The 62,455-nt window shown below is 44.5% G+C and overlaps 2 protein-coding genes across 6 annotated transcripts in view; both read right to left on the bottom strand.

Moving 5' to 3' along the window:
- Positions 1–5,201: 5,201 nt before the first annotated feature.
- Positions 5,202–42,176, bottom strand: fermt2 (FERM domain containing kindlin 2). Of its 4 annotated transcripts, XM_084482091.1 has the most exons (17): positions 41,993–42,176; positions 41,101–41,258; positions 29,210–29,443; positions 22,788–22,916; positions 19,701–19,733; positions 17,571–17,796; positions 17,299–17,401; positions 16,858–16,965; positions 14,660–14,794; positions 13,913–13,962; positions 13,198–13,322; positions 12,732–12,838; positions 12,310–12,531; positions 9,312–9,332; positions 8,439–8,563; positions 7,966–8,107; positions 5,202–7,581 (listed from the first exon to the last, which is right to left on the bottom strand). In XM_084482091.1, exons 2-17 carry the CDS (start codon positions 41,255–41,257, stop codon positions 7,408–7,410), a joined length of 2,091 nt encoding a protein of 696 aa, XP_084338217.1. In that variant the 5' UTR covers position 41,258; positions 41,993–42,176; the 3' UTR covers positions 5,202–7,407. The 4 variants fall into 4 exon arrangements, with proteins under 4 accessions (XP_084338217.1, XP_084338218.1, XP_084338219.1 ...); XM_084482092.1 differs by lacking the exon at positions 9,312–9,332; XM_084482093.1 differs by lacking the exon at positions 19,701–19,733.
- Positions 42,177–45,509: 3,333 nt separating this feature from the next.
- ddhd1a (DDHD domain containing 1a) overlaps positions 45,510–62,455 on the bottom strand; it is a 19,971-nt gene continuing 3,025 nt past the window's right edge. The window contains exons 3-14 of one of the 2 annotated variants that reach the window (XM_084482388.1): positions 58,668–58,769; positions 55,833–55,961; positions 54,834–54,981; positions 52,924–53,033; positions 52,487–52,593; positions 52,061–52,323; positions 50,824–50,899; positions 50,260–50,409; positions 49,893–49,957; positions 49,633–49,802; positions 49,230–49,430; positions 45,510–48,912 (exon numbers count right to left, since the gene is read on the bottom strand). In XM_084482388.1, coding sequence (XP_084338514.1) covers positions 48,719–48,912; positions 49,230–49,430; positions 49,633–49,802; positions 49,893–49,957; positions 50,260–50,409; positions 50,824–50,899; positions 52,061–52,323; positions 52,487–52,593; positions 52,924–53,033; positions 54,834–54,981; positions 55,833–55,961; positions 58,668–58,769 — 1,715 coding nt within the window. In that variant the 3' untranslated portion in view covers positions 45,510–48,718. The remainder of the gene's footprint in view (positions 48,913–49,229; positions 49,431–49,632; positions 49,803–49,892; positions 49,958–50,259; positions 50,410–50,823; positions 50,900–52,060; positions 52,324–52,486; positions 52,594–52,923; positions 53,034–54,833; positions 54,982–55,832; positions 55,962–58,667; positions 58,770–62,455) is intronic. The other variant, XM_084482387.1, reaches the window with a different exon arrangement.

Raw genomic sequence — 62,455 nt, 5'->3', positions numbered from 1 at the left:
TCTCTCTCTCTCGCTCTCGCTCTTGCTCTCGCTCTCTCTGGAATTAAAGATAGCCATCAGGAGATGCTCATTTAGCCAATCAATAAGCTCACATCCCTGCAGGTTCCGCAATCCAAACAATGTTGAATTTTACTTTCCAATTTAAATTTCTCTTTCTTCTTTATTGCAGGGAAGGCATGGTGTGCACTGTTCAGTCACAGCTGATCTGGACTTTTGAACATAGCTATTTTGAGAAATAACAAAGGATACTGGTTCGTATTAAACCCAGAATCTTTATGCCACTAAAGATCTACAAGGTTTTGTAAGGTATAACGAGTGAGCAGTGAAAAGACAGGTTCAATGAGTTGATGGGTGAAATAGATGAATGAGTCGAGGTTATCATAAAACACGGTCCCTGGATGGTAACAAGGGGTCAGAAGGGGTCAATTGATTCCTCATTGATCCGACAAGAGTCCCCTTTAAGACCATTTTCTTCGATTCGGCATTCAGCCACCACACAGAAGACACCAGCAGGGAACAAAGAAAGTAATACACAATATAAACCCTTGTATAGTAGCCCGGGGATGTATAAAGCTGGGCCAATCTTTAAAGACAAATAAAAAAAGTAATCTGATAAAAGAAAATGCATCCATTAAATGAATATGTCCTGTGTGGACCGTGAAAGAGAGACCCTCTACTTCTTCATTCACCCTGCGTCCCATCTACACACCTCACACAGGAGCCTTGTGTGTGATCTGTCCCTTGTTTTTATTGGTCTCTAGCAGCACAGGTCCACATGATATACCTGGCCGACCTTAACAACTGCTTCTTAGACTCCATTTACCATAATGCCTCAGGGACAGAGAGGGGCTACCGCGCCTCTGCCAACACACATCAACAATAGCATTCGTCCTTGTAAATCCAGTTTGTCAATGGCCTCTGTGAATTGCTGGCCGGAACTGGCCGGGGTGACTGGGATGTTTTTCGAGAGGAACAGGATTCCATATAGGCAGAATTATCCCATTAGGGTGCAATGATGTGGGAGGCTGAGTGGAGCCAGGGGACAAGTGGATCCCCTTCAATAAAAATGACTCAAAAGTGTGCAGAAGTGATGCATACCAATCAACGCTCGGTATACGGAGCGTGTCTAGGCCTATCGTGTGTCACTAGGTGGACACTTTGTTATCCAAACAAGCCACTTACAAGTGAGGCTTAGAACAATCGAAGCATTCAAACGAAAAAAGAGTAGCTACTAATATGTCTCTCTCTCTCTCTCTCTCTCTCTCTCTCTCTCTCTTTCTCTCTCGCTCTCATAGCTACACAAAAAGATTGCGTAGATTGTGTTTTTTTTGTCAAGGACAAAGGTTGGTTGAAGAGGGGTTAAGATAGGGCCCACTGTTCATTATAAGTGTGTTGTGCAGCAGAGCATGTGTGTGTGCTTCACACATTTCTACTTATTTGTTTCTTTCATGGACTCTAATTCATATATCCTAATTACTATGCACACAGGCCTAGCCAAACATGGCCATGGTCACATCTCAATTTGAGTCCTCTGATAGGACCAGAAGGCCCATACCTATAGGGAAGGACAGACCCAGAGACTTCCTGAGCCATATTTTAATCTCCCCTCCTGCGGGAATTCTTCTCCTGACCCTGGGGAGAAAAACCAATACAGTGTGCGAGGTATGTTCAACAATGCCTTTACCTGTTAAACAACTACCTTAAAGGCAAATTAAGCTGGGATAATTTACCTGAACATATTGGAGGTTTGAGGTCATCTGCTAGGACTAGGAAGAGACATTTCCTTTAGGAACTTTTTAAGCATTGTCATAAATCACAGCCCATGCTTCAAAATGAAACCAGAATATTCGTAACAAATGATATACATTATACATTATAGTACACATTTCAACAGTATACATTTCAGCCGTATTGGGACGTCTCACTACCCCAAAGAAACAACATGAGAGAGAAGGAAAGTCTGCTTGCATATTGCAAACACATGTGCTTCGTGTACGCGTGTAAGTGTCAAAACTTATGAGTACACAGACTGTCTCAAAGCTCATAAATGAAAAAAGATTACATCAGCATATAGTGGCCCTCCTTTCCAGTGTTGTGAAAGAGTGTGCTTTCATGTTGTTTTATGTTCCAATATCGTCCTGTTACTATTTCGAAGAACACAAACGCACAACAATATTTTATGCCGATCATGATTTGTTGCGTCGTTCCTCCACCCCAAGTTTGTGAAAAGTAAATAACTCCTCGGCCAAAAAAGTTCAATTGTTACAATTGTTTTTATTTACACACTCGGCCCCGATTGTCCGTTTTCCAAAACCCTCCATTCTTCCAGTAGACTGTAAAACAAAGCCTGCGCTGAGCAGCCTGCCAAGTACTTGGCTTATTGGAGATCGACCAGGAGGAAATTCAAACACACATGCATTAGGAAATACACAAGACCACTGAGCCGCTACAGTTTGCAGCCTTTTGTTGGCTATAACAAAAACTTGGCCACCCAATATTTCACAAATTATCAGAATAATCACAAATTATGTGTCTGCAGTGTTTTTATTTGATAATTTTTACAAAAGGCTTGATATCACAAAAATATGTCAATGTAAATCACATGGTTTATTTCTTTTTTGAATGATTTATACTTACTCCTTATTTCATGTACTTTCATAAACTGGGGAGGAAGCAAAAGGAGCTCAAACATTGTCTAGATGGGAACTTAGTGCGAGGGTCAAACTTCTTGGAAGCCATAGCTGTGTTAATGCCAACAGATGCTGTGTAGCTTATTACACTTCAGCGTACGGTGTACTTTCACACTTAACTTCCCCACTGGTTAACCTTCTAAAAGTTTTTATCCTTCCATCCAAAATTAAATTGAATCTCCATGAAGAGAATACACAGTTAATTGAGGGTTGCGGTCATCAACAACTCACAGTCCTCAAAGTCAACATCAACGTGGCCCTGCCTCTCATCCAATGACGGTACCTTAAAGGTGATATATTATACCACCAGGTGTTATTAGCCGTTACAAGCCGTTACAAAACGGCTTGTAGTGGACTGTAGCAAACGTTGCTCATCTGTCCGTCATACGTCAAGGTGGACACGCCCACTTGTGAGGTCAGAAGAGGCAGATTTTCAAAACGGCTTGTAACGGCTAATCACACTCACACCTGGTGGTATATGTCACCTTTAAGATTGACACCCCACCTCTCCACCCTGGTGTTCTGGGGAGATCCACCACGCAGCTCCAGTGATGTCATCACTGGCTTCCAAGTAGCAGACGCTAGCTAAAGCGTCCTAAAGGTGGTAAACAACTATGCAGTGAACTCTCGCCGCGATCGTAGTGGGAGACACAATAAAACATGGACACACACACACACACACACACACACACACACACACACACACACACACACACACACACACACACACACACACACACACACACACACACATTCCTTCTCTAATACTGTTTTTGTTGAGTGGACAATGCCAAATGACACACATCTGTCTATGGCTGTGAAATTGAGTTGGATCAAACACATCTGTAAAGATCTGGGGGATTTTCTGGCATAGTTTTGACTATTTGTTTATCCTAGCAACACACGTTATCTAAGCCCCTTCTAAATGAACACAGAGGGGGAGGGGGGAGACAGGCTGTTGCTGAGGCCCCACATAATGGGTCCCTTAATTAAATGGAGTGCTCTGAAACTACATTGGTGTGAAGGCCAGTGTAGCGTGCAGACGAGGAGGAGCACTGAGGAAGTTACATCATACACAATAAGAGAACAAAATCCAAACCTTAAAAACAAAATGTGCAGGCTCAGTTTCGGCACAATTGTCAAGCCGTTCCACAGAGGCAGTTACTAACCTGTTGTTGACGTTTTTCATATTCCAATCCTTGCCATGACCCTTACCTGATGGCAAAAGCATTCCCAGTTAGACAATGTCTGCTGTGTACTTGTTTATTATCAGGCTTAAACCCAAAGTGATTTTACTTGAGATGTCATTAATGAGCGGGTAGGGTTAGACATCTGGCTCAAGGAGGCCTTACAGGTATAGAATGTGAATAAGGGAGATTAAACCCAACACCAAACACCCTAGGGAGACAAAGTCTCCACCAAACCTACATGGAACCAGATTTATGAACACCTTTGTATGGTTTATGGGATTAACCAACATGTGGCCTGTATCACACTGTACAGCCATGTCCACCAGACACGTCATATTTAATGTACACACTCTGGAGACGGAGCTTGTTCCAGACGTCTTGGAAGAAGTAAGCATTGATTTAGGTCAGTGGTTTTATAAAAGGGGCCTGAAAAAGTGAAGTTTGTGTTCACTTTGTAGAATAAAATAATCCATGCAGCAGTGTCCACAACTAGGCAACCACATGTACTGTTTATATAAATTGTATAGTTTCGTTTCTAGTTTCAGTATTCTTTTTGTTGGCCCTGGCGCCTAGACACTTTGAGGTCTTTGTCTCCACTGTCGCCCCAAATGGGTTGTCATGGCTACCATGATACCATCTCTGCCGCCCCCCCCCCCCCATGAGATGCATATGCATTATATACTTTAGATATTTTACATTTGGTACTATTGATTAAAATCAATGTTTATTTTCCGTAATAGTTATTGTGAAAGAAAATAACAAATGAATAGCCAGCCAACCCCATTAAATGTTTGCTTCCTTACAATCCCTTCAAATTAAAAGTTATACATATTTTTTTTAAGGAAAAGGACAACTAGCCTTTTTGAAGGACAATTAATAACTTGAACACCTGTATATATAGAAACATAACACATTAAAACAAGATTGTTGTGGACTTCAGATAATTAGTAGCATTAACTGTAATATAATTAACTTAGGTATATCAGCATGTGATTCCTTAGCTCTCATATTGACATTGTTTTCCACTAGCCTACAGTACTCGATTAGAACTACCCAAATTCAGTTATGGCTTTTGGTTTTGGTGTGCGATCTGTACCACCCAAGGATTCTCATTTGCCCCCTCTGGCCAGCACTATGAAACATTTCTGACGCCATTGCTTGGCGAGGAACAGAAAAGAATGGACGGTGGGGAAGTATGGCCTCTGGTGGATATGAAGCTACATCGCAACCCAATGAGATACGTTGTCGTAAAATAAAAACACACGTCTTTCCATCTATGACGCAACAAAAAAATAACCAGACAAAATAAATACAGTCCATGACGAGTTAAATAAAAATTATTTTTATTTTTTAAAATAAATGCATTTTTACAGTCAGCACAACAGGCCATGCACTGCTGCGGTGAACACAGGAAGGCCAACGAAAACACGACCAGAGAGAGCATAAACACCATAGGCTAGGCTCGTGTTCCTCTTCTGCTTGTATCAACCGCTTCGTCTCAAACTCCAGGGTAGAAACCAATGGCGTGCTTATCAACCGTGACATAAACCTGAAACTTAACGCGATACGTTTACAATTTTAGCAAAGAATATTTGAAAGCGAATGCGTCTAAACATTGATAGTTCATATAGTGAGAGCGAAGGGGCAACTGACGGCCACAGACGTTTGAGTACAAAACAGAATGACGAATTAACTAGAGACAGACGACGACACCAAGCACGATTAAAAAGGCGTGAGAAATATCGACATTGCAAAAATAAAACGATCAACGAATGTAGTGAGGACGAACAATCTTCGTAAAATCCTAGAAACCTGGAGTTTGAGACCTCTGTCATCTTCATATAGATTTATATATTTCTTCATCTGAAAACTCAAAAACAAGACAACATTTGCAGGCACAGAGGTACTACACAATGGCCACAAACTACACCCCCCCCATCTTTTTTTTTTCTTCCTGCAACAGTACACTTCCGAAAAAACCCAGAGAAAGAAAAAAGAAGCAGCAACAAATGAAACATCTGTACAATTCTATAAAACCTGTTTTTACATTAGTTACAAAAAACTAACACTTAATTTTACTGTTCTTTCACACTGAGGATGAGCGAGAAACGAACAAAAAAAATACTTGTATATATTCCTTCTTCAAAAAAACTTGGGTGACCTTTTTGCTGGTGCGTGATAAGATAAAATAATAATAATAATACTAATAATACTATACGGTGTAAGGACCAAACAATGGCAGTTAAAAGGTGAGGCGGCGCAATGTTATACAGACTGTGGGGGAGTTTACATGCACTGAGCACAGACATCATAGTGCTTGAACAAGGCAATGCACCACATGCTATTGGTAACGGACATCTCCAAAGTGGCCAGAGGGGCGAGCACAGGTTCTCAATATTCCTCCCCATATTTCACACCACAGATTCCTATGGCCACCATTTCAGATTTTTGCATTCCAAAAAAAAAAGAGAAAAACTGGATATTTGAGAAAATAAAAAATAACAAAAATAAATCCCCCAACAAGGAAATAAATGCTGTTATTTTGTTTGCTCTACACGTGAAAACTGACTTGTCTAATTAAACCAGTAACCACAAGAACAGTGGCATATGGATATGTGAGGTTGCACGCTAGTGTCACAGACCTTTTAGGGTTTTTAATAACTTCTACTACTATCGTCAAGTCTGTTGAAGGTAGGAGGGGAGGGCTCGGTTTAAACTCTTCAAGTATCTTCTTTTGCGTTGAGACGAGCTGCAGAGCAACGACTCGACCCAGAGAAAATCCACCGCTTCGACGCTAACATGGACGCGTTTGGTCGAGACCAAAGCACGAGAAAACGTCTCAAAAAACTAACTTCAATTTCAGACTACAGCTTATTCATAACGCAGGTTCTGGTTCTAAACGATAGAAGTGCTTCGATGTGCCTTCATATGAACTAGAGATAATAACGTGAAAAACATCCTTCATAGAGCGGAGGTGTGTGTGTGTGTGTGTGTGTGTGTGTGTGTGTGTGTGTGTGTGTGTGTGTGTGTGTGTGTGTGTGTGTGTGTAGGGACAGAGTGGATAGAGAGAGAGAGAAAATATAGGAACTAGAACGAGGGTAAGGAAGTCTTTGGCATCGAAAAGGATTCCGGCCATGGGACTGGATTCTATTGGTTGCCGGTGCAACCATTCCACCAATAGGAGGCACAGGAGAACGGCAGGTGAATACGGGGGGGAGGGGTTTCAAACAACAAACATCGTATCTTCCAGAGGTTGTTAAGGCAGGTCCTAGCACAGTGGAGGTCGTGATGGTGGCGGCGGGGGTGATGGAGTTTCTCCGGACTGCGTTAGGCAGACATCTTTAGCAAACAGGATGTCAGGGATTGGAAATGAACCAACAAAAAAAAAAAGAGTGGCAAAGCTTTTTGTCAGACTCTGTAAGCGTCATCATAAACAAAATCACACACGCCAGGAAACAAGAATACAATAGAATAGACATTTCTTAACCCCTCCCCTCTCCACCGTTAGCAGCTTGACCTTTGACCCCTCAGACCCAGCCGCTGGTGAGCTTGTAGAACATCTCCTCGTCCAGGGACTCGTTCTGGTCCTTGGCGCGCGTGGACAGGAAGATGTAGCCCCCGATGAACTCGTGCACCACCTTGCAGTCCACCTCGGCACAGATGAAGGCCAGGCTGGGCTCGTCTGCAAACTCCACCGTCACCTGGTGGTGGTGGTGGTGGTGGAGGAGACGGAGCACAGTGGGGATGTTAAGGGCTTTGGACGTTCACCAACAAAACATGTGGTTGTTACCAATGAACTATTGAAATTGTGTCTTGAGGCCTTGCGTATCGAACCCCAAACCTTCAACCTTCAACCTCCTCAAACAGGATAAGCTTTGAGCAATCAAAGAAAATGGATATAATACAACATTTATACTGCTGTGCCCCCTTTATATTGTTTATGTTATTGTACTTTTATTGTGTGTATGTCTACAAATTTGAAAAGACTTGAAAAAGAAAGATGAAAAAGAAAAATTCAAATATGCATGTTTAAGACAATAAACTGGAGACTCTGGGACACAATGGAAGTGGGAAAGTCCTCATACCATCTTGATCTCCCAGTTGACGTTCCACTGCTTCATGTTGCTGAAGCGCCACGTCTTGATGGCGTCACCGGTGCTGGCGTCCATGCGGATCAGACGGTTGTACGTGATGCCGATAAGCTCCTCCCTCTTCCCGCCCTGGAACCTACAGGCGAGAAATAAATAGAAAGTAATGAAAACCAAAATACTAACTTAAACAACAACTCTTCCCCAAGTACATAAACTGAAAAATTTAAATATTAATATATGCTGGTAATGGAGATCTTTCGGCCGTAGTAAAACTTTTAACTAACTAATACGACTCCAACCAGGGACATGTTGAAGTAGAAAACGATAAAAAAACGATAATAATAAATGGCATTTAATGGCCTTTGGCTGAGAAACAGAGGAGAGTTAATGGTTTGAAATCAGAACTATGACCACCACTTTATTAGTTAAGCGAGGAGGTGCTTTTGGGGGGATTTGAGCAGACGTACTTGGCAAGGAAGTGTGTGATGCCAAACTCGGGCAGCGACTGCCAGGCCTGGATGAAGCGCATCTTGGCCTCGATCAGACTCATCTGAGCCACATTCTGGTGGGCCTCGAGGATCCTGGCTGAGATCTGACACACACACAGAAAAGTTACTCTATGCAAACACACACAACAGCCCAAACAAAAACGTAACTTTGAATGAGTTCAGGTGAAGAAAGGCATTGGAAAGAGACCCTGGGTCCGACAATAACCATAGTGATGTCATCTACTTTATACACACACAGTTACACAACACATGGACTACTACAGGGTCAACCTAAGGAAGCAAACTAGGGTTAATATGCTGTGTGTGTGTGTGTGTGTGTGTGTGTGTGTGTGTGTGTGTGTGTGTGTGTGTGTGTGTGTGTGTGTGTGTGTGTGTGTGTGTGTGTGTGTGTGTGTGTGTGTGTGTGTGTGTGAGAGAGAGATTAAAGGCTCAGTTATGGTTCCACATCGACACAACACAACAACGCAGACGCTTCGAGGTAGTCGTGAACCTGTTTTGGTTCCGAGTCTGGTTTTAGTAAGCGGACCAATCACAGCCCTTGCTGCTGCGTCACCTTGAAGCAAAGTTATAATTTTTGGGAGGCGCACGTCATGCCCTTGCAGTGGACGCAAGGAGGGTCCGCAAGGACGTAAAGGGTCCGTAAACCCCCTTGCGTTGCGTCGACTTGGAACCATAACTAAGCCTTAAGGATGGAACTACACGCTAGTGACACACTACTATTAACAGGCGCACACACTCAAGTTAATGTTAGAGAGCTACTTCTCCCCAAACAGGACAAACTAGGACACAGTGGCTAACACACGGATAACTCACTGTGTCTGTGTCACTTACCAAGTCCCTGATAAAGCCTGGCTGGTGAGGTGAGGCAGAGGTGTGGAAATAAAGAGAAGAAGGAGCATACACAGGGAGAGGAAAACATGAAGAAAAGGAAGGACAGAAAAGGGACAAGGGAAAAAAACAAGGAGGTAAGAACGACACTGAAGGATGGCATATCGTAAAAAAAAAAAATAAAAAAAAACATGCTGTAAACACGAAACCATTAGAGGTGAGCTGCTGGTAGGCTGGGAGGGCTGGGAGAGGGAGTGGGAGCAATATTTGAGGCTAGAGAGAGGAGGGGGGAAAGCATGTCACAGTAGGAGTACAGTGTCTGCCTTTCATCTGGAACACCAAAGAGTAAGGTCAAGGCAAGAGGGTGAGTCTACAGTAACCAGGCCTCAATTATAATAAATCAGATTTTAAATACATTTTGGGAATAGGGAAAATAATTTAATTGGTTGATAGATAAAGCAATGGATTTAGAAATCCGCAAAAGTCATGCGGGAATTATTGTATCTGACCATATTTCTGGCGGCTTATCTGTGACTCCCGAGTCGTTGCTCCTTCTGTGACCACTAGATGGCGACAATTACCAGTGCAGGACGAGTATGAGTATGAGCAGTATGAGCAACTCTTCAACGATACTAAAGTATGTCATAGGGCCACCGTTTTGGTTAATTTAAAACAAAAACACAACAACAACAACAACCCTGTATGCTCCATATTAATTATGTTAATACGATTGCTAAGAAAAACAACCCAAAATATTTAAAAGTGTGTGTTTTCTTGGAACTGTGCTGAAGTCTCCCTGGGAAAGCGTCCAGAAGAACCTCAGTAGTAAGGGGCGGGATGAGTGTGTGCGTGTACGTGTGTACGTGTGCATCTGGCCTAGAGATGGGGGTCGGGATGCACGGCTTCCACAGCTGACTAAGAGAGGGCATATTTCCCGCTCAGCGTGCTCAGTGACGGCTCATTTCCTGACCCGCCACGCCCACACACACGGCCCTAAGCATACCCCCCTGTAAGAGGGTGGTCTGGTTGAGTGGAGCCAGACCAGATAGAGACCACCGGCGCCCCCTGCAGGCCTTTCCACCGTCAGACCACCAAACATTCTGATCTACTTTACACACGAGTCCGACCTCAAACGCTGACGCATCGAACCATGCTCTGAATTTCTCCGGTGCGCGTTAAACGTGTTTTTATTATTAGATTATACTCCTTTTAAATACATTATAAATCCCAGATGACACACACGGCTGTGATTTCTATCGGGGCCGCGTCGCTCTGCAGACATTTCCTGCTCGAGGATGCGTCACGCCCACTCGACAGTCATCAGAATCCGGCGGCCTCTCTCTGGCTAGACTGCCACTTCAAGCTGGGGTGATGGTTAGGGGGAGAACCAGACTTCTACTGAGTCATCACACACACACAGACAGAGCCACCCCCTCTTAAAACACCCTCTCCCCAGGACCACTCCCGTCCTTCTGCAGAGCTTAATGCAAACCAGGCCCTCCACCCCTCCGCTCTCGGTACAGGTACATATTTGATGTATACGTTTGATCTCACACACACACACACACACCACACACACACACACACACACACACACACACACACACACACACACACACACACACACACACACACACACACACACACACACACACACACACACACACACACACACACACACACCCCCTATTGGTTACAGCAAAGAAGAGCCCAGAATTACTTCTGGATATTATATTATAACAGATGACATTGGAACGAGAATCAGAACGAGTACTTCAATGACACATTAGAATAGGAAATTATCCGATCGGAAACTGACATGGATATCAGGGACAGTTCACTCTGTAGTTCTGAACACATCCATGTAGATCTTCATACATGAAGTATACTTAGTTTTTATACAGAATGTGACCTTCCACCTGAATTAGAGTGAGAGAAATAGTAGAGTAGAGTGTGAGCCAGAGACTTCAGCCTGACAACAGCGTGACTGTAATAATCAGGTATAGCAGTGGAACCGTCTGCTGTCCTGGCTTCTCCTCAGACAGAGACAGAGGGGCGAGAGAGGGAGAGAGAGAGGGGCGAGAGAGAGAGCGATGAAGAGAGCAGAGGGAGAAAGAAAGAGGGGAGCGAGAGAGACTGAAACAGAAAGGGGAGAGAGAAATAGACAGAGGGAGAGAGAGAAAGCAAAAGAAAGAGCGAGGTGATAAATAGTGCAAGAGAGGGAGGGACAAAGAGAGAGAGAGACAATGATGGGCAGACATAGTGGGAGTTTGTGAACTCAAGGGTGAGGGAGGGTGTGTGGCTGGAGTTTGGGGTGGAGGCTGGAGGAGGGTGCGAGAGGCTGCATTCCAACACAACACAGCGCCAATGCCAGGAGGCACCCATCTGGGAAACATCAGTCACTCCTCCACCTTGCTCCACCTCCTCCTGCGCCTCCTCTTCAGGAAACACATCAACAACCCCTTCCCCCAAAACAACACACGTCTCCTGTATGGATATTCCTGGCTCACACTCCCTGAGGGACACTCCACACTGCTGTTGCCTTCACCTAGCCCACCCTTCAGAGCAGGATCCCATACTGCAAACCTCTCTCCTATGATATGATGCCCATCTCCCAACAGAAATAGAAGCCATTGGTAGTTTTGATAAATTCCCACATAAAAACATTGTAAAAACATTTTCCTTTCTGCAGACTTTATCCTGGTTGGCATATTTTGTACATGGCTGTAGGTACCGTTTAGCGTTTATTTTCTATAGTGCAATATATCTATGGCTGATATTGCACTATATAAGAATATTACATTTATATTTTGATTATATTTAATCTTGTCGTTTGACATGTTCTTGTGTTCTTTTGCTGCTGTGGATCCCTGGATTTCCTCTACTCCATTAATAAAGTCTAATCTTATCCTCGTACCATTTTGTACTCATGTCCCCCCTCGTCACCAACGCTCCCGTGCTCCGGTGAGTCTAGTGCACACCCGTCTGCTCCCAGCGTTACCTGCTTGTTCTTGTACTTCTTCAGGTAGCGCGGGGACACCAGGCACTCGGGGTTGATGTCGGTGGTGATGGGCTCGGCGATGTACTGGGGGTCGGGGTTCATGTGCTGCATCTTCAGGAAGGACAGGATGTTCTGCACCTCCAGGTTGTAGGAGCTGTCCGCCATGGTCTTCCCCTTGGAGGCCAGGCGACACGCCGCCATCCAGTGGGCATACTGCTTCTCCTGTGTGTGTGTGTGTGTGTGGGCGGGAGTATGGGGGTCAGGACAATATGGCAAAATAATAATCAAATATATATAGTATAATAAATAATATATAATAATAAAATAATACATTTTTTCAGTTATTAAGTGTGTAACATGGATATTTAATGAAATCCCTCCATGGTGTGTGTTGAATTTGTGTGGCCGAGTTTTTTTTGTACCATGTCACACCGTAGCCAGATCTCATTCATGCCGTCCGCCACAGGGATTAGCAGCTTGATGTTGAATTTCTGACCGGAGATGTTGACATCTGGAGTTACCTCACAGCCTGCACACACAGAAGCCACAGTTCAGAGAGGGTGGGGGGACTGAGGGTCATGGGTCACTCAAATTCTTACATACGCACACTCAACACATTGGAAAGGATAACATACATTCTTGTGTCCGTGTCTGTGAACGCAGGTCTGAGTATATGTGCGCATGTTTCACTGTGTGTGCTGTGTGTGGCTGTGTGAATGGATGCATGCATGAAGGTGTGTGTGTGTGCATCAAATCAATTTTATTTCTGTAGACGTGATGACAGTTACAGTATCAAAGGGCTTCACTTGTGCGTGCGTGCGTGCGTGTGTGCGTGCGTGCGTGTGTGTATGGCGATGCATGCGCAGATCTGTGCATGTGCCTCCGCACCTCTGAGGTTCATCTGGAGAGCGGGGGTGCCGTGCGCCTCTTCCTTGGTCTTGTAGCAGGAGACGGTGATGTCCTTGAACGTGCACCAGTACTGCTTGTGACTCTTCAGCGTCAGTTTCTTGGGCCTAGAGGAACAAACACAATATAGAGACCACGTCAGCCTTCAAAAGACGCAGAAAAACTAAACCACACCAAGGCCTTCCTCTTTCTCCACTAGTAAGGAAGAGATGGAATAGGAGGCAGAGGAGACTGAAGAGAAGAAAATGAGGTGGAGGAGAAAATAATGAAGAGGAGGAGGAGGTGGTTCAGGAGAATAGTACCAATAACAAAACAAAAGAGCATGGAAATAAGGATCACATATATGCACTGGTCCCACCTGAAGTCTCTCTGTCTGACTAATAAGAGGACAATTATAGCAGAAATAGTCATTCAACACCCCCCCCCCCCCCCCCCCCCGCCGCCTGTTTAGATTTAGTTTCCTGAGTAAATTAAAGTCACAAGGTGATGATGTCATTCACCAGCAGAAGAGATGAATCAAAATCATCTCAGACAATTACGAGGCCTGGCCTCTCTCCCCTCCCTCTCCTCTAGAGATGTGATTTCAAACATAACATGCTTTGGGCAGATGTGATCTCTGCACACATGTTGTTGCTAACAACAGAGAATAACCATCGCCGTAGTTCAGGGCTAGATGAGCTCACAGCTCTGGACTTACTTGAAGATCTTGACATAGTCGGCTAGCTCGGGGATAGATGTGATATCACCCTGGAAAGCAGAAGGAAGACAGGCCAGAAGTTAAACGGATGTATTATTTATAAAAATTGACCAAACACATTTTTCCAAACGTCTCCACATCCTGGAGTGTCACATGCTGCCGAATGCTTTGAGAAAATGCTTATTATGTGATAAAAAAAACACTGCCCCACTTCCTGTGATAAGCTGATAAACGGGCTGGTTAAACAATGGATATCAGGCTAGCCCCACTTCAGGACCTATCCCTCTTGGAAGGGATTCAGCAGCACTATATCACACCCCCACCCACTTTTGTCAGCTTCAGACAACCTAAATAATGTTGCAATAGTGGTACGAGTCACTGTGTGGCATCCTTTCCCACGCCCAGCGCACAGCATATGTGCAGTCAGAACTCTTGATAAGTGTGTGCACGCACACGACTTGGCACATTAGACCTAGACGCAAAATGAACACGCCACACACAGACACATGTGCACGCACATGCTGACCCACTCAAAGGTGTGCGTGATCAAACAACATGCACACACTGACAAACGCTGACACACACAGAGCAACACATACACTTAACTCGGTACATCAGAACCAGACAATCCAAAATTACCACAAGGTCGACGAATCAAACAATAGACCCACAGTGAGAAAACATTAATGAAGAATAAAAACACATGCATGATGAGGAGGCTGAGATGGAGGAGGGGGGGGCCCGTACCAGCGTGTTGGAGGTCTTGCCTCCCTCCAGGGTGATCTCCAGGTCCGACAGGGCCGCGTCCACCTCGTCCACCTCCTTCTCACTGTTGTTCATGTGGTGGTCCGAGGACATGATGGACAGCTTGTTGATGTGGTACTGCATGGGAGAGAGAGAGGAGAAGAACGTTTGATCTACTACAGCAGCATTTTCAGCCCATATTAAAACTGTCACATGATAAATCAGCTTTCTCTCCTCACATACACGTGACACCGGGGGGGGCATCAGCACAATCTCAGTTTTGTTGTTTGTAACAATGGAAGGTGGAGAACATTGCATCGAAACCACAACTGTGGCTTCGCCCTGGCCATGAGTCACAGACACTAAATACAACTTGTTGACAAATGGTATTTATAATGCAAATCCTGTACTGTTACCCCTAGTCCCCCCCCCCTGTTAATATATGAATGAACAGCTGTTGGGGGGGGAGGAGAAGAGAGAGGGAAAGGGATTGAGAAAGAGGAAGAGAGAAAAAGAAGGAAAGAAAAGAGAACAATTTAGGTTCCAAAAGCTTCCTCTGTCCAACCCTTTCCCTCTCTTCCAACCTAACCTACTGTGCTTTTTCCTACCTTACCACACTGAAAGAGAGAGAAATGTGTTGCAAAAGCCATCTAAGGTTACAGCATCAGGGACAAAGGGAATTCCATTGAATGTTTCTCAATGTCTCACTCCTACACTCTTCCCTAACTTAAACTTGCTTTTTAAAAGCAACAGAGGGACCCCTCTTTTCTGCGTGTTCGTATGTGCTCATGAAGCAGAAATCGAATAAGACAGAGAACTGATTTTAAGAAGATACCTACCACACACACCTTTTTGAGCAGGGCTAAGGATACACGACAAACTGCTCTTCTTCGCGACATGTTGGCCAGCCAAGCGGCAAGCTGCTAAATTGACATGTCCAGGTGACAGCCTGGTAAACCTAGCTAACCAGCTACTGTATGAACACAATCCGTCTTATTTTAGACCAGGGTATCCATTCTTTCTCAGCGACACCTTAAAAAAAAATGTCCACGCGGGACATAACAGGAAGCAAGTCAAGTGTAATATTAGCCGCGTCTCTCTAACGAGACACCAAGTTACACTTTGCATGGAAATAGGAATGACGATGATTGCAAGCGGGACCCTTGCAACCTTGAAGGGGGGGGGGGGGGGGGGGGGTGTGGTTGGTTGGGTGGGTGGGTGGTCCGGGCCTGGTCTGGCACTGCGTGTCTTCCTGAGGACTAAGGATGCTCTATAATTACTCCAGGGGTGAGGACAAGGTGGCGTCCCCCGGTCTTCGCCCCAGGGCTTTACGAGGGTTAGAAATAGCAGGGGCAGCAACCCCCAGACTAAGAGGGCAAGCCAGCGGGGCGGCGGCTTTACTCCAGCCTACCCGACCCCCCACGCCCCTACTACCCGATACATCAAAACAGAAGCTCCTCCTTCTCCTCTTCCGTCACATAACTTCCACATAGCACGGCAGTTGAAAAGTGCCTGAGGCTCTGACTGAGGCTCTGAGCCGTGGCCATATCTTAGCAACAAATGTTAAGCATGAGCATAGTCTACTTATTTTGTGATGCCGCTGGACCAGTGGCTTAGGTTTGGCAGCGTAGTAGAGCTACCGGGGGATACCATCAACGTATAGAATGACTCTATAGGACCCCACGAGGAGTCAGAACGATTCACTACACATGGCAGTATATGTAGTGTGCCCCGAGACGTGCAGCTACTGAGCTACTGAGATAGGTCTGTGTTGAACTCGGCGATGCTAGGAGGAGCCACGCCCGAAAATATTTTTTTCAAAGTAATCCACTTCCATCAATGAATGCAGTTTTATAATGCATTTTCTTGACCTCTATTAGCACCTTTTGTAACCATGTCCAATGGCCAAGTGCTAATGCTGCAGAACAGGAAGCTATAACCCGCCCAACCACTTCATTATGATACGGTCCAGAAGGCAAGCAGCCCAAATCAGAAAATAATATAATACAAAACTACTACTACTGCAGCATTTCAAATTGCTCTGCCTGACTAAGGAATAGTGAACCAGGCTAACTCAGACTCTAGCAGCAGACATACATGACCCAACCCACAAGTACACCCAAAGAAAAACACACAAAAATACACACAAACACTAAAAAAAGACATACAAACATAAAAAAAGAAAACACAGGTTTCCTTACCTGCAGGGCAGCAAACATCATCATTTCCTCCTCGGTGCACTCAATTTCCTCCAGCAGGATGGCCCACTTGGCCTGTTCATAGAGCTGGTTGACCCGGATGGCATCATACTGCAGGGAGGGAAGCATGAAGGTGTGTGGTTCAAGGACACAGCCTTAAAGTATAACACAACCACTAGGGGTGCCCTTGAATATGTGTGATTCAAATCTTTGATAGAAATCCAATTGCTCGTCTTCTAGAAAGAAAGGCCTAGAAGTAATCAAATTTTAAATTTTTATTGTGGGGGTGGGGGATTGAGTGTGTGTAATATGCTGTGTTATGTTTTGCTTTCGATATATGTCCATATGGTTTGTTTGATAACAACTTTGTGTAATGTCAGTACACTGACACCTGACATGAATGTACAACACACACACCAACACACACCTAAAGGGGATTGTTACCTTGGGGTTTAGGTCAAAGAAGCTGTGGTATTTAAACCGGAGCAGCAGAACCTCGTTCTCCTTCACGTCCTGCTCCATCAGAGACCTGGAGGAGTCCAGCCAGCTGGACACGAAACACAGGCCATTACCATCTCCTCTAGCCAACAGGAAATACTTGCACGTTCACTCCTACACTCGTCTGCAACACTAGTTTGCACAGCACGGTAGCTACAGCGCTAAATAAGGATCTCTGCCACTCGGCTACTGGAGCGGTCCTGAGAACAGCCGCTCACCCCTGGTTGATCTTGGCCTTGTCTAGGAGGGACTGGGGCTTGTAGAGCTTCACCAGGATGTCCGGGGAGGAGATGGGCTGGCTGACGGCCAGGATGCTGGGGTTCCCCTCGGACAGGGGGCTGTCGCCAAACCAGGCGGTGGTGGGGGACAGGGGACTGCCATCCCGGGAGTCATAAGTGGGGGTCATGGTCTTGCTGTAAAGACCCGGGCTGGAGTAGATGCTCCCTGAGAACAAAGACACACACGTCATTCACTTGTTGCTGTTCGCACACACACACACAAATGCACACACTGTATTAACTGCATTAAAAAGGGCCCTTTATTTTACTACCATGTGCAATGTTGATTATCGGCCCGATAGTGACATCCACATGGGTATGTTTAACCAAATGTATAGTGGCTAGATGAGCCGACCAATTGGCTTGTATTGGCTAATCAACATCACACCTTGTAGTAAAATACCGGTCTGGTTAAGTACACACCTCACAACCATGTCTTTCAGTGTGAAATATCTTCCAAACCAAATATCAATACAACAGCAAAAAATGCACATTGGCGATAATATCAACAGCTTCTTCAAACAAAAAAATCTTTACCACACACACACACCCACCCCTAGCTAGCCATCAGGAACACAACACGACATGACGACCAGCTAGCCCACATGCGGCTAATTGGTTTCAATTAGGTCCTCCCGCTGTTGGCTGGACTCAGGGTATTTTTCAGCATGCAGTCAAATGCACCCAATGATGAGGGCCACCCACTTATACACAGTCACACACAGAGACACAAAGGTGGAGAGGGGGGGGGGGAAGATCCACAGGAAGTCAGAATATAAACACCATGTCAACTGAGATATGACACGGTATCTAAATAAATAAAGCTTAATATGGACAATTTCAATTAAATAATATTTTTTGTTCTACTAGTGGTGTTTGCTTATATAACCAGGGATTCATAATGTTTGTTCTCCGCTGAAAGAAAAATAAGGTTGCATTTCCTGTGTTGGGCCTCTTCTGCCGTCCTGGTCCCGTCCTCCCGCTCTCGGCGGGGACCCGGGGAGAGAGGCTATGATGTAGCGGCGCAACACTAAATCCCGACCGTAAACAGGAAATGAGCGGGGGGTTGGTGTGTTTGTGGGCGGGTGGCCGGGGTCATGTGAATGAGTCCCAGGCTGTGGAGACTCATCCTCGGCAAAGGAGGTGGTTGTTGTGGAGCGGTTGGGTCCCCGCTGCAGGGTTCAAGAGGTCAGGGAGAGCGCTAGTGGGAGAGAGTACTCCCACGTCCGCCTATGTTCTCCCGAGGAATCCCAAGTATCCACGGGGAGAGTGGCTCCGGAGGAAAGGGGAGAGAGCAGGCGAGGCAGCCCTGTTTGACCGGCCGAAAGGACTGAAATAGGCTTAAATTAGCGCTTGTGAACCTCGAATCCCCGTCTCCCTGCAGACTGAGGAGACATTGAGAGTGAAGATGGGTAAGGAGGGCTGGGACTTTGATACAAGGCCTGGACGTAAACTCTGTTCACCAACACCATCGACATAGGGAAGTGACTGGTGGTCGATGGTTGGTTTTATGCTAATTTCAGACAATGGATTGGCAACATCCATTAAAAATGCTACGCTATCTATAATTAAATACAAAAACTTTTTTATATTCTGTTGCCAATGTCTGGTGTGTGGCGTTTCTGAATCTGACTTTGAAGATGATTGATAGACAATTTAAAAGAATAGTGTACTATTTTCCCCAGATAGAAAACAAAACAATGAATATGGCCTCTTCATTTTTACAGTGCTAAAAAAAAGAAAAAAAAACATCTTCTGTCCAGTAAAACCAGTCCGCAGGACCAGTGGAGATGGAGTACATAACAAAAGCCACTGAACTCTAGCGCTAAAGGGTGCCGAGGCGGCCATCATGTGAAAATGTGATCAGTCAGCTGACATCCCCACAGGAAGAGGTCAGGTGACTGCTGCCGCTGCCGGGGCTATGCTACGGTTGTAGCCAGTCAGGTGGCCTGGGTGTGCTGGGTTGCAGGGAGGGAGAGTGAGTGAAGGAGAGGGAGAGGGGAAGAGGCGAAAAAGCAGGGTGAAAAAGCAGCAGAGAGTAGTCAAGGACAGGGAAAGGGGAAAGCTTACCTTTGACAGGTCCGATGTATATTATCTCAGAGGCTAGGACAGAAAGGAAAAGAATACAGGGGATAGGAAAAAAAGGACAAAAAGAGACAAATGAAGGAACGTAAGAGGAAAGAACAAAAACAAATCAAGACAGAGGACAGAATTAACAGTTAACTGGAAACGCTCATAGGAAAAAGAGAGAGGAGGGAAGAACGGGAATACATGGAAATATAAAGAGGAATATGAAGATAGAGATTTGTGGTGCTTTTATTTTGAAAAGGGCACATGACTCAGTTTGCCCAAAACGCAGGCAGAACACCCATTGGCACATCTGACATTTTCAGTCACCCATCCCTGGTCATCCAACACAATTTGACAGATGGTGAATCCCAGGCCGCAGTGAGGAGGGCGTTGGTTCGATGTCCACCATGTATACATACATACCGCAGCGCGGATGTCAACAATGTTGCTGGCCATCCAAGGAATGTCATCACTCTGTGTGCGTGTGTCTGTGTCTGCGCGTGTGCGCGTGTGCGTGCGTGTGTGAGACTGTGTGTGTATAAATGGTAAGTGGAGATCAGCAATCAGCCTCAGTGGGACCCAATGAGCCTCTAACGTGACCATGAGTTGGGCCCCTTGTTCTGACTCACTGGGACAGCTGGGGCTGGATTAGAAACACGGCTTTCCCAAAGTAATGACACACTTTGCAAAAAGGAGAGTTGGTGCTGCTAGCATTTTAAGTAGGAAAGCTAAGTGAAGGAAGGCTTTGGACACACCAAATTTATATTTAATAATGAAAAGAAAAAAGACTTGATGTGTAAAAGGAGAGGCCTACGGTTCTACTGGACTTCCTGTGTGTGAACAACATTGCTGCTTCCCTGCGGAGCCCCGCTTGCCCTTGTGATTCCCATCAGAAGACCCGGGTGAGCTAGAATAAGTCCCAGGGGGGGCCAGGATAAGTTGCGGGGGGCGAGGAGGCCAGGGCCTTTCCCAAAACACCACCAAATAACTCCCCATAATCTGCGCGTTAAATACACACAACTTCGGTAGCATGCGATCTGATAGGGCCAGAGCAGGAAGTGTATGCGTGGGTCACATACGTGTGTGTGCGTGTCAGTGTGTGTGTGAAAAAGGAAAGAAACTGGAAGGGCAGTGTACAGTAAACAGATTCTGCACATTCCTTTTGATAGCATGTGTCCTCCCATCCTCGACTAGCACTGCAGTCGGCAGACGGGAGCGTATTATTTTTGAAAGGAAGGGAGTGATTTTGGTTAGAGTGGCTGGAGAGATAGATTGTTACGACACAAAAAAAGAAAAGAATGCAAGGTGGGATTTTGTGTCGAGTGTCCGTAAACAAATATAATTCAAGCCTACTTCCTGACCCTCGTTTCTTCCGTGTAATTATACATGGGAAAAAATACTTTTCTGCGGGTTCAGATGTGTATAGGGTGAGATCAACGGTGGTCCCTGACAGGACAGGACAGAGCCGATCGGGGGGGAAGAGGAGGTTCCCAAACCAGAACACAATGGGTGCCATTCACTGCCGCTCTGTGGCGTGAGCGTGAGCGGCTGGCACTAACCTCGAGACCGCGATTTGGCTTCATTCGCCATCGCCCGCTTGTATGTCCATGGTTCCCATCGTCAGGGGAAAGGAGGGGACGCAAGGGAGGGGGGAGGGTGGGAGGGAGGGGGGAGGGTGGGAGGGAGGGGGGAGGGTGGGAGGGAGGGGCGGTGACGGGGGAGGTTGAGAGAGTACCCTTCCACTTTTGCAGCCCTGAGTTTTGGGTTTGGAAACGGCAGCGTGACCAACTATGTGTGGAATTCAAACCATTCCTGGTCGGCACCGCCAAGGAGCCGGGAGCGGGGTGCGTAAGGTCCCACGTTGGCCTCAACTCACACGTTCATATTTGGTCACTGCAAACACACTGCTGCGATCTGTATTTATTCTGCTGGCTGCCTCACCACAGAGGAAAACAATACGAGGGAACCTGCTATTTCAACCTGCTCCTAAAAGTGGATGTTTACACTTCAGAAATAAAATGGAGAGAGACCATCACAACCAATATCGGCGGTTTCCAAACGTTTTTGCCATATTCAATGCATCAATACATTGAACAATGTACTTTTTTTATTGATTAAAAAAAAAAAATTCCGCTAAAATAGCCGTTGGAAATAGACGGCCAAATGCCCCAATTGACCAATCAGAATCGCCAAAGCCGTGTAATAAATGAATGCATACCTCAAGAGCAAGTAACAGGTTATTTTCCTTATCATCCAGAATAGTACAGTGTTTTTTATTCACAGTACTCTTGAAGTCCCGTGGTACTATCTCATCTAAAGTCTACATAATATATAAAACACCATTTTTATGTTCTGATTATTTTGAAGTACACACGTCCATGTCTTAATGGGAACAATGTCTACAATGAGTGCACTCACACCGGCGCCACAAAGCAGCCTCGCTTTAACTTCCAGCGCTGCTCTAAACCTGGACCGTAAGAGTCGAGGGCCACGGTGACATCAATTTTGGGTCACACCGACTTGCATGCCGACATGGACTACTGTACGTCAACAAGGCGGCACGCATTTCAATTGTATCAGAATTCAATGTGTTTGTTTACTGCTCGTGTGTGAAATGCATTTCTGAAGGTTTGTCCCGCCTGTTTGTATACAATCTGCGAGCGTTTCCCCCTTCCATCCCATCTCCCTGCATTACTGACCTATTACGGAAGACCTTGTTATGTTTTTTAAATCCCCTGTATTATTGAATGATACTGTTTTGAAATGTCTGTTTAATATAAAAGGCTTCTTGTGGTAAGGAATTTCAGGGTAACTCAGATGATGAACCAGGCATCTCTCTCTGATTGCAGTGAACCATCTCTATTTACTTTAAAATGTGTTTGGATAAGAGCATCTTTAAAAAAAGAACATCCCGGGTGTATCCTTCCTGAAATTAGCCAGAGGTGCTTGACCTAACCTCCATGTGCCCACAGCTGTAGAGTCCCTCACAGCTCTGGCAAGTACACAGCAAGTACTCACAGCTGTAATGGTGGCATTATCCTCATGGAGTACTCCCACCCACCTGGCCACCCCCCACCGTGGGCTCACCTGATCCGGGTGTCAACATGGGACCCTCCAGCTCGAGGGCCTCCTCCTCTGCCTCCTCCAGCTTTTTCTTCTTCTTCTTCGGATCGCGGGGTTTACGCAGCAGGGACAACTCCTCTGGGTGGCGGATATCTTTCGGGGGGGGGGGGGGGGGGGGGGGAAGAGAGGAGAAAAGAGGTGAGGTTGAATATCATATGTGTGTGCCAGAGTTGATGTCACATGAAAACACAAGCCTGCCCAGCAACCAGCTACGGGTGGGGGGGCTCAGATGAGGCCAGGAGGACGCACAGATCTTGTGTCCCGTTGTCACAGGAGACCTGATTTATGCACGCTGCAACCGACGGCTTGGAATGGCCCGCAGGACAGGAGGCCAAGCGGGGAGTGTAACAGGGGACAAATGACGTAAACTAATCTGGGGGGGGGGGAAGAGGAGACGGGACAGAAAAAGAACAGAGAAGAAGAAGAACAGAGAGGAGACGATGCAGATGAAGGGTAACAATCATACACAGCTGCATGCAAAGGAAAGGGTGGAAAAATCGCAGATCCCTTTTTCTCAGGACCCCTACAAATCTTCATCGAGCTGTAATCCCCGGACTAGACGGGGAGGACAGGCCCTCAGTCTCAGTCCATCACTCTGTCGTCTACTCTCTTCCTCCATCTGTCTGTCTCCAGCTCTTCCTGTCTGTCAGCACATTGCAGCCTTACGCACGCACCATGTCTCACACACACACACACACACACACACACACACACACACACACACACACACACACACACACACACACACACACACACACACACACACACACACACACACACACACACACACACACACACACACACACACCAGTGTTGCCATTAGCTCAACACTGCTAACATTCCGATAGCCAGGATGCTAACAACCAAGTAAACAAATCAGATTGCAACTCACACTGTGTACCCGTGCTGAGAAGTATGTTGATGTTTATTTACGTGTGTGTACATTCGTACGCACCCGTGCGTGCAACTCAAAGCGTTGAAGATACATACTCCAGATTTGGTCTGATGACTTAAACAGAGTAAGAGCCGGGCCCCCCTATCCTGGACCTCCCCATCCCCCTCACCTCCCCCTCCACCCCCCCCCATGGTCGGCGAGGGAGGCCAGGGAACCATCACTCAGTGGCGGCCATGATGCCGTAGGATGGGCCCCGGAGGGAGGGGAGGCCCGCTGCGAGCCAGGCTCTTTCCAGAAAGCCTGGAAGGAGCAGCGCACGTATGCCTCATATGGTCTGCACTGGGATCCTACTGGTGAAGAAACCCAGGGAAGGCTGAGCGATAGAAGAGGCCAAGGTATATATTTCATTACAATGCGCTTTACTTCATCTGTGGTAGATTGCAGCAGCAGCAGCAGCTGCCCCGGGACTTTTTGGATTGCCTCATGCTCATTTACAATGTCATGGGTGTGCATCTTGTATAACGTGAAGAGATGAGACTATGGGGGGATGGGGGAGAAGAAGGAAAGAAAGAAAGATGTGGACAGAAAGGAAGAAGAGAGAGAAAACCTATTGGCCTGGCGAGAACTACTTGTTTAGTTTGTGTTACTAAAGCAAAAGCATTCCACTGGTTTTAAGGACTACCAGATGGGAGCTGGCTCTCCTTCCTCCACCCACTCTCTCGTTCCCTCTTTTTCTCTCTCTCTCCCTCTCCCTCCCTCTCAGCTCTCTTCTGTTCCGCAAGGCACAATCCCTGTGCCCTTATACAGCCATGCAGTCGTGCTGCCTAGCTCTAGCCCGGTTGAGCTGTGCAGCCCAACGCGTGTGTGTGTGTGTGTGTGTGTGTGTGCGCGCGCATGTGTGCGCGCATGTGTGAGGTATGTGGCATTTTACTACGATGTCAAACAAACCAAGTCACTCGGTTGATTTATTCCTGATGATCTCACAGCAAATACCACCAAGAGAATTAAAATTATATGGGAGTCTGCGGAGGAGGAACAAATTGTGACACAAAAAAAACGCACATTTAAGAAGGGTTGGGGTTTTGAAGGATTGACAAAATAAATGAACAATCTAGATCAACAAAAGGAACTGGCTAGCAAATGTCACATTGGCATAGGGCAGAGTCAGAAAGCTTTCAGTTCATAACAATTAAATATCGGCAAACCCCAGGTCTGATGAAGCACACAAGCAGAAGGAGAGAAAGACTCTACTAGTAACTATTCTCCCCAAGATATGACAACAACCAAGGCAGCCAAGAAGAATTATCACTGCTGTCACAGCAATTTGTCCTGAGTTTTGCTATTTGTCCCCTTCTCTGAGCCACAATTTGACATGTACACTTAGGGGGATTGGGTGGGGGGGGGTCTGTTGTACATGTAGGGTGATAATCCAACAAGTGTGCAGGCAGGCTGCTACTGTACGCCTGGCTCTCCTACACTGACCAGATTCTGTTCAGGTGTGGCCAGGAGTGACAGTGCTAGACAGTTCAAGACCTCAATACTAGAGCTAGCATGACTTCCATAAGCAGACGCCAAGTCAGAACAGGGCCTTTCTCGGTCTCCTCTCGTCGGTCGTTCTGTGAGCCCTGGCGGTGATTGGGCCTGCAGCCAGGCTGAAGGGGGATAGACAAGCAGCCAGAGACACAGAGAGAGAGAGAGAGAGAGAGAGAGAGAGAGAGAGAGAGAGAGAGAGAGAGAGAGAGAGAGAGAGAGAGAGAGAGAGAGAGAGAGAGAGAGAGAGAGAGAGAGAGAGAGAGAGAGAGAGAGAGAGAGAGAGAGAGAGACCTACGATAGCATCCACTCCTTGGAAGTGATGATTCACCAGAGTGAGCGAGGTTAGCCGCAGAACAATCACACACGTCGTCATATTCTAATTTTACAGTGCCACGGTCTGCAAAGTAAACGTGGCCTAAAAGAGAGAAGGAGCAAACACCCCTACATGGAGGGAAAGGAGAAGGGAGTTGAATAGGAGAGGTCCGCCTCAATCGACTGTCGCCCCGACGACTCGGTTACTCGTTCTTTGAAGCTGCTTTCTGGGCTGCGACCTGATCGATCAGCTAATATCCTGGGGAGATGGATCAATAGCTTGTTTCCTTGGTGAATTGAATAGACTACAGGATACAAATTAGACCTTCAAGTACAAGTCAATTATACCCTTCGACCTAGGAGGATGTGGATAAAGAGTGGGGTACGTTGTTGAGGTCCAAAGACAAATCTACCATCAACTTTAAACACAGACTCTACGCTCAGCTCCAAAACTGAAATACTTGTTTATTTAACTCGTTAAAACCAGTCAAGTGACGAGCACTGCTTGTCCGGCAAGCTGTTAAAGGCTTCAGACGATACAGTTAAAAGGCCAATCACAAAGGCTAACCCTCTTAAATGTAGGGAGGTGCAGCTGAGGCCAGGAGCACACTTCTTCAGTGTTACAAAAACAGTGGCACTGAAGCACTGAAGGTTGATGGTCCTTGAATCAGAATGACCACATCCGCCCTGCCCCTAGAAAACCCTTAAACCCTCTTATTTAAGGTTGTATTAAGGAGGATGGTGTGGCCGCCCCCCCCCCCCCAACCTCCCCAAGACTATCACTTGAGCTAGATGTGTCAAACCTTCTACATCATTAACCTTAAGGAACATTACAATGACCTCCATTGCAACGTCCTCCATTGCAACGTTTCCTCTCCAACTTTGAGGGAATTAGATCATGAACGAGGGAATTCTGGGGCAATTGCTTGATTATACAGCATAGAGTAAGGGCAGATAAGGGAATAAGTTCAGATAAGTTCAAGACTGTCATCAACGATGATGACTTGCTTTTCCTTCGTTGGTGAGCTAGTATAAGACGAGGAGGGAAGGACAGGGAAGGGGCGTTTGATTATACTACCGTAGGCCTCCAGCACTGCAGTCATGCGTTAGTCATTGGGTATTGGTGTATTTTCCCCATGAGGAGTTAGGGATACCACACCATCGTGAAGGGATGGTGGTTTGACTCAAGGCGAGCAGAGTGCAAACACTGCCTGTGTGTATCATTTTATCTCCCACAGATATGTTACATGTACACATGTTACAGTTAAACACTGTCTAGGACTAGTAGCACACCGACTGTAGGAGATAAATACTTGGGAAACCAAACATAAAAAGACAAGTTACAATCTCATCTTCTATTTAAACGTGAGAAAATTATGTTTGCCATATGTAGACCTATGTTGAGCGTTTCACATGCCAATTCCATGAAAAGCTTGAGTAAACGTGTAAATCTTGAGTAAATCTGGAGTGGACGGGATTGATTCAAAACATTACAGAAAAGGTTGCTATGCTGTAAGAATATGCTCTTCTCTTGGCGAACATCCTGGACTGTGCCTCTTTCAAAGAGGGATTAGCCACAGCTGTCGTCAATGTGAGAAGAATTGACCAATGATAATTCATTTGAACCATTTCGTTCCATTATTAGGCGGTTGGTAGACATTACCCCAAAAAGGTCTGTACCTGCCATTTAGGAAAAATGTCGACAATAATTAAATTACAATTAAAATAAAATAAAATAAAAGGGGGTCTGCATTGACTAAGAATTCTCACATCGATCATCATCTGGAGATAAACTTGGGAAAGGAACAGGGGCTGGATGCTACACTGAAGACCAAGGAAAAAACGGTATCCTAATAAACCATATTTTAAGCCCATCTCCCCCTCCCACTCCCTCCCTTTGTCTGGAGAAAAGGCCATTTGGACAGACCTGGTTTCGTCTTCCCGTCTCTCTTGACTCTCTTTATGCTGTGCTGCTCCTAGACAGTCAGCAGAAACCACAAAGGAAATTGTCTGGCTGAACTAGGGCTGCCACTAACGATTAACCCAATTTTTTCCATTAATCCATTATATTTTCGATGAATCATTTTGGCATTTTGGCCATAAATATTGGAATATTTTCCAGAGCCCAAATTATGCTTCATCTTAACTTGCTCTATCTGATCGGAAAGCAATAAAAACTGATGCAATATATATCCCGATATTTATTTGTCAAGCTTAAAGAAGCAAATGATTGGTATATATTTGTACTCATATCGTACAATAAATCTGAAAATTATCTATTTTTGGCCAATCATTTCAGCACTAGACTGAACCCTAATCATAAAAAGCCAAACTAAATGCTTCTACTACAGACAATGTAAGTCACTTGAGACACCCATCATAACAGATTAATTAATGTCCTACTGGATGAGGTCATCAAGGTGTTGTGAAGAAAGCACAAATGGTCTACACAGCTACTGTAATTCATATTGCAACATTCAAGGCATGCAGAAAGTCAGCCAAAAGCAATTTGTCCTCCACTGCCATGGACTAAAATAAATGTAATAGTCCAAAGAAGCAGAGAGATACATTCCTGACAAGGACTAGCCAAAAGTGGAGCTGTTGGTTTCATCCGTGGCTTAAACAAAAATCATATTTTTGTTGTTGGCTAATTCATTCCATATAACTGCATAGCAGGCCTTCTCTAAGCCTCTCCAGAAAAACATCCATTCCAAGAAAAGAAGGCTTCCAAGAAAACGGCGCATTGAAACCATCCCTCACTTTAGCTGAGTCAAAGCAGGCTGAATCCAGAGATTTGATTTTCAGACCGTGACAAAAGCACCAATCGGTATCCAGGAGGCTGTCTAGTCAAACGGGTCCTTATAATGTGAATGTTGACATCTGGGTGTTCTCCCGGGGGCGATGACTTAGTGGGTAAGGGCAATAGGTAAGGTCTGGAGCCGATGCAGATTTAGGAAAAGTGGGTCTTCCCAGGTCAGGGGGTCACTGGGCTCCAGTGTGTAACCTTTTTCACCTCTCTGACAGGTTCCATTTGGGCCAGTGATGGAAAGTATCAATAGCAGAACGTCCACGACCCCTTGGTGGTGCCGCACTAAGGTTGGTTAAATACTTTAAAACCGATACTGAACAGGCCGTCTGGAGAAGAGTGCGAAGGGATAAGACAGGTGACAGAAAGGGGTTTCAGTTTAGTTCAGTGCATGCTTATGTTATTACCTGCCCGCAACCACTTCAACACAAGTGTGAGTGTCTTTGCTATGCTGTGGTGAGTCAGAATTGATCGTCTCTATATCCGAACAGAGCAGCTACACAAATGGGCTTACACGCCAAGGACACCTCAATGTCTCCACGATTTATATTGGATTGGTGGTCAAAGGGAGGTGAATACAGCAGACAACACTTGAGACATAAAAATAAGATCAGTGAGGTAGGTCGTGTGGATATACGAATACAAAACATGGACAAGGATTATCTAAAAATAGCCCAGAGGAAGTACTTTACGTGACAAAATATTTTAAAATGCAGTAAATCAGAGTAAAGCATTCAGTGCCTCAACATGCTTTGTGTCGGTCCATTGCAAACACCTCATGAACTCTTCCCAGTCCACTCAAACTTATTAGGGGGATAAAAGACAAGCGTCACCACTTACTGAAGGTTTTGCAGATGTCGGAGACGGCCTTGAAGACACGGTCGGAGAAGTTGACCTTGACCTTCATGTGCTTCATGTTGGGCAGCTGCAGGCGCAGGAGCTTGTGCTGCGGCGTGAAGAGCAGCCTGGCGTCCGCCTGGATGCCGTACTTGTCCAGCGTCCAGTGGGTTTTCAACAGCCAGGTCTTCTTCTTCTCCCACCAGAGAGCGTGGTCCGACCAGTCCTTCTTCACATCTAAAGTACGGCGAAGGAAACATCACAGGGTTAATCGACTGCCAGGCCATCATGCAGTTATGTACCATTTAGCCGTTTGGCAGATTTGTATGATGATTTATCAAACTTTTTTGGATACACATCATGAATACAAAAGGATAGAGTGGTTGGGGAATGTTGCTCAAGGGGTATTCCAGGTGGAGTGTGTTTTTTAAACCAGAAGACATTGGGGTTCAACCCCAGAACCTTTTATCTGGGAGTCAAACCCCCAAAACCCTAGACTAAACCACCCCACAACAACTTGCAACTTGGAGATATTCAGGGAGAAGCTCGACAAGGGTTTCATCATTTTTTCTTTTCTTTGATCATATTTCCCTTTGTGTAGATACATTCCTTCGATTCCCTGCTGATGATTAGAGACAAAGGGATAGGCCTGAGCAGTGCCCAAGGGTCCAAGCGCGTACGTGTAAGAAGAGAAGACCTCCTCTATGTGTCTCACACTATAGGGACCTGACATCACCAAATATGTCCCTCCCGGACGGAGGTTCATGTTTGGGGTGAGCTGGAAGAGGTGGGGACACGGCAGGGGTGCAGAGCGATCCCGGGGTGCCTCGGTGGGGGGCTATGTGTGTCTATGTGTAGGTGGATAGTGATGAGAAGTTTCAATGGGACCGCTGTTTGTGTGACACGGATATCAGGTTCGTCCCTCCCCTCTTTGTTCTGGTGTCACACGGGATCCCCTTCAAAAAGCACCAGCGTGCCACCCAAAACCCCAGTCCACAGGCCCCCGGCTGCATGGGGTGGATCCACACAATGGAGATGCTTATGATGACACATTTGATGGGAAAGGGGAAAAAGCTCAAGAGATTGGAGGAAACTCAAGGCAGCTGTTTGACAGATCAACTTCATCTTAATCACGAGTCGGGCGTTAAGGTGATGGTTTTAAATGCTGGAATAATCAATGAATTCCCCCAAAGCCCGGGGGAAGTGGAGAAAATGTAAAACTCCCCTTCTCGTAAGGGAACCGTTGCGTCCCTTATGTCCATTATCTGAAGATCCTCGATTCTAATGCATTTTGAAATATGTATTCATCTGGCTAAAAGGATTGAATGAAAATCTGGCCCTCTAGCTCATGGTCTAGGTCTGATAAAGAGTTAGAACATTTTGTCCAACGCAGTAGACACTACATGGCGTGTATGAAGCAACGTTCATAATGACAAGTTTGACCTATATTCAATTAGTTCCAAGATGAATGCCTGGTGGTAATCTTTGAGGGAAAATTAATATTAGAGCATTCGTTTTACTCTTTCACGTTGTCCTACAGCTGTGATGTCATCAGCATCCAAGGGGGAAGTCACTTCTCCAGGCAGTATCCTGTTTCCTCTCTCTGCCTGTCCACACCTCTTGCCACCCCTCCTCAATTCAATCTCTAGCTCTCTCCCTCCCTCCCTCCCTCTCTCTCTAACTCCAAGCTTTTACTCGCCGCGTCTCAGTGGGTCATTTCATCGTGGGGGGGTCTGTCTGTCTCCTAATCCAAATTGTTTTAACTTCCACGTTGATTTTGGATGAACCCCATTGACACACAACCGGTGGACACATACAGTGACAAGAATAACCATTGCTGAAAATTTTTACGATGCAGAATTCTGGTGTCTAATATTGAGATAATCGATGTGGTCGTACATTGCATTTGGATGAATTAAACATATATGCAAATATAATGAAAATGTCTGTCATGTTGTTGAGTCTCAGCAGCTCATTACCTTAATGCCTATTAGTCAGAAATAAGCAGGTTGGATTCATTGCCACACATTAGTGCTATATCGTCAGAAACCATGGTTCATGACCTTGATTTTAAAATCATCTGCTTAATATTCCAGGGCCATCTCTCATTAGTTTAGTGCTTCCTCACCCATAATATTTCCATCTATTTATTACACAGGTTTGGACAGATTACCCAAGGGTCTATGAAGCCATTAGAGCCATCAAGGACAGCTGTATTTCACGTACTTAGGCGAGCTATCCAGACAGGACAACACAACACATCAATACACGTTAGCTTTCCATTTGTCCTTTGCTTAGACACCGAGCTAATTGTATTAAGCTTGAACCTAGTGGGTGTGAGTAACGGAGGAGGAGGAGGCGGTGGTGGTAATGATGTGATGGTGGAGTGGCTTGTAGGTTACCTTGTCCTAACCTCTTGTCAGTCAGTCAAACCTCAGGGTGCCATATAAACACAAAAGCTTGGCAGCCTTCTGTGCATGTCCTGTCATTGTCCTCCTGTTTGTGAGCTAGGCATACAACGGTGGCATCAATATACATCACTGACAACACTTTGGTGTTCTCTTCTAAAAAAGGGCACAGGGGGTGGGTGAATGGAGCTACGGTGTATTTAGCAGACGATGACGGATGCTGGGAAACGGGGACGAGCAAACAACAGCAGGATGTTAGCAAACCAAACCCCTCCCTCGCTGAGGTATGAGAGACCGTCAGGAGAGCAGCCACAGGAATCAAGGGAGAAGGTAGAAAGTTAAAGACTGGAGTGGCCAACAGCATCTTTAATGCAAATGCCATTGCGGTCCCTGTTGTCCCCTCCTCTCCCCTCCCAGGACGGTGTGAATGTGATGGGGAGGGGCGGTTGTTTGTTGAGCTGTTTGCTTTCCAGACCTTTTAGTCTTGTGGCAAAAACTTGGTACTTGACAGCAAACATTCCAAGCTTTCAATTTTCTTCAACACCAGAAGGGGAGGACGCGTGTGTGCTGCGTGTTGTGGGAATCTTTTAGCAAGCAGCATGGGATCTTGCTGTCATCGATGTGCTCCGATATCTCAGCTGTGCTCAATATGACTCCATCGCTGCCATTCTACAAACGACACCCGACATCCCAGGCCATTGCCGAAGTCCAAAATAATGAGAGGGAACGAGAGAGAGAGAGAGAGAGAGAGAGAGAGAGAGAGAGAGAGAGAGAGAGAGAGAGAGAGAGAGAGAGAGAGAGAGAGAGAGAGAGAGAGAGAGAGAGAGAGAGAGAGAGAGAGAGGAAAAATGGAAATAGACCCGAGTGTATTCTGGTCTGTATTCTCAGTTTTTCCCCTTGTAGGACGTAGTAATTTCGGGTGTCTGAGTGCTGAGCTAGCCAGGGGCAGCCAGCTGCCAATATTGGGCAGTTGAGGTCTTGACCACAGTTCCTGTTCTACAAGAGGATCTGTTACCACTGGTTACCCCCATGTACACATGCACAGAGCTACGTGCACACGGTACGGATACTGGTAGTGAGGGCAGAAGTATAGTATAAAAGCATAGATCACTCACTAAATGGAGGACCGCCCAAGACCCTCATTCCGCCAGAGCTTATTGGCTGCCGGCCCCGCCGCCCCCTTACCAAATCACTGTGACGTCAGGCAACGGTCGGACAACGTGATTGGATGAAGGGCTTGGGGGGCAAATCTGGTAGCCCTCCCTTGGGTTCGTTCAATAACAGGCTGGTAATTTAATCGGCCCAAGTGGAAGGAGGGAAGGGGCCAATGGCATCTCTCTCTGGGCTAAAAATACAGCTCCAGTCCGGCATGACGTAATGCAGCAGCAACATGAAACATGGGTCTAAGTAATTGGCTGCATAAAATATGGACGGTGGGCTAGTGATTGTGTCAGGCAACATAGAGGATGGGAGGCAACATAGAGGATGGGGGGCAGCTGAGATTATGGAGGGAAGGAGGGATGTGGCAGGAGGGGAAAGTATGTTTTTATGACCTCTTTGGGCATGTGAAAGAGGATACGGCTGGTGCTATCCACTCACGTGTGTACGTTGACGAGATATCTATATCTCTCTCTCTGTGCGCGTGCGTGCGTTAGCCACTTATTAATCAGTTGGCTTGGTTCTCTGTGTGCAAGTGTGTGTGTTTCTTTAGGTGTGTATGCAATTACATGTGTTCTAATAGGCTAGATTACTCTGCAAGTGTAGTCAAAATTGCCTATTTTTCGTCATCACAGTGATTAGCAGGCCGGTGGCTAGCCGGCCTCGTTCCCTGCCGCTTCACCCCTGCTCTACATCGTTTGCCACAGCTAAGACATTTTCTCTTTTTTTACAGAAGTACACTGAAAATAAATGCACATAATACAACTCAAGAAGAACTGCTACACTATCCTTAAATTACAGAGGAGTTAAGTGAAAAAGTGTATTTTGTAAAGGAAATAATAAGTAATGTGCTTGCACTATAATCAGAACCGAGGACACGGTTGGAAAGACTTTATCTGGCATTAAGATGAAACTTTTCTTTTTTTTTCTTTCTTGGACCCTCCTGCTGTAGCTTCCTCTTTGGCACATTCTCTCTTTCGCTCCCTCTCTCTTCTCCACATTCTCTATCTCTCCTCCCACCCCCTCCCTCCATCTCCTCACCACCAGAAGTTGCTCTGTTCCATCCCTCCTTTCGTAGTCAGCAGAGTATCTGGTGTTTACATTAGAAGAGCATGGTGTTTATGGAGGAGAGGGGACGATGGATGGATGGGACAGGGGGGGCTGGATCTTCAATGACGAGAAGCGAAGCGGAGGAGATGGCGATGAAGGAGCCGAGGAGAGAAGTGTGACAGCCATGTGTGTGACCCTGTGTGGTTCCATGGCTGTCTGACAATACCAATAGGACCCACACAGAGAATGAAACAGAACATCCAAATTCGGAAGGATTTTGAACCAGACCCCAGAACACACTGAGTTTAAAACACTGAGCTAAGAGTCAATAGTCTGGATTTTTGGTCAACGGCCACAAAAACAGCCCAAAAGTTTCCATGTTTAGCCATTGTTCATATTGACATTGCCCGACTGTGACAGTGTTAGATAACCGCTGACTATAGATCAAGTGAACAGGTTTCAGATCTATCACTGAGATCAGAGATAACGATAGCATAGCCAGCATAGCCAACGTTTCAAGAGTTCAGACCAGGAGACTAACAGAACACTGTGTACCTTTTTATTTTGTCATTGTTAGGGAGACAAATGGGATTGCAATCTGACCAGTCATGACAGACTTCAAAAGAATTGACACATTGGGTTCAATACAAGTAAGTGTGAGGGGTGTTGTCATAACCCACGTCACACTTTAGGGATTTTCCTAAACCAATTTAAGGGTGGAAAATGCAAAGTTCAACGGTTCTTCGGGGTTATATATGTTACAAAGAAATGCTGTCTGTCCTGGTGAGCTGGTCAAGCTGTTGCCAGGGCAACTCATGTTAGTCGCCGGCAGAGTGACAGCACAGCAGCGGGGGACTGTGTTTAGACACACAACAAAGAGACAGAGACACAACAACACACAATGCAGCTTAAGATGGCATCTCAGCTGGCTTTTCTGTCCTCTCCTTTTATCTCGACCCATCTCCACTCCCTCCCTCTCTCTCTTTAATACTGTTAAGCCAGCCTCTACCTCGCTCCATCTCATCTCCACACACATACATCTGCAAATATAGGGTGAAGGTTAGCATTGACAAGCCATGACACAGGGGACAACTGCTCTGCATTGTCCTAAAATTAGATCTACTGTATAAATGGCTTCTGGGCCGTTGGCTTCACACAGTGACGGCCAGCTGTAGAGGGAGATGGTATCACAACAACGTCACAAATCACTACAGATTTCCATCATATGACTGAAAACCAGATCAGTTAGTCTGGGCAGTGGCGGCGGGTGTGAAAGGTGTAAATTCTTGCTATTGTAACAGAGGTGAGATTGAGATCAGACACAGTTCATGTGTTGGAGTTGAAAAGGTGTAGGCTGGAGACACTAGCACGAATGTGAGAACATAACCCAGCAAAAATCAAGAGCTATAAAAGTCAGTGTTTGTGCACTGACGATAAGAAATAACAAAGTCAGATAGTTCAATGACAGATAGTAAGTTAAGGCAGCGCAGCAGACAGCTTTGTGGCCAAATACCTTGCATTGAAGTTTATTCCATCCACTGTTACATAACACACAAGGTCACACAGGTATTCTTAAAAGCAACACGTGATCATTGTGATAAGAAGTAAGCACAACAAGATCATAACAAAATTACTTTGTGAGATGCTGCTCCATGTCAAGTTATTTTAATCATTAAGGCTTTCCCTTCATCATGTTGAAACATTGTCAGGTAAACGTAAGCATGTCTACAAAAAAAAACAACCACACTCCTTTGCCACATACCCCCTTGAGAGAGTACAACTGGAACCTGCCACGGTAGGTACTGTCCTTTTACCTGAATCTTATTCAACAACACAGCAGACACTCAGTGTAGCCAACAAGGGCTGTTCAGGCTAGAAGCGGGACGGGTCATATGGGACCAGTGAACTCTGACCCCTCTCATTGACGGACATAAAAAAAGCTGTGACCTGGGACAAGTTCCTGCTGTATGGTCAAGGCAGCTGTAATCTCTCCCTATGGGAGCACTGCTCCATGCTCACACACACGTACACATGATGTTGGGGGATTTCTTACCATTTTCTTATGGCTGCATTGAAATGTGTTAAATTGTTTTAGTTTTAGCCATGGTCAGCAGTTTGAGAATTATTAAAGAGAAGTGCGCCATAATTAAAATGACACACACACACACACACACACACACACACACACACACACACACACACACACACACACACACACACACACACACACACACACACACACACACACACACACACACACACACACACACACACACTTCTGGGATCAGGCCAGCTGAGACCATTAAAAAAAACACAATAGAACAAGAATTCCTTCTAGATGTTTGTCGACGCTAGTCTCAAGCCATGTCCAAGCTGTTAGAAACAGGGAGGGTTCACCAAAGTTCCAGCTGTAGTAGGAAAGGCCTCGCAAACTAATAGCCAAGCCCTACAGACCCATGGTTTGTATCAATTTGTGTCATAATCCAAACACAGCCAAACAAGGGGGTGGCACACCCTCCGCCCTGGTGCAGCCTCATGCAATTAGGTGTCCCTGGCCCCGCTGCCGTAATGACATTACAAAAGTGACTCTCAGCCTTTGACAAATGGGGCATAGAGACAGAGTATCCATCCGGCCCCTTTGGATTCCATCTATCCATTCTGCCAGACATCCCCCCTTCCCCCTGAGGACAAGGGAGATGGGATGGGATATGTAGCCTCGTTGGCTTGAACGGCAAGCAACCTCGCTAATGCCTCTGAAGCTCGGGGAGCCCCGCTTAATATCCGAACCTCTGAAACACATCTCTCCTTGGATAGGGAGCCTTCAGGGAGCAGGCCGGGGAGCTTTCTCTGATATGCGAGTGGGCTCTACAAGGGCCCACTGCCAGGGTAAACACAGAGGCAGACTGCAATCCATACATTTCCAGAAAGTCCTGCACCACCATCTCTTTAGAACCGCATTACACAGAGTTATAAAATTGACAGAATCAGTTGGAGCCGGCCCAACAGATGTGCGTGGAGAGGAAAAACATGCTGCCGACACTGAAGACCGATGGTAGAGCTGGTATTATCCCATTAGCCTATGAAATGAAGTGTGAAAAGAATGTATACGGTCCCCATCTGCTGCTTGAGTCCAATTAGTTCTTCATGGAGCCTAATCTTAGAGGGGAAAAAACATGGCGTGACACAGTCGTGTAAACCTTTGCCACTCGAGAGCTTCCAGTCAGGTTCAAAACCTTACAGCCCAGGGTGACAGATTGGATGGAGGGTGGGGAGAAGAGACAGTTGAATAGAATCAAGCCCTAGTAGCTTAACAAAACATAAGATCGTTTTACTGCACCGAGCCACAGGTGTGTGGTGTTAAAGAAAATAATGTAGCGCCCTGACAGCTCCCCCGCTATCCTGCATGGCTGGCAGGAAGAAAAGGGGACTCAAAGGAAAACACATAAACCTTCTGATTCACAAGGGGGGCCATGAGAATACTTCACGCTGTATGGTTGGCATGTCAAACATAACTCAGTGCAGTGAGTTATATTTGGCAAGTTTGAAAAGGATGATTATTAAAAAGCTAATAATCAATAGTAGGGATAGGGGGATGAAGGAGAGAGGATTGACATAAAGTTCCTGTGCATTCTCATGTCACATAATTTGACGTATCCATGTGTGGGTGTGTACGCATGGCATAATACAAACAAAAATGTTGCAGTTGTAACAGGAAAGCTTTGGCCTGGGCAGGACCCCCTACTTAAACTAACAACTTCCTTCTGGCCAGATTAGAACACAGGGCTGATATGTACCAGTAGTTAGCCCGGTCATCTCCGAGTCTGTGGTGCAGTACAGTTACAAATCAATGATTCTCAGAAGGCGATGCAATGTCCAACATCTGAGATTAACTATGTATCCAGCCGACGAGAAGACCAGGGTCTTTGTATGTAATGTATGTGAGAAAAAAAAGAGTGAATACAGTATAGTTTCACAATTTGCGCAAGAACAGGATACAGCTTTATCTCATCACTCCATCTAACTCTCTGAAGTGTATAATGGCCCCACTTTCCCCTTGTCCCAGTAGGGAAGCATTGCAACCTCAAAAAGTCCTGAAATACACAAAGTACAAGAAAGATTGCAGAAAAGAAAGCAGGGGAGAGTCAAGGGGCAAGGGAATGGGAGGGCGAAGGCACACAAAAAAATAAAAACTGGCGGGAAGTTAAGCATCCTGTGTTAGATCACGTCTGTTTCCTAATGAAACCTGTGCTCCATTGTCAAAGGGAGGTCATCTCCCCCTGACCACCCCTACCTCTTTTGCCCACTCCCCTCCCTGATCAGACATGCACTGCTCATGGTGCTCACATCAGCCATGCAGAAGTTACTCATTAAAAATATGTTATTCATTAGAAATGACATCACACCCCTTCTTCTGAGGAAATTTTTTACGTCCCCAATGCCGGGAATGGCTAACAAAAGCAATGATAAAATGTGCCTGTTGTATAAAAGTGTCTATTGTTACTTTGTTTCCCACATAGTTTGATAATGCCAAAACACATAGCATGTCATACAACTGCAATGTTAAACATAGGTCCCCCCAAGGCAATAGACTATGTACCATCAAAGGATGTATGTTGTGGCTATGGATGGCCCCCAGTGACCCGTGTTGCATTAGGGGAATCTGGTTGGGAAGCCATGAGATGAACAATCAACGTCTCACTGCTCCAAGCCCTACATATGTATGGAACATTTTAAGACTTGCATCCATCCCAGAAGGTTCAATGAACAACTAACTATTGATAGTTTCAGTCAAAATAGTCACAAGTCAGTGATGATGGCAGACTCCCGAGAACAAGAGGTCAAGAAAGAAAAAAAGAAAGAAACTTCCTACCTCACAACACTGATAGATCCTGGAAGGACTGACCTTGACCAAAGAGGAAGTGTATTTATAATTGACATCCTTTTGTCTCTCCACAAAAAGTTGAGAGACAAACTTCTCAGCTCTCAACTTCAAGAAGCTCCTTAAAGTCTTCAGATTTATTACAATGCATGCAACTTCAGGGAATTATATGGAGAGTTATTACACAGAAACTTTGAAAAACTGATGGATGCTTACAGGATGTTTATTTTCTTGCCTAAATGGCATGGGCTTTTAGAGAGCAGGGCAATTTAAAAGGAAGCACAGTGGCAGTTGTAGATCAAGCAATGAAAGGATAACGGGAGGGGGGGGGGGGGAGAAAGGGATGGGAAATAGCAGGGGTCAATCAGTTTACTTTAAATACTGCTCTCCTGGAGAGATGCAGGGAAAATGCAGACTGCCATGGCGGACTCCAATCAATAATGGAGTGCTTTCCTGGCATTTGTCTATTTAATCCATTATAGAAGGCCACATAGAGGGGAGTTCACAGAAGATCACAGAAGGATGGATTGATGGAAGGGAAGAGATATATGTTGCGAGAGAGAGAGAGAGAGAGAGAGAGAGAGAGAGAGAGAGAGAGAGAGAGAGAGAGAGAGAGAGAGAGAGAGAGAGAGAGAGAGAGAGAGAGAGAGAGAGAGAGAGAGAGAGAGAGAGAGAGAGAGAGAAACCAATTTAACCCGGTTTCTCTGTATGCAAGGGCATGCAAACACAACCCATGTACAACAAACAGGTGTATGTCCATGAAGAGAAAGAGCAAGCAGATGGTATGAATCATGATAATAATAAATTATTAATTGCGTTAATATTGTACTTTTCAAGATACCCAAAGTGCTTTACTCTGTCTGTCTGTCTGTCTGTCTGTCTGTCTGTCTGTCTGTGTGTATCTAAATGTCAATCAAGTAGTATTACGTCCATACATTTTAATTTCAAGTAAATATAGGCTAGCTAGCTACTATGACCAAAACTGCATTGCAATACTGGACTCCTATAGCACAGTGTTCAACCTGCCTCCAACAGTGTGTGGCCATGTGTAAAGTCTGTGGTGGGGATGGGTTAATGATTACAATGGAAAATAATCTGTTGACTCCAGATAGTGGGGGGGGGGGAAAGTGGCTAAATTAAACTTCAACTTACTTTGCTGTGTAAAAACCGACCGTGACAACAGATGATAGAAAGAAAAGACAACAAGGGCTGAGGAATCACCCACACCCCATTCACTCACTCATTGCAACAACATCCAATGACTGAGCAAGGTCAATAAGTACACATGTGAAAGAAGAGAAGCTGAGCACTTGACTTCAAATTAAACCAAAATTAAGTCTTACAGTCACTACCAAAAAACAGCAAAGGTATAGCCGATGCTATACAACCATTCCAAGATCAGTAAAAAAAGATTTTAGCAACGCCCATTTCATAACACAAGGCAGTCCAATGTCAATATATATTCCAAGAAGGCCCGACCCTACCCCAAATAAAACAGTTCCATTTTCTAAACAGAAGCTACACACATTGGACTCAATACAATGGATAAGGCCAGGCCTTGATTGCAGCAGCCCCAATGAATGTGAGCCATGCAGCAGCAACAGCAACAGCATATGAATCCTGTTTAGCTGCAGCTCCATAGCAGACGCCCCCAGAGAACAAAGACCTCAATTATGTGGAGCGCTAACAGGAGAGCTAAAAACAGGGCCCATGGCGGGCCATAAGGAATACTTAGCATTCATGCGCCATTGGCGTCCACACTACACACTCGTCAGGCCCTACCCAATGAGCCCCAGCGTTGCCGCCTGCCAGAAACGCCCGCCACTGACCTCTCTCGCTATCCTCTGTCTAACAAGGCAGCGCTCAAGTGTCTGGAACAGAGGGCTCTTGTGCCCGCTCGCACTCTGCACTTGTCCAGTGCATGGTTGCAGTTACAAAGGTGTATGTGAGCCAGTGGGTGGGGAGGAATGACAGGTCTGGGTTCCATTCATTCACTCTGTTCACCCTGTAAGGGTTCTGATGAACTCTAATGAGTGGTGACAAGGTTTATTCTGTAAAACATGGTCTTTATGGTGGGATTTGGTTGTTGGATGTAGGTATGCACTCCATATTTTATACATAGCCTACAATTAGACGACATGGTACTTATTATCAGTTGTACCTCCCTATATCGTCTATCTACCTGCCAGAATGCCCCACCGGAGTGATAGAAACTGAATTCGAGGTGCAAGTAGCGTACAGGTTAAAGTTCAAGACAAGGTACAATTGTGCACATGAGGAAAACAGCATATAGTCCTAGCTCTCTAACGGCTACAAAAATCCATAATCACAATGAATGGCCATGAACTGTCTGACTCATCCTGTTAAAAAAATACATTTAAGAGAAGCACGCAGCTTACCGAGTTTCTCCACTAGTTTCAGCATGACACCACCGATATGGATTTCCCCGGTCACCCTCAAAGACACGTCCCTTTTTAGGTCGGTGACATGCATCTTCAGCTCCCATGTCCCGTCGGCATAGCAGCCATCGGGCATTCGGATCCCGTCCAGCGCCATCCTGTCAAAAGTGACCGAAGAGGGGACCAGGAAGTCCCGTCAGTTTGGAGACATCAAGGTGGCCTTAAGCCTGTTGACCTTCTGTACGTGTAGCGTATGGAGCACGCTGGATCAATCCAGTGCGATGCCTATCATGTGTAATTTATATATTCTACTCAAATAGAGAAATAGACATGGAGAAGCCTATTTTGCCATTTAAGTTGTACATTGTGAAAACGACATACATATTCCCCCGACGAGCTAAAGCACAGCCCCCCGGTGTTACAATGCATAGCCTTCTTGAAAGTTGGTGTGAAGAGCGTTTAGCGATCTACACGACCCGCTTTTGAACCGCTTTGGATCAATACTTCGAAACAGAACAAAGGCTAGACCTGGTGCTGAGTTCAACAATGTTTTGGTGGCTCTTGGTAGTGAACGCGGGCCTGTTCACCTGTTAAAAGTAACGGTAAACCTACTCGTACAAATAGAGTAAGAAGTGAATTACGTAAGCAGAGCTAAGACAAGGACCCCTGGGTGCACACTACGCACCTCATTCAAAAGTAACTCAGTTAAAACCTAGCATTGAAAAGGCCAGCAAAACATAGTCGGGGCTAAATGAAGAGAAGACAACACAGTGAATTTGATTAGTTTGTTTCGGGAAAATAAGAACCTATTCTGATCAGTGTTTTCATATTTCATAGCACTATAGGAGTAACGTTACTGGGTTAGGGAAAACGTAAATCAAGTTTCACTCACCTTCAGAAATACACCAAACCCAGAGACCAAAAGCGCAAAAACTGTCGACCTTACGATATTCAACAAGTCCAGGTCCCTATCACACCATGTATAAAGATGTTTTTTAAAAAGAAAAAAACAAGAACTCGCCGAAGTGAAGTATCCCAAAGTGTTTCCTCGGGCTTCGGCTAATGGAGTCCAGCCGTCCCCGTTCCTCCCTCCCTCTTTCCAGCAGCAGCAACGGATCACGTCACTGCTCCAATCCCACTTTTCCTTTCACACTGGGACCTTTCTTTCCCTAGCGGTCCCCACTGTTTCCTACACATACTCCGCTGTAATCTCTATCTTTATTCAAAAAACCTCTAAATGTCACGCACGATTTTTTTTTTAAATTCTTTATTCCCTTTTATTTCCATGTAATGTGCTGATTCATTTGCCAGTGACCCGTTTGCAGCGGTCCATGGCGACAAAAGGAGGCAGTATGACTAAAACCTCGCCATTAAGACTCACATTTCTACATCCCCCACAAATTATTTTCAAATAGTAGATAAGAGTTTAGCAATTTACATTTATGAGAGAAGACCATGCGACAGCAAACTGCCTTTTATGGAAATAGTAATGCCATGCATGAGTTTGCAGCCTATATCCGTTTACCATTATGTTGTTTTTTTTAATTATAAATGGTCCAAATAACTATGGGACTTCCGACTCAACTTTATTTATCTTCCCATTGCACTACCGCAGGTCTAACTGTTCGAGTAAAGCTGCATGTCTGAAGTAAATCACTGTATTTGTACAGACAACATCCAATGTTGTCACGGTCAACTATCAACAATCATCAACAGTGTGTGGAATTTCACAGTGGTCCTCTTTTAAATTCGGAGCGGGAACAAAAGGGTTTGTGAGCCTTCATATATAAATTATATGTAGCTGGCCTATGGTTGCGCTGCATCGACCGCTTCGTATTTTTGACGAAACAGCAGAAAATGCAACAAGAGGGAGCCATCATGAATCATCCAGGTTTCTGGCTCCGTCCCGTGGTGAACTCGCTCAATCGGAGCCACACGCCTGCATCTCAAGAGCTCCAAGCACCAGTGGAGGAATTCAGGCCTTCAGACCAGACCACAGTCTGCATCAAAGCGATTTATTCTCTCTCTCTCTCTCTCTCTCTCTCTCTCTCTCTCTCTCTCTCTCTCTCTCTCTCTCTCTCTCTCTCTCTCTCCTCTCTCTCTCTCTCTCTCTCTCTCTCTCTCTCTCTCTCTCTCCTCTCTCTGCTGCTCTGACCCTCTGGCGGCAGATGCATTGCCTTTTATAGGCTGTGTTTTAATTGCAGGGTAAAACATTTGAGCCAGTCGCATAGCAGGGTCACCAGACAGATAGGGAGAGCATTTAGCTGCTATGGATAGTAGAGTGGAGGAGAACGAGCAAAGAAGAGTGGAGGGAGAACTCAATTCAACGAAAATCGGAGACTTTACGAACATTGGTTTATTTAATAATGAAGGAGCGCCTTCTTAAGTTGTTGCTGACCGACGACGTAATGCATGATCGGAGGTCCACGAGTTCACAGATCAGATAATAATTAAGTTCGTGCAGGTAATGGATAGAGGAGATCGTTTTAAGTAAAATAATATAAAAAAATTTTAAACCCGAGCTGCCAGTAAATGTATAGACCACAATGTAACAGCAACAATGCAGCAGATTGTGGTTGTTTTAATATTATCTAAACATGACTACCATCTGCTGGTGAACCTCTAAAATCACCATGTATTATTTAGGCGCGTCACTTCTGCTTTAACAGGCGCCATCTGTGGCCAAGGCTTCTGCAGATGTTTATTAACTGCGTTAAAGCACTCATAGCTTAGGTTGAAACCACAACAGCTTGTGATTTACAATAGAGCCTATTCATGATGTATCAATGCACTTCATCTGCAATGGAGAGGAGTGCACTGGGAAGAATGCAACCCTTTCAGATTAAATAACAGCCATTGTCTATTGTCCAACAGGGAAACCAGAAATCTTCCCCCTTTGTCTTAGATTTCCATCCTACTCTCTTTCCAGAATGTCTGGTCCCAGACACATTTATCTCTGTAGGCCTATGAGTTACACAAAAACCAGGCATGCAAACTGGTTTGGGGTGAAAAAGGTGAGAATGATGCGTGAGCCAAGGAAAACACAGACCCACTAGGGGGTTCCAGGGTTATACTCCGAAAAAAAGAGAGAAAAAAAAATTATATAAAAAAAAATATATATATATATATATATATATATATTAAAAAATATATTAAAAATATCTTTTTTTTTGACATGCGCGCAGGTCCAAAAAAAAAGATGCGTGCGCAGGTCCAAAAAAAAAAGATTTTTAAAAGATTTTTTTTAATATATATTTTTATATAGGCCTATATATACATTTTTTTGATATTTTTTTTAAATATATATATATATATATATATATATATATATATTTTTTAACTCCTCAGAGTTTATTTTTTATTTTTTATTATTTTTTCGCGTCCTCCTTGGTCTGTTGTTGTTCTGGGATGCACTAGCTTTATTTGCACTCAGTGGCCCATCCTTGTCGGAGGCCTTCTGTACCTGTGAGGTAGAATGGTAGAATAGAAACGCGTCAACAATCGCGCCCGCAACAGCGCTCGTCCGCGATCCAACCCCCCGTCAACAATTCGGCACCTGCCCCTCAAAATTCCTGTGCACGTCCCTGCGCGCACACACAGCTCCAAGTTGTCTCTATACTATATTTCTGCTCCTTTCTCCCGTCATAACAACATTACTGTATGTAACCGTGGCTATCTGTTGCGTGGCTTTCCCACTAAGATAGCTTTCTTTATAAAACATTAGTATTCATTTTTAGTGTTTCTCATGTCACAGAAACCACAGTGAATCCTGTGTTTCTGTGCCCCGCTGTGGTGTCGACAGCACAGAGCTCCGGTACCGTTACAGGACAGCGGTGGTTTCTTTCAGCTTATATTGTATTCCAATTTTAGCGAAAAACACATAACATTAGCTTGAAAGATTTTTTTTTTAAGGATGCTTATCTTTGCGTGAATTTTGGGATGACTCGTCTACCAATGACTTCAAGTTGGTTGTGTTTTAACCGGTGATTGTTGCGCCAAACTGTTTACAAAGGGACACTTGCTTGCGACGCAGCAAGCGCCTGCTAGTTGACCTGGGCGGGACGATCAGTGCTTCCCCACGAGCTTAGTTCTGATTGGATCGCTTCCCAAATCGTCCCGCTTACATTTTCGTCTCGTTTTTATTCGTTAACGAAAGTGTCAAAAGATTTCGTCGTAGTTTTTTTTTTTAAATTTAGTTATCGTTTCGTTTTCGTCAGACTGTAGACCCCCCCCCCCCCCAATGTTTTCTCAATGGATCTCCACGAATCACACAAGTGGCCAATTTTGTTTAAAAAACCAGGCGAATTTCGCCGAAAGGTGACTAGTTTGCATGCCTGAAAAACCCATGAATGAAAACTAGGTCATTACTGCTCAAATAGAAAGAAGGTAACACATAGACATGATACGGAAAAAAAGTTTTAATAAAAAGAAATAAATACAATGCTTCTGATGGCAGTTTAAAATAAAACAGGCATTGGTTAGTGCACAGCTCTGGGCAGTTGGGAGGGGGGGCAAATCAGCCATATTTAAAAAAAAAGAAAAAACTGATTCAATTCTTGTTCTATAGCTTCATAGCATGTAGCTGTCCCAGTGAACTACAGATACCTATGACAACGGCCGATATCGGTTCTGGCCATGTCCCAACAGCAAAACAAAGACACCTCCTTCAATGCAATGAAATGCCCTTTAACCAAAAATAGAATTAGCAGAATCTTCCTACATAAATCCTCCCAATGTTCTAGTTGGCAGAATGTCACGACATGACAGAATGGCATTTCAAAAAGCCGGATACATTTGGTGGTGCTTTATGAAAATAAAACATAATTTAGTAAAAAAACGGAATGCTCTGTCGAGTTGGGTCTGTGGTCTTCTGTCAGGCCTTCCATCCATCAGGCTGTCCTTGGAAGCCGGCTAGGCACCACTTTTTTAACATGCAGAAGTTGACAGGGCAATTAATTATCCATGCGTTTTCACTAGAAATCCTTCGCACATTGAGGAGGGTGGAGTATTGAGCAAAAAGGACTGCTTTCTGTGAAGCAATAAGGGGAAATTGTCTCAAATCTACGAAAGCAGGTGATTCAAAACATGGGCCCTCTGTCAGTGCTTTGTTCCACAAATGAGTAAAAGAGCAAGTTAACAACAGACACCCTGTCTACCATTAGGCCTACTAAAGCAATTCTTTGCACTCCTTAAGTAGGTAATGGGTTTTGTCCAGTTGATGCAAACATATTCTGATTTTTCACGAAACGCATCGATGACAAGGCGAGTCCGATCTAGATTAGCGTAGATACAACAGGTCCTTAGATTATTTTTTTCACACATACATACATACACACACAGGCATGCATGCATCTACTACCCAACACTATTTGAGTGCTTCATGGCTGAAGAGAACCTATTATAGTGGAGGACTGGTCCTCCACACAGTAGCTTACACCACAGTCTGGACTATGACAATCGAGCGATGGGGACATGAACGCAACTTGATACTGAATACATTCCCGTAAACACAAAGTCTGACCTCATAGACTCCATCAGAGAACAATGTGAGGTTAGTCCCAGTTTCCAAGAACCAATTTCTATATCCCTATAAAGCGTTACATTGGAGGTGCATGGAAATAGTTTGGATTAGTCTCTTGTCAATCTTAAGGCAAGCTTTATAGAACTCCCATGTTTCCGTCAGTTATCAGGACAAATTACACATGGATTTGTCTGTTAATGCTTTCTAGTGCTGTTCTTATCAAGAAACTATCATCTTTTATGATGTAGGGAATAGGCCTGGGCAATAAAACAATAAATTATCGTATCGTGATAGACTTTTGATCAATATCAATATAAAACATGTTCAATATATATCGATAAGAGACTGGACCACCAAATCTCACAGCTGGGTTTGTTACACAAACACGGTTCCATAGTTATTTACAATATTTGAGTGTTTTTCATTGTTGCATCATCGACATTGGAGTATTTATCAATGAAGAACAGTGGAAGGTCATATTAAGTGAAATCCAGCATGGTAATTCCTAGTCTCTTTAGGTCATTAAAATGATCAATAGTTATCGATATCAAACAATATGATCAAGTTATATTGTGATACATCTTTCAGCCATATCGCCCAGGCCTAGTAGGGAATGCTGACAGTTCAAGATTGGGTCCCATATGAGTCTATGAGTATGGGGTCAGAGTAGCACAGCTTCAAATCATGCCTAATGTTAAAAGTCAAGTGTAACGATTGTATTTTCATGAAGCAGCAGTCACAATATTTGTGTAACTGAAAAAAAAAAAAAACCTTTGTGTACATGCAAACCATATTTTGCAACATATATACAGGTTAATATTCACAGCCGATTAAAATGTTGATTTAAAAAATAACTTTCTATTTAGAAAAAATACATGTTTTTCCAGAGGTCTCATGTCAATCATATACCGGTAACTGTAAACGCACGTCTGCAGAAAAGGTCTTCTGGTGATCTCATCAATAAATACTCTAGACTCAAGCTCTATATAATAAACACCTTTTCCAATAACTGAAAAGATGATTTTCCTAGTGTAAAAGCAAGCCAAGAGCTATTTGAACAACTTTGAATAATTGACATTTACATTTGATTTATACATTTTCTCTTAAATATTTAATCTTAAACAAATATAAATGTGCAAACCTAATCAAGGAGTCTCCATCGCTCTAGAGTGTGTGTGTGGGCACAGTTGTTAAAGCCACAGTAAGGCCAGTTAGACATAATAAAAAATGACCACAATAAAAGGGACTCATTCATTTGTCATAACCATCTCCATGTCAAAAGGAGATTAATGGTAAGGTTGTACTTCAAGATGTACTACTTTCTCTTGTCGACATCGACAACAAAAAAACAATTGAAATACAGAACAAAATATTCCAAGTCCAATCAATGGTCCGTCCAGTCAATGGTGCTTAAAAAATATTAAATGTTGTACTTGTGGGTTTGCTATTCTGCATTCAATGCTTCAAAACCTATGAACAAGGCCAACGTTTGGGTGTTGCTTCAGAAATAAGATATATAAAATGACATTTATGGCAGACTTCCTGTAACAGTGAAATATATTACTTCTTTACACAGACAGTAGAATTGTTCTATGAAATGCGGTCAAACAATATCAATGTTTGACTATAATAAATGCTGCCATTGTGCACTTTATGGAAAGTAAAAAACGTGACCAGTCTTTTTCTTCAAGGAGATGAGCGAGGGAGAGAAAGTGTGACAGAGACAGACAGACAGACGGACACAGACACAGAAACTTCAAGGTGGTGGAACCAACCTTACTAAGCTGCTATCATGTATATGCCATGTTCGCTATATAGTACAAGGGGGAGGGGGTGGGGGTGCGCTACTGGTCATAGTGGCACAAGATTTACCTCCTTAGGGGTTCTCAGTTCAATGGTGTCACCCTTGGGGTGAGAGCGATCCTGTAGCCATTAAATAAAGAACAAACAACGTTGGTGTGTGTGTTTGAGCGACGTTCTGACCCAGCTCCGGTTAAGGAACACGTGTGTTTAAAACAAGGAACAGAAGGTAAAAGAGACATAAACAGGATGGAGAAAGGGTGTGTGTAGTTCTGTCTGTGTGCACACGTGTGTGAGTTAGTCTTGCTCCAGGTCGTCTTTGGCGGCGGCTGCTGTAGCTGGCGTATCTTTCTGTCTGTATATGAAGGTCAGTAGGAAGAGCGCCACATCGTGGGAGATCCAGTAGCCCGTGTGCGAGGTCACCGCCGACCAATAGCGACTCTCCACCAGGCCCTCGGGCAGCTCAAAGTCGATGCGGCGCTCCAGCTCCACTGCAACACAACACACCACTGATCTGCCTCCTAGTACGCACACTCAATGCACACTTTATGCTTAAGATCCTTTCTTTTGTTTCAAAAACCGACATGACATTCATTGGTCAACACAGACATTGATACCGAAGCTACAAAAGGCCAATATAGATATTTTGCTATTCTGATTCCTCATCAACAGGTGTTTAACGTATAAATACCATAAATCGAAAAAAAGCACAAAAAAGTAGAAGCTAAGTTTATATAGATCCGGTATTAATATTGCTCTATCGATACAACACATTTAAAAATGCTGAAGTCAGTTGAGGTGAACATACGTGATGTGTCGGCGACGGCGGAGGGGGACTGGGCCATCGTGGAGAGGCTGTACGCCGATTGACTGTCGGCTTTCTTTGGCTCCTCCCCATCTGCGGTGGCTGCCCCTTCCTCCAATCCCAAAGATACAGAGGGCTGGCTGCTGGAGCGGGAGAACCGAGAGAAGAGGATGCCCCCGATGCCCTTGCCTATGCTGGCCGCACCTACACACAAGACAGACGAAGAAAGAGTGCGAGAGAGAGAGAGAGATGCATGAGAGATAAAAACTAACAGAAAATTTAAAAAAATCACAGCAAATATATTCCTTAGCCATAGAGCAATAAGTCGATGTGTACCACGGTACACATGTGAATTGACAACGACCCAGGCATTACGTGGACCAATGGGAGACTGAGGTGGCCTTACCCAGGAAGCCTGCCTTGCCCAGGTTGGTGATTGACTCCCCGTAGTGCCTGCGGACGAGGACAGGCGAGGTGCTGGGGCTCGGAATGCTCTCGGTGTCCGACGTCGGGTCTTTCACCGGTGTGAGGAACGTCGGCCGGATCTCGTCGTAGGGCGTGGGATTGGCGCTGCACCTGTTGTGGGCAATCAAAACAAAAGCGTGACTGCCGTGGTGTCGCGCTAGGTTGTAGACAAAAAGGTTGGAAATAGAGTGGATGTCTCACCAATGAATTTGAACGGGTGCAATGTTGCTGTAATGTTTGAGGATCAGAGGCTCCAGTCTGTAGGCCTGAAAAAAAAAAATGTACGTTTTTTTTTTTGTTTCAGGCCAAAACACACCACACAAAGCACTTCAACATATTTCCACATTTGTGCTGCACATGTGTCATACAGTTTGATGTTTTATCCGCTGGATATTATATTATGGGAAACACTTCAGTGTGTTTTTTTGCAGGCATTTGTTTAGAAATCCCTCATAAATATAACCCACTCAATGTGTGTAGCTAGTGTGTGCCAATGGAGCTAGAAAATAACAACTCAGTCTGTATGAGTGTGCAAGTTGTGGGGAGGATGGGGGGGGGGGGGACTGACCACGGGGTCGGTGGGGTGGAAGACGTTGAAGAGCCTGCGGCAGATGGAGGTGGGCAGGATGTGGTCCTGCTGGACGCTGGTGCCGGGCCGGATGCCCCTGAGGGCTAGGAACACGGCCAGTGGAGAGCCCATGCAGAAGAAGTTCTCCACCTGGGAGAGACGCGCACAAACCCCTGTGTTTATTAAATGATAAGCCAAGGGGAACAGCGCCATCTCTGGTGAAGCCCCGTTTATTATTGTTTATTGTTTAAAAGGATCCCCATTAGCTGTCACCAAAGTGGGACGAGCTAGTCTTCCTGGGGGACCCGTCACAGCGTCTGCTTTGCTTCAAGTCCATAGCTCGTATCCTATGAAGTATGGGATTTAAGTAGTGTTGGAAACTTGATTTGGAACCTTTTGTTAAACTAACAATATCGATTTTATTTAAGTTGTGATGATGAGGTGGCCCATTCTCTTGTCTTCATCAGCACAAACCCAGACAGCTCTGTACCAGTACTATATACTGTATATTATTTGTTTTAAAATACGTTTGTGGTTATTGTTCACATGTACATCGTCATGTACCTTAAATTTGAGCGCTGGAGCTGCTGATGGTTTCGAGGCCTCCAGGCCTCCGAGCCGACCTTCCAGTTCTCGTAATCTGCGGTGAGAAAGAAGAGAGTGCTCAATAACCCTCCTCAAACATGACAATATATTAGACTTCTGTGGTAATCTCGCTTGCCAAGTTAAGAAAACTGCTCGAGTTGCTTCCCGCAACACAATACACAATTAATAAATATGCATTTGTGTGTGATTTCGAAGGGTTTATTAATGAACTTCTTTGTACCTTCTATTAATAACAGGTTGGAAATTTAATAAACATGAATAGAACAGGTTGCAATGTTTTTTCCTTGTATGAATCATTTACTGACCATAGGGCTTGAGTGATTTCTCTTCTGGTAAATAGAGCTAGTCCTGCCGTGCAGTTTCATCAACCCTTTGCACAATGTTCAAACCAACTTTTTGCTTTGAGATATTTAGAAGTAGGTCTACTCTCATGCTATGGAAGCCATGCGTCTTTGAAACATTGAAGCCCTTCTGTAACCGAGTAAGACTCAGACCAATGGATATGAAAGCCACTGGCGTCTACGCAGCAATCCTACATGATATTGTAGTTTTGCTTTTGTGTTATTAATAATCAGTATCGGGCCTGATACTGTGTTCATGTACTCTTAAAACTTCTGATACAACCTAACCGATGCCACTTTACGCTACGTAACGTAACGTTGAAGAGCCAACGGTGAACCCAAAACGTTTATTTGGTTTTGCTTAAAACATGGTTATTTTTCCTATGTGATCATCAACATTGCTTTCAACACCCCCCTCTTACGCACTCAATGGATGTTGTACGTCCTGGCACTTAATGTACGCACTTATTCTATGTCGTACGTCCTTGCACCTTGGAACCTTGGCACTTGGTTCTATGAACATCCTTACTGTACCGACAGCGATATATTGTTTTCCTTCTGATAAATAAATCAACTTACTGTGAGTCGCCTTGGATAAAAGCATCTGCTAAATGCCCGAAATGTAACAAAGTTATTGATGCCATTTTATAACCCCAGTTTAGAGCAGAATATTATCTATTTCAGAGACTGTGCCAACGTCTTAACCAATTCAGCTTGTTCCGGCCCGCCATCTGTAACATGAAAGTATCCACTTCCACGTCATACTACAAAAAAAATCACATGCCACCTGGCTAGTAAACCACACACCCGCAAAACCAGTCAAACAGAAAGGGCCTGCTAGGCTGGCTTCTCACCTGGTCCTGGTGCTCTGCAGCTGCTCCAACAGGTCCTTCTCCTCGTAGGAGATCCAGCGCAGTGCCAGCTCCTCCTCCATGGCCTGGTGCTCCTGCAGGCAGAAGCGCACGGGGTCCCAGCCCGTCATGATGTCGAAGGCGATGACGCAGCCCAGCGAATGTGACACCATGGACACCTTGCCGCCCTTCTCCTCAAACTCGGGGTTCCGCGAGCAGAAGAGCGAGTAGAGTCTGTTCAGCTCCTGGGTCAGCCCTTTGGTGATCTGGACATAAAACGTAAACAGAAATTATAAAAAGAAAAGTACACGTGTGTGTGTGTGTGTGTGTGTGTGTGTGTGTGTGTGTGTGTGTGTGTGTGTGTGTGTGTGTGTGTGTGTGTGTGTGTGTGTGTGTGTGTGTGTGTGTGTGTGTGTGTGTGTCCGTCACCTCATCTCGGTACAGAGGGCTGGTGTAGTACATGATGTCCATAGCGCTGCTGTTGAGGAGGTCTCTGAGCCCTCTCACTTTATCGGGTGTGATCGAGTCCACGGTATCTAGAAACAGCACAAGGGGCAGTCCCTCAGTTCTCTATGCTACTATCTAACTGTACTCACAGAGTCAATGGTTAGAGATAAAAACACAAAATGAACGTGAAACGTTTTCTTTAAGTTGTTTTGGTGATATAGTTGATTAACATTCAATTGGTTAACTTAACAATACAATGAGCATACATGATTATGATATTATCAATGACTTATAATATATATAATAAGTAACTGATACAATAAAATTACATATATCACAACCTAAATAGTACATCATGAGTAATTAAAAAGATTGAGAAACGATAGATAGCACATTGGTTTTCGCGCACACACACTAACCTCCATCCAGTGCCAGTTTAGAGCGCCACTCCACAGGAAGGAACTCCACATGCTCTCCGTGGTTCTCTGAGAAATGTTTCTCCTCCATCTTCCTTACTGCCTCCCTCAGCCTGTACATACACACAGACAAGTAGGTAAATAAGAGTCACTACAAGTCAACAACAACACTTATCATTCACTTAGCATGTAGATATTATGACCAAAGGTCTCATAGGCGCTCATTGAAATGGGATCCTACTGCAGGTTCTACCTTTTGAGTCAAGGTGACATCATGCTAGAGAATAAATAGTCAGTGCCATCAACATTGGCAGTCTACACCGATATACTGTCATGTGTTTAGAGGGGGGGGAGGAGGGGGGCTCTATATTAATGCATTACAAGCATGGTGATGGCTATGCTGCTGTAGGTCCAGTATGGGGCAGTGTAGCCTTAGAACCTGCAGTGCATGAGAGAGAGTAAGAGCGAGGGAGTAAGAGCGAGATAGATAAAGAGAGAGAGACACAGACAGCTGAAAATGGATGGAAAGAATGCCTTTAAAGTGCAACTGGTTGGACAGCATTGTCTGGAGCCTGGACTGATAGCACTAAATGACACAGATAGCTGAAAATTGATGGAAAGAACGCCTTTAAAGTTCAACTGTTTGGACAGCATTGTCCGGAGCCTAGACTGATAGCACTAAATGACGGTACGTAGTGAAAGTGCTTAAAGGCTATGAATATTCAGTACAACATCAAAAGCCTCTATGCACAGCTCCCAAAGTAGGGTTCCACTAGCATTTAGGGTTAGTAAAAAACAATTGTTATGAGGGTAACCTAGCAATGTTGGGATATGATTAGGAAATCTATTCAAGACATTAGTAAGCAAGCAATGGCATACAGATCATTAAAAGTAAAGATAAAAGTTGCTAGAATTAAAAAGGCCTGATCTTTCTTCTTTAGGCCTCTGAGAACGGCTCGGAGACTGTAATCCACAGGGGGTGGGAGCCAGGCTTAGAGGTGAGGTCAGCCTGCCTTGATCTACTTTACCTGCTTAGCCAAGCTAAGTTGAGGGCAAAGGAATGCCGCTTGGCTCATAGCACAGAGACACACATGCCTCTGCTCCCTGCGTTCTCCCACAACTACCTCTAGTGGACCCGAAACAGCGCTGTTGTGCAACTAAAGACAGCCAGTTATAGTCCTACTCTGCCAGATATAGGCTGTAGGCTGTTGTGAACAGTCAGATCCTGATGTCGCCGTGTTGTTAAGAGGCAGGGTGCACGTGATGTCCGACACCGATTCACTCAACTGTTAATGCAGAAGGAGTCATGTGTCTTTGCTGTTCTTACAAGTGTTTGAGATAGTCCTGAAAATGTATTCGACAACCTGAGACTATTGCTGTTGCTATTTCCATTTTGTTAGCTGTCACGCCAATGTGGGCATTTGGTCTGTATTGACTGAGTGAGTATAGCTCACTTGATTGAGTATAGCTTCTAGCAAAACAAATTGGCATCTGTGATGCACAGGATCAGACACGTCACATGCGATGGGATGTGCACATCATCTCCTCCTCTGCTAGATGTGTTTACACAAAAAGCAGTGCTCTACATGGCATGACATGGTTGACTTGATTGACGTCATACAGGTTAGCCTCTGAAGGACACCATCTCATTTTTCAATCGTGTTGCTTTGCCCTAAAAAAGATTCCTGCAATGGTTTCCAGTTTGATTCCAGTCAAATTGGCCATTTTGAAGCCATTGTTCATATGATACGGCTTCAGTAGGAGCGGGACAGACCATGTAGGGGAATAGGGCATCTTGCTCAAAGATGCCTACCGGTTAGGCTACAGACACTCTGGATGGAAACCAGAAACCTTTGGCGGGGCATAGCTCAACCCTGAGCCACTGCATTACACCATCCGATTCTCCCACTTACATTCCAGTGTTCTTGATGATGCGGCCCTGGTCCATCTTCTGCCCGATGCCGTGGACAACAAAGACCACATGAGTAGTCTGGGGGGGCCGGTCTTCAAGGGAGGCCTCCTCCACATAGCCGCGATGGAGCCGCGTCCCACTGCTAGAGGCTGGGGCCAAACATCACAAGTTCATCTGATTTATTTGGAGGCCACACACTGTGTGTGGTTTATTTCAATCAAATGATTGTAGTTTCACCAGCGACTGATAAACAACACACATTGTTAAGCTTCTTGTAGCATTAAACATATTGAAGACGGATTATGAAGAATTTATAGGTCATTTTGTGTCTGAGTAACATGCTCTGCTGGGATCAAACAGGTCAGCAGGTTGGGACAAAGCGCCCTGCTGCGAGTGTGGCCAGTTGCAGTATGTAGTGCAACAGCTGTACTGTACCTAGAAGCCTATGTGTGTGTGCCTTATTTAGATATTCAGCTTCAGTCCAGTCATGTGCTGCGTGCTAGAGTGGTGGGAGCCAATGGGATTGCTGTGTGGACACCACTAAGGAGATTTGCCTCCACAGACCATGTGTGTCGGGGGGGGGGGGGGGGGTTGTCTCTCTAAATCTGAGAGGAGGAGGACAGGAATGTGCTACAGGGCTGGAAGGCTGGCGATAACATCAATGCAGATCCATGCATATCATAGCATCCGACCTGGGCTCTAACAGAAATTGTGATGTATTAAATAGCTTCTGGCTGATTGCTCCAAAAAACAACAGATTAATGGGTTGCAATTGACTGGGCTAATCTATTAAAAAAACTGGATTATACTGCAACAGCATTAAATCACTAAAAAAGGATAGCAATTTCACCCTAAAACAATTTGTTGGTTATGAAACAGCTACAGGATGAACTGTACCCATGTAGCAATACTGGTACTGCCCTGACAAACACGAAAAGCAACATTTTAAAACCCAAGAAGTTCTGCTGTAGGTGAGCAGAAGCGTAGGCAGAATTCTGACCTTTGGAGAAGCCCAGCTTCTGTGTAACAGAGCGCGCGATTTTGGAGGTGGTGGCGTCACTGTAGAGGTAGACCTCATCCACGCTGTGCCAGTCCACGTGGGTGCGACTCAGCTTCAAACTGTGGACTGCTGCAATGGCCCGGCCAAACGGGGACAAACACACACAAGGGGAAATGAACAGGGAGAGCAATGCGTGGGTATAAATAGACAATGATTATTTAAAAAAAAAAGAAAAATTCAGAGGGAACAAAAATAACAGGAGTATGCGAGGAACGGAGGTTTGACATGAGGGGATGGTAGAAAATAGAGACAGGAGGATAGAAAACACAACCACAGTTAAGATCTTAACAGCAGTACAACACCACCCTAAAAATAGCACGATCAAATCGTCTAGAAGGACATTGATCTGCAGCATCATGGGGAAGCACACCACGTCAGCACACCATATTTCTGCCTATTTCAGCTCTTTCTTGCTCATAGTGCAGTGTCATTTTGTGTGCACGGCAGTAGCCACATTTCCTTGTCTCTCAGACAGGCTTATTTCAATTGAAGACACTGGGACTAGAGCAAGTAAGAGCAGAGATATGGCTAAGAGGAGACCCATTGTTTTTATTTTTAATGGAAGGAATATGAAAGTGTTTGATTAAAAAAAAAAATAGATTTAGGAAGACTGAGGAACGACCCCTTGTGGCATGTCCTTAGAATCCCCTTTAGGTGTGCCGCTGAGCCAAGAAACACTGGGAAGGCTGAGTGAAAGACTGACACATCGGGCCAAGGTCCAAACATAAGTCCAGTTGGAATTAAACAGTTTTTTTTATAAAATACTTTACAGAATATAGCATGGTTCTTTGAGGAATGTTCCAGATTACCTTGTAGATAACAAACCAGTTGGAATATTAAGATGGCCATGGTCAGCAGTCACAGGATAAGTGCCATTGCTGATCCGGTCATTAGAGATTCCAAGCCAACATGTATTTGTGGCCCACGAGGGTGCCTTCTTAATGCAGTATTGCTTCCCATTGGGTTATCATTCTGCTAAATGAGGAGATATCCCTGTCGGGTATATCTATTAAACAAATATTTAAAAGTAGCCAAATATGAAATTGAAAAAAAGACAAAAGAAGTCAGAGACTGAGGCAGAGACTGAGTCAGAGAGAGTGAGGCCTTTAAAAAAGCAAAAAGGGATGAGTCCCACTCAGTTTGTCGTGGCTTCCAATCCTCCGTTATTAGATTATTTGAGAGATCTATGAGAGGTCGGAGGCCATAATCAGTGCCTCTATGTTTGGACCTGAGAGAAAAACTATTGACATGGGAGACATGGGAGTCATGGAGCCAAAACGTTGAGCTTTACATGTCGTGTTTTGACAGGATAACAGGACGTCTTTGTCCAAGAGCACCAATAATAATCCAGCCATCTAAATTATAGATGTGGACCTGATGGGGTAGATGGACGGTAATGTAGCAGGCAAGAGTGACAGATGCTAAAGAGGATGTTCAAAGATTTGTCCCGTTTACATTGAAAAGGAAAATAAAAAGGGCAAGGGTGTGGTAGGAAGGCTGATTTAAATGTATGTGAAGGTTCTCCGACAGTCACACCTTGGAAAGCTTATAAAGAGTACTAGGGGTGGGATACAGGATTCTAACACTAATCCCTCACAGCAATGGAAGGATAGGTATAACATCTATGTGAAAGAGATGGAAAGCGAACAAGATAAGACAGAAAGAATAGGTTATAGGTTATAGGAATAGGTTTCTGAGCTACAGAAAGAGGCAGAAGAAAAGAGTGTGCCTTGATTTGTTCCTACTCGATTGGCGTAAGAACAAATGAGGAGCAAAGCTACTTTCTGGCATCTGGGGAGTAACTCTGACTACCGTTATGATAATGAGTTGAGTGCTTACAGTTCAAGAAACCGCTTCAGTGGCAACAGCCTGCATTTAATTTGTCTTCACTTTAACTGGCCAAGCCATAGAAAGTCTCAGCCACACTATAAATACACATTTCATACAGACTTAATACAGGGAGTTCTATGTTGGTAACGGTGTGGCAACTGGCAAGTCTATCCAAGTCGATGCATGAGCAGCATGGAAACTAGATTTTTGGTCAATACCCCCACTCTGATTTTCTACAGTAATGCTAGGCTAGAACTTAGTGAAACCGAGCAGTTTAGTTGAGGTTCAATGCACCCACAACTAGGGCAGTTCTGGAACTCAAAGAAGCCAGCACTACACAGCGGTGCATTATGGCCCTCAATGGCTCCTCTGTTTAGTGACCTCAGACTAGCCATCCTCCACAGAAAGCTTTGTTCAGAGCCCTCAGAGCCAGAGTGAGGGGGTAGTTCATTAATGACTGTGACTGTGTGTTAGGAGATAGGAGTGAGGAGAAAATAGCGAGTCAGGGACGAGAGAGGGCAGAAGAGCTTAAACAGACACCACGCATGGTGGCTTTATGGGAACAGGCTGGTTGAGATATGATCCATCTTTGGATGGGGTTAATTTAAAGTTCAAGTCAGAATGACTGTACAATCAGAGTATTCATCTTCACTTCCCTATCTTTTCACTGCAGCTTGAATACAAAACACTGTTGGTTTCCACAAAAAGAAAGTAGCAGCACTTAACTCTGGGTCACAGCAGAGTCAGAGGTACTTGCATGAGGGCTAGGTTCAGGCTCACAAGGGGAGGTGGGATAGGAGTTGAATGTGTTGTCATCATAGAAATACACCTCAGATTGAAGGGGAGAGGTATGTCAAGAGATGCTAGAAACTACAGGGGAGAGAGCGGGCATAGGCTGTGAGCACTACTGTAGAAGAAAAATAAGAAATTGGGGTTTTACCGTACCTTGGCAGCGTTTGCGTTTGTGACATGTGGTTTTAGCACAGGTCTGATATCCGCTCCATTTGAACAGAAAGGGGAGGTAGAAGGGGGGCAGGTGGGAAAGAACTAACAACCAAGAGAAAGTGATTAATATGCCCGGCCTTGGGGTAATCACACAGACTACCTCTACTGTCACCACTTTTGGACAAGGGCATCGGTCAAGTAGGGACGCTATCAGACAGGGACCTCTCTGGATGGCAGCAGATGCTGCCAGCTAGGGCAGTACATCATGGCCTTTTATATCCAATTCCACTGGACAAGGAATTAGCAATAAAAGGCTGAGGTCAAATATATAGGGGAAACCCGATATGGGACTTTACTTGAAAGATGCCAGAGATGACTGATGATGGGTTCAACATTACACAAAAAAACATTGACAGATGCCGTTGCCTTAAAATTGTGAAGGTTTCCGAAGGAATTTTGATTTGATTCTACTTACCGGAACACATAGACTTGTGATCAAATATTCTAAATCAAAGTACAACAAAGAATACATCCTCAGCAAGGCATAATTTTGCATGGCTGCAAATGATCACAAACATGACTATCAGACAGTGACAGAATAATATCATGGTACTTTGTTCAGTACCGTGTCCTGTCTCTTTATGTCAATAAAGTTAATATAATAAGTAAATGGTATGTATCCTTATCAACAGATCCATGGGAGAGTAGTATGCATTGTCAAAAGCATTTATATAGCAAAAAAGACCAAAGATAATGAAATCAACAGAATACAACAACTAAAATGAGCAGTGTAATAATTGTTCTAATATTTTCACAAAAACCAACTTCAACTGTGTCGAACTAACCATTCAAGTTATTTACCAGGAACACCAACATGTCCACATATTAGTAAGTCAGAGGGGAACATGGCATTAAAACAACAGAGCACAAAACTTAATACAAATAATTGTGTGAAAAGATTAAGGTTTACGTGGTTGGATGTACTATTATTAAAGTAAAGTCACTTTTCAATCAATAAGACAATTAATGGTAATTAAAAAGGCAATGCCAGTGTTTAACAGTCAAATTGATAGAGCAAATCCAAGGCTTGACATGGTGGAATCTAATTAATAATGCTCAGGGAGAGGAGAGCTGAGGTCACTAGCGGCGTACTAAAAGCTTGGATAACATTGAGGTCCATCTGTGCAGGACAACAGAGGAATCTATCCACAAACCATTCCCTACATTAGCTTGAAGTAGGTGGATTAGAGGGATAAAATGTACCATTAATGTACCATTAACCAGTGTTACTAATGACCTACTTAAAATACTAGTATGACTGCCTTGTCAAAGCATCGCTCTTGACAATTATTTGAACTCCAACAAGCAGCCTCAAGGCCAATGGTAAGCAGCACAACATCATAACAAGAATGATGACCTAAATTAACCTAACCTTGAGCTTATGTTTGCAGCCAGCTGCTGTGGCCATCAGTCAGAAAACGTTGTGTGAACGGACATCCGCTGGTTTGACTTATTTTTCATTTGTGTCTTTTATGCCCCATGTGTTGATGCATGACATGTTATGATGCCCATTCTGTTAGGCACAACATATATTTAACAGCCCCATATCTCAGTCAGGTGGAGTCCCAGGACCATGCCTAGACCTACATAGTCCCAGTCTACGCATGCAAATCCTTGCTGCAATTGAAAGGAAAATGCAGATATTCCTAAAACCTATTTGAATGTGTGCTTTAACCTACCCAAAATAATAGCTTGTGAAACCTTACAAACTTGAGTAACTAAAGATACTGAATTAATTAAAATATAATTTTTTTGGATAGAATAAACAGCCTGTGTGTGTCCTAGAATATCTCAGTTATTCAGACGAAACTAGTGCATCCACCCAATAATCACTTGAATACTAAAGGATCAATAGGCTATATGCACGCAATACTTCCGCATTGGCAATACTTCCGCATTGGCAATACTTCCACATTCTACAAATCCGGTGTTACACTAATTTCTGCGACCCACCGAAAAGTGTGACCCAAGGCGGCGCTGTTTATTTTTTAAACATGCACGAGTTTGAAGCATAGACAGGCATGAAGTCATTCACGTGCGGAATTTGAATCGTCATCCGTTTTTTTTGCCCAGTTTTGTGAAACCGGGCAATAGATCCATAGTATGGGTCTGTAAAATGCTAATCAAATCAAATCAGGGTGTCGATGACGATACAAATGTTAAGTTCATGGATGTTTCCGCACGTGAACAACTTCATGCCTGTCTACGCTTCAAACTTGTGCATGTTTAAGAAAATGTTCAACAGCGCCCCCTTGGGTCACACTTTTCGGTGGGTCGCAGAATTCAGTTTAACACTATAATATACTATCAGGGTACTACTACTTTATTAGCAAGCCTACTACGTTGGTATCACCCTGGCAACCAAGCCTTACGTCTTGTGCATTAACCTCACACGTCCAAACTAAACTTTATCACCTGGAAACGAAATCCACGCCTACTTGTTTTTCAAGTCGTAAATAATGGAACAAATACAGTACGGATTTGTAGAAGCATTCTGAGACCATTGCGGAAGTGTTGCGTGCATAGAGCCCATTCCTTTTCAGCGCCAAACCAACACTGACGAACCAAAAGTAAACGTTTGTCATCATGAGGTTATGTGAAAAGGGAAAAACTCACTTCCTCCATTTCATCTCTATGAATCTGTGATTACGTTAACCAGGACTGACACGACACTCAAAGCGGAATCCATAATTCAATCAGTCCTCGACACTAGACAAAAACACTAATGTTGTTGTTGGTGTTTTTTTAGCTTCAGTTGCAGAGATATGTGACGGGAGCACAACTCTCTTGCTAGGTGTTTACCATCTGGGATGAGCATTAACATTATTGCTCCGAAAAGTCCCCTCAAATTTCACAGACTGGTGTAAAAAGCTAGCCGTGATGAGCCGAGCGTGTCATGGTTGGAGACATACCAAGATTATAATCTCATCCTCAACAGAGAAATTGTTAGAAAAATGTATGCAGTGCTAAAAATTAGGTACATTTTGCAACAAAAGAAACATCTTTTTATAAGCTTAATATAACCCATGTCAATAAGCTTTTTTATAAGCTTAGATGAATCAGTAGAGGTAATTTGGGGTAATGATCCAATACTATATCACATATTTGAAGCCAATAGTATGATAGCACGTCCTCCCAACAATCATAACAGAATATTATTTTTGTAAGCCTAAATTATTTATCCTCCTCACCAAGAACAAGGTTGGATGCTACCAACCAGTTGCAGAGGTAAGGCAGCAGTGAAAGCCCATAGCTTAAGCTTCCATCAACCCATTAAAGTCTGCAATGTCAAGGTAGATGTTCGGACCACATAGCGCTCTGCTGTTAATCAAAGGGAACTTAACATGTCAAAAACAGAAGTGACTGGCAAAACCATGACTTCAGCTTGACGGTGAGTAATTCCCTGACTGAATAATGGCTTTGGTAAAAGTGTGTGTGGGGGGGGTGCTAATGTATCCATTGAGTGCTAGGGTCATCCCGGGCTCAAGTTACTTAGATGTTGTTCTCCTAATGGCTGCGAGAGGCGTTTTGCAAAGAGACTGGTGGTCTCAACTGTTCAATTCCTACCACTGGTGACCACTGGGTCTTATGTGGCTGACAGTGTCTTACAATAAACACAACCTTAAATTCATGCCTCATTACAGGCACAATATATCAAAAGTGTCATGCATGTGTGCGCGTCATGTATAAGTGACCTCCATGTCCATCCAAATCAAATGCCTAGGGTG

The sequence above is a fragment of the Micromesistius poutassou genome (assembly GCF_964030765.1).
Source record: "Micromesistius poutassou genome assembly, chromosome: 17".
Lineage (NCBI taxonomy): Eukaryota > Metazoa > Chordata > Actinopteri > Gadiformes > Gadidae > Micromesistius > Micromesistius poutassou.
This window is presented reverse-complemented; position numbering and strand designations above follow the sequence as displayed.

Excerpts from the sequence above, each read along its gene's own strand:
- fermt2 (XM_084482091.1), bottom strand. The coding sequence starts at position 41,257 with ATGGCGCTGGACGGGATCCGAATGCCCGATGGCTGCTATGCCGACGGG. Across the intron at positions 22,917-29,209 it reads CGACATCTGCAAAACCTTCA|ATATCCGCCACCCAGAGGAG; the intron begins GTAAGTGGTGAC and ends CCCCCCCGAAAG. Across the intron at positions 16,966-17,298 it reads TCTTTGACCTAAACCCCAAG|TATGATGCCATCCGGGTCAA; the intron begins GTAACAATCCCC and ends CCCTCCCTGCAG.